Source organism: Cibotium barometz, chromosome 53 (genome assembly GCF_041138505.1).
Source record: "Cibotium barometz isolate CiBa-2024 chromosome 53, ASM4113850v1, whole genome shotgun sequence".
NCBI classification, from domain to species: Eukaryota; Viridiplantae; Streptophyta; class Polypodiopsida; order Cyatheales; family Cibotiaceae; genus Cibotium; species Cibotium barometz.
The window spans coordinates 29577868-29638815 of record NC_141098.1 but is presented as its reverse complement, the minus strand read 5'-3'; the positions used below and the strand labels follow the sequence as shown (position 1 = coordinate 29638815).

At 38.6% G+C, this 60948-nt stretch overlaps 2 protein-coding genes across 3 annotated transcripts; one reads left to right on the top strand and one right to left on the bottom strand.

Moving 5' to 3' along the window:
- Window positions 1–1022: 1022 nt before the first annotated feature.
- LOC147608508 (amino acid permease 4-like) lies at window positions 1023–5220 on the bottom strand. Of its 2 annotated transcripts, none has more exons than XM_086789281.1 (8): window positions 5087–5220; window positions 4270–4552; window positions 3919–4152; window positions 3692–3785; window positions 3025–3239; window positions 2780–2919; window positions 2159–2386; window positions 1023–1739 (listed from the first exon to the last, which is right to left on the bottom strand). In XM_086789281.1, the coding sequence occupies exons 2-8, from the start codon at window positions 4448–4450 to the stop codon at window positions 1314–1316; spliced, it is 1518 nt and encodes a 505-aa protein (XP_086645407.1). In that variant the 5' UTR covers window positions 4451–4552; window positions 5087–5220; the 3' UTR covers window positions 1023–1313. The 2 variants fall into 2 exon arrangements, with proteins under 2 accessions (XP_086645407.1, XP_086645406.1); XM_086789280.1 differs by lacking the exon at window positions 5087–5220 and adding an exon at window positions 4921–5042.
- Window positions 5221–52766: 47546 nt separating this feature from the next.
- On the top strand, window positions 52767–56858 carry LOC147608507 (14-3-3 protein 7-like). The gene is made up of 7 exons (XM_086789278.1): window positions 52767–53093; window positions 54817–55123; window positions 55417–55504; window positions 55627–55736; window positions 55851–55999; window positions 56261–56310; window positions 56413–56858. The coding sequence occupies exons 1-7, from the start codon at window positions 53021–53023 to the stop codon at window positions 56413–56415; spliced, it is 780 nt and encodes a 259-aa protein (XP_086645404.1). The 5' UTR covers window positions 52767–53020; the 3' UTR covers window positions 56416–56858.
- Window positions 56859–60948: the final 4090 nt, after the last annotated feature.

The window sequence follows — 60948 nt, the reverse complement described above, 5'->3', positions numbered from 1 at the left end:
CTCATTCGACCAACCCACAATTACAAACCCTCTTGGAAGGAGATCTTACTCGGCGAGAATGACGTCTACCAGTTAGAATGTAATCAAAGCTAAGCGATCTACATTTCAAGAAATCTAATGGTTTTTCAAGGTATTAACTTTAATGGTTTTTCAAGGTACTAATTTTAATCGAATGGATTCATTTGCTTCTCAATAATTTTTAGAAATTACAAAGATGTAGAGCCAAGTTATTGAATATCCAATAAAAAACAGTTAAAGCTCTTGGTGGAATGCATTGGAGAAATTCAACTTAGTCCCAAAGTTATCAAATAATGTCCTCCAAAAATGACTAGCCAATTGTCTCAACTAGTGTTGCATTGCATATGTATGTAGCCAACAAGTTGCATGAGTTACAACACCAACATTGTTAACTCCACTCTAGGGAGGAAGATCTTTAGCATCACATCACCCATGCCCAACAATTCCTTAGCAAAGTGCAAGAATGCAACAATATATGCAACAATCTAAAGGTTGAGTTAGCCTCTTTTTGTAGTTGGCTCTCTTTTTTCATAAATAAAAAAGATAAACAAAAAAGTGGAAACAAATGGTTTGATTTGAATTTTTAAACAATATATGATTGATCTCTTAAAAAGATAGAATAGTCTTACATACCTAAATAAGCACTCTTTTGTTTAAAGTTTATACACATAAATAAGCACTATTTTTTTCCCCCTTGAAAGCCCCTTGAAATTTTTGAGGGATGTAGCTGAGCTAGAAGCTATACCACTCACACACACAACCCTACGATGTCAGAGCTTGAACCCACAACCTCTTGGTTAGGGTGGGTCATGATGAGATAGGCCGAGCCACTCAAGCAAGTGCCCACCTGGCACCAACAATAAGCACTATTAACACCAGTGCCAACACTGGTAGAAAATTTTCAAAATTGAAAGGGTTTTTATTCTACGATCTCTTGAATTTTGTGAAGTTTGAGAGCTTCAAATTTACTTTTTACAGGTATTTTTTTAAAATTAAAAGTTGCAATTAGACAAGATCTGGCTTCTTTTCTCACACTGGTTCCAATCCTCAAATGAGTATGCTAGAAAAGTGTAGTATAATATATACATAATGAAAACACCATCAAAAGCTTTATTTTCGAAAAAGCATAAAGATTACATTATGCCATTTTCCTTCCTCAAAGAGGGTCTGGGCAGATTAAGGATCCCTAATCATGACAGATTTAAGGATCACTAGATTAAGGGCAAAAAGGCCATTAGAAGCCAAAAGGCTTAACTTCTAATTAAGGTAACCGTTAATGGCAAAATGGGATCTCATTAGTAGTGGGTTTTGAAGGGGGTGTAACGCTTGAGGTCAGCCACAATGCCTGCAATGGAGCCAAGGCCAGCAGCCAGGGAGACAAGCAAGCAGACTGAGCTTAAAAGCTGCAATGCAATCCATTTGGGTGTCCATGGCTTGAGCTGGTTCTGAGAGATATGCATGGTTATGGGAAAGTACACAGTGAGGGGCCAGAATGCAGTGGCCCCCAGCAGGCCCAGAATGTCATTGAAGAAAGGTAATATCATGGACACCACTGTTGTTGCTATCACAAACAGGGTCCTCCACAGAAGCCTAAACACACTCAGCTTAAAGGGCCTCCTGAATGGCACTGGTACCTTGTGCTCATAGCTCAAGAACGTGTGCGCCGACCATCTGCTCGTCGCCCAACTCTCGAAGAAGGCGAATACTGGCTGTGTGAACACCTGCGGTACGACCAATACCCTAAGTTGTCATTTCATCCTCAAAGCTCACATCAACAAGGTAGCATTTGAGTTATGTTTACATGCACTATCCCATTTGAGCAAATAGGCATACATACATATACATAGAAAGATACTTGCATGCATGCATGCATGTTGGGTGTATCTGATTATACTTGTATATGATTGCATGTACATGCAATGCTTTGGTGTAGTGTTGGACACATGCACACATACATAACATTCTAATACCTCTTAAACCCAAGCAATTCAAGAGCTGATTAAGTATGATTAAAGTTTACATCAGTAGTTTAGCTTTCTCATTTGAAAAGTATGTATTGAATCACTTAATGCATGGGCCATTCTTGTAACCACAATTTATGCATGCATAATTTAGCTCATATCAGCTGTCACTTGTGTACCTGATAAGCTCCCACAAGGTGCACCACAATGCAAGCATTAGCAAAGTCTACAAGCCAGTAGGGGTTGTAGAATCCAAACCCAGTCAGCATGTTCCCAGGAGCATTGTCTCCAAATGCAGCATATCCCATGCAGCCAACAGATACGTAATATAGAGTGGTGACTACAATGCCTATAAATGATGCCTTCTTCATAGTTCTGTTCTCTGGAGGGGGAGACTTCAAGGTATCCTGAAACATTAGAGACATTCATAACATGTGACCAACATCATATAGATCCTGTCCAAGGAAAGAAAACCATCCTACACTTTTCCCAGTGGTTATATCATACCAAGGGCCTCACTTGCAAATAGTTGTGTGTGTGTGTGTGTGTGTGCGCGCGCGCGCGCAGGCGGGCGTGTGTGCATGTGTCTGTTGGTCTGTGTGCGAGCGTGTGCGCACACTCACACAAGTCTATATGTATGTATGTATGTACGTATGTATGTGTGCACATATACACTCCTATATGTGTGTGTGTGTATAATCTCTCTCTCTCTCTCTCTCTCTCTCTCTCTCTCTCTCACACACACACACACACACCCATGTATATGTTTGTTATAAGTATTTTCAAAGCACTTTTCTTACCTGAATCTCAATGAGGATCATGGTAAATGAATAAGCAAAGGCAATATTTCCAAGGGCTTGAAAAACCCCCCAAACCTTTTTCTCCACTGATATGAGGTCTACACCAACTCCTGTGAGTGTCCCATAAGAGTGTCCTTTCTCTGATATCAAAGGGCTTGAGGGTTACATACAATACTTAATTTGCAACATTATCCTAATGTTAATGATAATAATGGAGGCAGACAATGCAATAAGAAGGGTTTAACCTGACGCTTTCCCGATTGCCAAACCCAGCCCTATTGAAGAGTAGGAAAAAGACATGATGGCAGCCACTATTGATAGCCACCACAATCTATCAAAATCGGGTATCTGTGACAGCACTATCTGCATTGCACCAAAAAGCAGCATATATGGGTTGTTGGATGTGTGACATTCTGCCTTATGACCATTTCTGTAGAAACAATTGGATCTGTTGATGGCCCTGTTGAAGCAACATACATGGCATCATTAAATGCAGAGTAAGTTGGGTTTGGGTTTAAAAACAATCCCATCAAAGGCTTGTTCACACTAATCCTACTATATTAATCTCTTAGTATGCATGTACTTGTTCACATAATCCTTCAACATTATTCTCTACCAAAGTGCCATTTACACATCATATATCACTGCAATTAAAAGAAAAATCAAAGATGGAGCTACTTTTGATGACCACCATTGAATTCCTCACCCAGGTTCTTGGCTACATAGATCATGTATCTATGATGATTTAGTTGTGGGATTTATGGATAACCACTAAAGGAATCTATAATGATCTAGTGATTAGCATGGATAAATTGCATCTGTAAAATCAGATATCATCTACAAATTAGCAAGGATAATTAACATTTATGGATTGTATGATCTAGTGATTAATAAGGGTAGTTTGAGACTTACACCATGCTGATGGAAGCTGTGATGGTATAGCCGATAGATGTGCCAATGAGATTGATGTATTGCACGAGACCACAAACCCATACATGCTTTTCACCTGGCATTGTGAATGACATTTAAAAAAAAATTGGGTAATGATACATACAACCTTATATATGCATGCTCTTTCTTGATTTATTTCTGTTTTTGACCAAAGAACATGAACAGTGGAAAGCTAAGCAGTCATGAACCTAGGTGTGCTTTCACAGCATCCATGTATGTGTAATTCCTTCTTCCCGTGACAGGATCCGGACACCGATAGCAGTTAGCTAGCAAGAGAGCAGTGTAATAGGTGACAAATGCAAAGGCTAGTAGTATGGGGGGTCCTGCAATCCATCCAATCTGAGCTATGCTCCAAGCAAGTGATAGGACACCAGAGCCTATAACTGCTGTTATCACATGAGCTGAAGCAGTCCACACATTCCCTGCAAACAACAATACAGAACAACATTCTCTTATAAATAGTAGAAAAACATCATCATAAATGTCAAAACCCTTCTTTATTTCACATAAACAAGCATGTTCAATACATAGAGGTCTACCTGTCCTCTGAACATGCCCATCATCATCACGGCTCTTCGTTCGGATGAGAACAAAGGGGCTTCCAATGTCTTTGCCTATCTCTACAGCACATCCACTTCTCACTGAATCATCCTTATTGGTGGAACAGTCTGAGGCAGAGTCCAGTCTGGTGAGCTTGTAGTTCATGCTATCTTGTGCCATAGCTTCAGAGATATCAAATGCTTTCTTTTCAGCTTTAACGATACCTCCTCTGCTTAGAGGTTCATGTTCAAGGTTAGCTTTGCCTTCTTGATGCTTAATTATCTGCAAATCATGAAAGATCAATCATTGAAGTATATATCAAGCAAAGCAACAAGGAATAATTGGTTTGCATTTAGGTGTTGTTATAGCCAATGGCTAGTGATCTAGTGATGCTTTAATGTAAGGTTATGGCTAGCCTCAAGGATGCTGGAAGGCAATGATAAGCCACAAAGATGCTTTTCTTTACTATTGAGAGAGATTAGATGTAGTATTTAGTGATATATATATTGGTGGCTGTAGCTAGCACGGTTCGATCCCGGGACGATATCTAAGAACAGAAAGGCAGTCACTGCGGCCGGGGACAACCTCAAGCATGCTTGTAAGAATGTTAAGTACATGCATGGATGCAAACAGAAGATGGAGTTACATACATTAGCCTGGCAAGCTTGTATATGCTGCAGAAGGGTCTAGTTTCAAAGTGATTGTAATGGCCTTATTAAAGTGATAAGGCTAATTTATTAAGATTAGAGGTCAACTTAAAAGGGGAAGAGAAGGCCCTGAGCAAGATAGTGGAAAGATAAAGCTAAAGGAACTCACGTAGATGGAGTGAGGGGGGGCTGCATGGAGCCCATGATTCTAGAACATGAGATATATAACAGCAAGTACAATGCAATCCTGCAACCGTATATATTTGTCGGTGGAAGCAATGTGCGTGTGTGCGCGCGCGCACACACAGAGACAGAGAGAGAGAGAGAGAGAGAGAGAGAGAGAGAAAAGCTGTGTGTGTGTGTGTGTGTGTGTGTGTGTGTGTGTGAGAGAGAGAGAGAGAGAGAGAGAGATAAGCCGTGTGTGTGTGTGTGTGCGCGTGTGTGTGAGAGAGAGAGAGAGAGAGAGAGAGAGAGAGATAAGCCGTGTGTGTGTGTGTGTGTGTGTGTGTGTTGATCACCTATACACAGAGATGAGAAGCTCGACAGACATGAAAACACGAGGTCTCAGGTTTGAAGAGGGTAGGTTGAGTTTGTGCCGACTGCGTGGAATGCATTGCGTTTTATAATCCCTCTCATGCATAACCTACAAATAATTATCTTATCTTACTGAAATTAATCAGGCTCCCGTGCTTGATTAATGAGATGATTATTTACGTGGATTAGGGTGTGATTACGATAAAGAATTAGAGTCCATGCATAAATGATAATAAATAATTGCAATAATTATGGTTATTAAAGGTATTATTCTAGTCGGTAGTAGTATATATTAGCTAAACATCGGGATGCGTATATGAAAATTAGCGCTAATAATTGTATATGTGATGCTATTATTATTGGTGATAAAAGCGAAACAAAATTTCCGAAAATACTGAGATAATTATGGATAAGAGTTTGTCTAGATTATTATAGAATAGTAATATAAGTATGAACCAGAGTATTATGTAAATAAATAAGGGTTAATGTAGGTGGATTAGGCTAAGCATGTGGATTAGGGCTTTGCGCAAAAAAAAACCCCAAAAAAAAAAAATCAACGCAAGTTGAACGTGGAGAAGGGCTTCACGTGAATTTTGAAAAATTGAGGTGGCGCGGAATTAAATAATAAGCCTCGAAGTGAGCATTCACATTCAAGGCGGCCGAGATGACTACAAGAGTGCTTCCACACACACAAAGAAAGATCCTATGACGTTCTCAGAACCTTTTTTGGGTGCACATTAAGGAATCTCTCCACTAAAGCTAGGGCTATCACCCTGGCTTGGTGCAAGTGCCCTTCTAGTAGTCAGTGAAGACAAAAATGACCCAATAATATCATGATAAACACCATCCTGACCCAATAATGTTATGATAATCATCAGCATTCATAAAGGCTATCAGTCTACTCTACTTCGGCATTGAGATCGGTGTCAATCTAGGAGGTGCTAGACTTAAGACTCTGAGCTCTATCCCACATATACCTCTCTAGAGGGTGTTGCATGCAAGGAAAACTTAACTAGTCCTATTGGACCTCGTTTCCAATACATGTAATGTACTTGTACACATGGGCTCAAAATCTCCCCTTTGATCCATTGTAACTACACATGGCCTAAGACTCTCTATTGGCCTCTTTAAGTTATTGTGATGGCCAACCCTCCATTTTGCCATCTTATCAATCTACAACTCATGAAGAAGGGGCTATACGCACATTACGTGTCACGTCACGCTTAGATCTCCAACTTATTGTGATTGTGAGTAGGGATCCCACTGCTCGTGGACGAGTAATACAACCCACTCATCCTAATGCTTACCTATCAAAACTTAATGTATAAGAATAAAGCCTCTCTCCTTACAAAGGGTTACAACCCCATAACTTTGACTCTCTATGTTGATATGGGTAACTCGAGATGCTGATAATTCCATGAGCAGATGTGAGGTACATCGGGTCACCGATGGATACTTGGTTCCTGCTGTTATTATGCCATGTTTTCCTACTTTATTCCAAATGGTTTACAACAAGGAAACTACTTTGAGTATGAATTGCTCTGATCATCTATAGTTTGATGGGCAAACAGAGCGTATGAATCAGATTATAGAGGATACACTTCATGCATAGTCTCTGGAAAAGCATCAAATTGGGAAAAATATATTCCAATGATGGAATTTGCCTATAACAGTTTTAAATATAAGGCTATTGGTTTTCGTCTGTTCGTGCTTATGCACCAGGGCACCTATTGATATCGGTCTTAAGGACATCTAGCTTGATGCATCGAGGGATTTCTTGCGTGATATGCAGGAAATGCTGACCGAACGGGATGCTATCAGGAGTGCTCAGGATAGGGCACGGTTCTATGCTGATAGAGGACGCTCAATTTGGTCTTTTGAACCAAGAGCGTTGGTTTATTTAAAAGTTCCTAAAGATTCTCGGACTTTGTCACTCAATAGGAAAATGCTCGAATTTATCTCCTAGATATTGTGGTCCATTTCGATTTATACATCAAATTGGCATGGTTTCTGCGTATGAACTAAAACTACCTCCAATTGTTAGAGTTCATCCAGTCTTTTATATCGATAGATTGAAAGAGAAACTGGGAGGTGAGGATAACACAGTTACTCCTCAAGAACTCATTGAAGTTGAAGAATTATCCTATGTTCCACATGAACCTGATAAGGTACTTGAATTAAGGGAAAGGAAACTTTGTAGTTGACTAATCCCTGAGGTTATAGGGAAATAGAGGATTCGACTTGGAGTCGGTTGAGATTGTTCAACGCAGTTCTCCTTCTTTTCATTGCAAGAGTGCAATGTTTTGAGAGAGGGAAAGTATGTTATATGCACATTATGTGTGCATATACTAGGAGGCTAACCCACATTAGGCTTGTGAGTATGGGAGCATGGAAACAAGCTCTAGTGGAGCATGGGTTAGGACTAACCTTAAGGATTAAGGTTAGGGTTAGGTATCCAAGGGTCACACATGGGAAACGGAGAGTCAAGAGTCACTTGAGGGCCCTCCTATATAATAGGGGCATGGGGCACACTCAAGGGAGGCTTGGGAGGCCAAGGCTATGTTATCTTGAGGCTTAGGCTATGGTCTCTTAATGTTAGCTTGAAGCTAGGTTATGTTATGCTCTCTTGTGTAGAGGATCATAACTACTCACCTACCATTTCACACTATAGCTACATGCTATTGGATTGGAGTTATACCTCTTGATGGTATGGGACATCAAGGTAAAGATATGATGTATTTCATTATTATTCATGTGTGCATCCCTTGGGCTTGCTCGGGGGTGGTCGGGTGGATGAGTTTATGCCTGATTTATGCATGTTTATGCATAACAATTATCTAGAGAGATCTTAGGGTTTTAACAAATACTTTGAAGAAGATGAACTTAACACAGCTCTACCTATAACTTTTAATAACCTTCAAGTCATCACCATCCTAGATGGGAGGGTAGGAGTGAGCATTGTTACCAAAGCAATGCTAGGAAAAGTGGGGGGAACCTTCCACATGGATGACACAGCTTTACTCATGAAACTTTTATTTACATCGCATCACATCTCATCTACATCTCATCACATCCACTCACATCTCCTCACATCTTATCACATTCACATTCACATCCATTTACATCGCATCACACCTCATCCACATCTCATCACATCCACTCACATCTCCTCACATCACATTCACATCTTAACACATCACATCCACATCCATTTACATCGCATCACATCCACTCACATCTCCTCACATCACATCACATCCACTCACATCTCCTCACATCACATTCACATCTTATCACATTCACATTCACATCTTCTCTTATCACGTTCACATCTCATCTAATCACATCGCATCCATTTACATCCCATCACATTCATTTACATATTGTATTTTCATTCCTTAAGCTTTATTAATGAGAACTAGTTCTAAACTCTGTTTACTCATTAGATCCTCGATCCTTCCAAGGATTCTAGATTCTCTTTTTTTGAATAAGAATTATCCAAGTTTTCTCGATGGATATTTTATATTCTTTCTCAAATTTCTCAAGATATATTTAATATTCTTCTTTTTGAATAAAAGATTCATGGGATTTACAAAAATCAATTCTACCCATATTTTCCAATAAAAATAATAATACTCAAAATTCCACTTTTGATAAATACTCATAATTTGAATTATGCCAAAAATTCCTCTTTTACCATTTAATTACTTGGATCTCAAATGTCATGGGAATTCCTCCTTTTTCATGAAAATAAATTTACCAAAAATTTCTCTTTTACCATTTAATTACTTGGATCTCAAATATCATGGGAATTCCTCTTTTTGTATAAAAATAAATTTACCAAAATTTACTCTTTTCTCATAATCAATTAATTATGCATAATTACAAAAAAAAATTCTCTCATGAATATGATGAAAATCATTCTTTTTGCATAGGATGTTCGATCCTAGAATATGGTAGGAAGTCCTCTTTTACATTATGCATAAAAATAAGATATATGTATTATTTTTTAAAATTTTTACCATAGCTTCGCTGCTATTACTGATAATTCTCAATTTTTTTCTAAAGAATAAAAGCTTGTAATGAAAATATGATAATAGTTCCTCTTTTATGCTTAAATCAAACTATGAATTTAAATCATAATTTTAACCATAATCATAAACTTAATTATGATTATCCCACTAGATTAAGCTAATTCCATTATTTCTCTTTTCCCAAATTGATAGGATAATCTCTTTCTCATTTAGAATCAATCAAAGTAGTTTTTAACAACTTATAAATAATCTAATTATTTTGTTAACACAAAATCATAAAAATACCATTTTCTTAATCTCTAGCTTATCAAGCCTAGAGTTTAGCTTTGAATCAAGAGACTATCATTGAGAAGCATCCTTTTTCAAGGGATTTAGCCACAAGGATGGCTATTCTTTTAGAGAGAGAGATTTACTTAAAGAAAGCATTACAAATAAACATAAAGATTAACTTTCTCTTAATTAAACATTAAGACTTTAAGAGAAAGCTTGATTTGAATTAAAACAAGTATTTAGAAAGCTTCTCAAGCTTGAGAGGGGTTGAGAAGAAGAAAGTCATTGAGATAAACTTGAAAAAACCATAAAATTTGATTTTACCTCCAAGTTTGGCTTGATTCTCTATTAGCAGTGAAGCCCTCGACCAATAAATTGGTCCACCAAGAGGAGAAGAGCAACTCCAAGAGTTGTTGTAGAGAGAGAGAGAGCTCTAAGCTCCCAAGAGAGAGGAAAATTTAAGGAAAAATATGATTATTTTAATATAATACTGACACAGTATAGCTCCAATATTTTTTTACAAATGACTAAGGGTCTATTTATAGGTGAGGGAGGCCACTAACCAAGTCCAACTGGGTTCTAGAATTTTCCAGGTTCAGTTTGACTTAATTTGGACAAGATTTGGACCGATTTGGCTCCCTTTTTTATTTGGTTTGATCCACGAGAGAGGAGAGATAAAAATATCACAATTTTTTTAAATTAAAAACCCTTCCACACATGTGAAAAAGGTACCTACCTCAAGAGTCCCCCTCTCCTTACCAAGGTGTCAAAAATACATCATTATTCAAAAATATCTCATTTTTTTAGTAATATCTCATAATTTTTAACTAATAAACCTTGTACTCAGTCAACTCTTCATCTTATGTAAGCATATACTCATTTTTTGGTATTTTCTTTTATTCTTTGGAGTTATTTCATCCCAACACTTGGATTAATCCAATTGGCCCATTGGAACCTTAATTGGACCATAATCCAAAAATTTCTGAAAATGTAGACCCTTAGGCTAAGGTCCCTTATACACATTTTCAATTAATTCCTAATGTACATTGGAAAGTTTATTTTGAGCTTCTGTTTTAGGGGAATCCTTTTTAGACACTAGGAGGATTTTTATATCCAAAGATATCACAATTTTGGATTATCTCTCTCTAGATATTTTCTCTCTCTAGGCCAAAATAGGGTAAAACAAGATCTTTCTTCTATTTCAGAGAGGGGAATAATTCTAAGAACAAAAGGGGAGGTTCTTATGTTAAGAATTTGTGGTGCTCATGCTAGGTGACACAAGTGGAGGAGAGAGAAGACACAAAGTCATACAAGAAATCTCTTGCTTATTGAATTGCTTACAAATGCAATCGGGCTCTACTCTCACACAAATTGTGAAGAGTTCCCATCCTTTAAATAGGAGGAGGCCACCCCTTTGGGGTGCCTTTACACACGACCTTAATTTCAACCATCCAATATTGTGCCCACAACACTAATGGTTACAATGCCTATATTCTAATACCCCCCCTCAATACCAGCTATGAATGCTTGGAATGGGTGGTATTGCACATAGAATCCCCCCTTAATCTATGGATGGAGATGCCTTTATAAATAGGCGTACAATGGTGTTCATGGGGTGATGTGGTTTACCAAATACACTAGAGCTTCAAAGGTTAATAATGGCCTTTGAGTCTTTAATTGTTGTCGGTGACGATGTACACCTTAATGCGGGTGCACTCCACTCTTTATGCTTGCTCGTTCATCTTTTCACTTTGACCTTTCAAACAAGTGTTCAAGGGAATGGGTTTGGCAGGGTCTTACCACTTGTCTTAATGATTTGACAAGAGCAGTGTCTGCTCCACTTGTCTTAATGATTTGACAAGAGCAGTGTCTACTCCACTAATACAATGAGAAGGTACAAGCTTATTTAGAGTGATTAAGGAGCTGATTTCATGGCTCACAACGACAAGAAACACTCTTCTTGACTCATGAGTACATGGCTTATACATGTGCCAATGTCTCTTACATAAACAATGCCAAGAGAGCTCATGCAATGTCACTAAAAAAATGAAATAGAGGCATGTTAGCATGCATTGACCTCTTCTTAGGTTCAGCTTACATGCTAAACACAATGAGTTCACAGTGGAATAAGAATGCATTGAACCATTCATGGGTTGCACATGGCTTATGGAATGCCATTGCACCATACTTGCATGGAACAAGCTCAAGAAATAAGCGGAAGTTGAATAGAAGCACCCAAAATTGATGTGCTTACCAAAAACCTTCATAATAGAAGATTTGCTGATGAAGAAGCTGATGTAGAACTCCTCCTTATTTGCAAAAACTTCCCGCTTTGATGGTTATGCACACCGTTAGTGTTTAAAAACACTCTCCAAGCTAATAGTCACCACCAGGAGCTTTATTGCTTGAGTAAATTGTTGTTAAAGACGTTTAGAGTTTTTTGATGAAGCCACCTCCCCTAGGGACTCCACTCCTCTTCAGTTGGGCCACCACTAGTGTTTAGCAACACTTGTTAGTGTTTAAAAACACCTTAATCCCGCTTTAAACAAGCTTTTGGTGAGCCTTTATGGAGAAGATGGAGAGGGAAACTTGGTTTAGATTTTGGCTTTAGGAATTAGCCAAATGCTAGGAAAAGCTTATAATTACCATTATTTAACCAAAAAATCAACTCCACTTGAAAAGAAATGAGAAATAATTAATTTTTAATCTCACTTAGAAGCTTGGTGAAGCTTTGGCTATGGCACCTCTGGACAACAGCCTGCTCTTTTGCTTGGCTCTCCTTCTGTGGTCCACCAAATGCCAAACCCTCTTAGAGGTAGCTTTAGCACATTATGGCGCCCCTACACGTAAGAGGGTTTGTCTCAATTGTGCACAAGCAATGCGTATGGACCGTACGACCACAAAGCAACAGAAAAACAGGCTGATTTTGGGGGAGTGGAAGAAATTGGCCACTCTAGGGGCTAATCAGAGGCATTGATGGGCCATGGAGCTTAGAAATGACCTAATATACAAAACCCTAGAGCAAACCTCAAGCCAAAAATGCCTACAATGCGTGCTATGAGCCCTCCAATGAGCTGTGGTATGGGCTGGCCAGCTTGGAAGCTAGTGAAAAAAGCAAAAATGGCATTAAATGCCCAAATCTGGCCCAAATCTCCCACAGATTGGCTTGAAGTCGACCTATTCTACACCACAAGAGTAAACCTAAGCTCTAGATACCATGTTAAGAATTTGTGGTACTTATGCTAGGTGACACAAGTGGAGGAGAGAGAAGACACAAAGTCATACAAGAAATCTCTTGCTTATTAAATTGCTTACAAATGCAATTGGGCTCTACTCTCACACAAATTGTGAAGAGTTCCCATCCTTTAAATAGGGGGAGGCCACCCCTTTGGGGTGCCTTTACACACGACCTTAATTTCAACCATCCAATATTGTGCCCAAGACTAATGGTTACAATGCCTATATTCTAATATCGTATACCTTTACTCCTCAAAAGCTAGAGGGAGGAATCTTACAGGAATGGGGATGTGTATTGCTTAATGTTAAAAATGGCTAGTGTTCACATTTGGCCAGCTATAACTTAAAAATGGTCCATGTACCCACATTGTGTGAATCCACTCTCTTCCTTGCCAAATTGAAACCCAAAAGAAGCATGTGTTTCTTGCGTGAGTGCGCCTTTGATGAAACTCTAATTCATAGTATGAAAAAAAGTAACTTTATACCTTGCAACATGTTTTACCGACGATGAGTAATGGAGAAATGGCAAAGGTAGCACAATCTAGCTTGCAAGATAATGAGCATTGGAGCCTTGCTAAGCCCTAGGACTTCAAGCATGTGCACCACATGTGAAGACTTATGAGAGATGAACATACCCTTGCCAAGTCCTAGGACTTCAAGCATGTGCACTCCATGTGCACCACATGTGAAGACTATGAGAGACTTGTCCTTGTTGTCTATGAAGAGGATTTAAGTAATCACCAATGTGCTTCCCTAAGTGGCTACCACATTGGCATTGCTTGCTTGAAGTCCTAGGGCTGAGCAAAATGATTGAAGTGTGCTTCATAATGCCCACAAGCACAATTCATTGGAGATGTTAATTCCTTTTCAAAATTAGAGAAAGCAAGAATAATAATAAAAGACACTACCCTACTAGATTTAGTGAGAAAGCAATATTATGCTTTTTTCCCCACTATTATATTTTCTTTATATAATTTCCCTCTCATGGAAGATATAACGCATGCCTCAATCATCTCACCTTCCCATCTTAACCATCAATGGATTTGACAACATCATTGATTTCCTCCTCCCCCCTCTCACTAATAGGAAGAGGTGATGGCTATAAGACATGCTTCAACCATCTCACCTTCCCATATTAACCATCAATGGATTTTACATCATTGATTTCCTCCTCCCCCCTCTCATTAATAGGAAGAGGTGATGGCTATAAGGCCATAACTATGGTTTCTCCTCCTCCTACATGAGGGAAACCAAGAGACCTACATGAGGGAAACCAAGAGACCTACTCAAGTTTCACTATCCTTGTATTTGTAAGAGAAATACATTTAGGGATCGAGGTGGTATTACAAAAAATGCACATCGCCCTTTCCCTCCATCTCTTCCTTCTCAAAGGAGATGGGAAAATTACCTTCTTCTTCATGAGAAGTAAAATTTCATTGGAAACAAACTAGGATCATACCTTAAAACTTTCTTTGTCTTAAAAGAACTTAAATTTATGGCTCTAGTTTCCTATAGGGTTGCACTATGACATCCTTGCTATGGCATATGCCATCTTCCTACAAATGTCCTAAATCCAAAGAACTCATGTGCATGTACACGTGTAACACACAAGAAAAGTAATGGATAGATTCACCTCCCACAACCATAGGCTTGCTACCTCAAATCACATCTAAGATTTAGAGAGATAGACACATGCACCACCTTAGCATGGGGCCATTAGATGACTAGACCATCTCACAACTAAACCACCATGGTCCGATACCATGCATGTTTGGCAACACACAACAGGCTAGTCTAGATACAACAGGCTAGTCTAGATACAAGCCCTAGCTAAACACACTGAGCCATGATCACACCCCTTTCTTATACAAGCCCTAGCTAAACACACTGAGCCATGATCACACCCCTTTCTTATACAAGACTAGGGTGCTATTTTTGCCCATAAAAACATACACAAGATTGGATAAACACAATGAGTCATGATCCCACCCCTTACTTATACAACAAGACTAGGATGCTATTTATACCCATACAAATATTGGATAATTGTGTAACTCTTTCAATCCTTCAATAGCCAATTTCATGAATGTTGTGGCATGGCCTTGGCCTATTGAGCATTACATGCTAGGGCTATAAGGCTACAAGCATTAGGGACTTTATTCTATTGCTTAGCACTCATCTTTGTATGCATATAAAGCTAGAAGATCTTGCTAATGTATCCAAACTTTAAAATTAAAAAATAAAAATATTTAAGCTAAATGCTTCCTTTGGTTTTAGGGATAATTTCTTGACCTTGGATGTGGCCACCATGTTGTATCAATCAAAGAGGTATTTCACGCTAAACGCATCCCTCGACTACCATTAGTACTGTATCTGAGTTTGAGTGTGATGAGTGTAGGCTCTTTTTAGATTGCTTTGACTTATTTGGATATTTCTTAAACTAGGATAATGTACCAACCCTCCCATGGAGTCTTAGTTTCCTTTAGCTAGATACAGTATAATATTTTATTAGTATTATTGTTGGTGTTTGGGGGGGCTGTTTGGAATTGGGTCCAAGATCCTCTTATTTAGGCCCCCTAGAATTGGGTTGGTCCCTCTAAGTTGGTGGAAACTTTCCAATTAGCTAGCTGAACTCTCTCTAGAGTTGGCTACTTAGTGTGGTTGTGAGGTTGCCACTATTAGCTCACATAGAATGGTGAGCTAGACTCACACATACACAATGCTCAAAGATAAGAACACAAGGGTGTAGATTGTGATAGAGATTGGCAAGCTCAAAGGAGAGAGATGAAGCTTTCTATAATTATAAAGAGAAAGTACACATGAGCAAGCTACCTTGAGGCATTTATTTTAGGTGGAATGAGGACTCAAATTCTACTCCTAAAAAGACATACTATAATTGAGTGTTTATTCATTGCTACAAGTAAATCTACTTTAAGTTACCACTAGGATAACATATCAAGCATCTAAACTTCCCTAATTCTGTTCATCATACACACTCCCACAATTGGAAGTATTACATTGTCAAAGACATATGTGTGACTCAACAATGGAATTCACACTCAGACTATGAGGAATAAAATGCATATTCAAGCAAAATTTATACAATCTAAGAGAAATCTTACTTTTGTGTTTATTTCAAAAGATGGTATCCTCCCTCCACACTAATGTGTTACTAACATGGGAGCCTGAATGGCATATAGAAGAATATAAAAGAGTTTTGGGGGCAAGATAATTGGGTAAATTTGAGTGCATTAGCATTTTCCTCATCCAAATTTGGTTCTATTATGTTCATATAGTAACTAGGTGAGAGACTGTATAGTCCCATCTGCTTGGTCATATTAAGTTGTGTTCATATAGTAACTAGGTGAGAGACTGTATAGTCCCATCTACTTGGTCATATTAAATTGAACTATAGGCCCACCCTAGTTCAACACTCTCATCTTGGCTCATTATTCATGAATTTTCACCATTTCTATACTCTTGATGATAAAGAATTTGAGTACTCTTTTGAGTTCCTTGATGAAAATATAGAGTCTTTGCTACATTGGTATGATAATTGGATGAAATTTATTTAAGTTATTTAATGTTTTGATGGATGAATGAGGGAAAACAAGGCCTTTATGTAGATTATTGGGTGGCTTAGTCGACATGTAACCATGGAGATAGGCTTTTAACCAACTCACATGAAACATTAGTCAACTTGGAGGCTTTCACTAGCTATAGTGAGGGTTAAAAGCTGAAATTTCTTATCCTCCTAGTGTTGGGGATTGAATTACTAAAAATTATTTGTTCTAAACTTTGTTCTCTATATAGTTACATGGTTTTTTTCACTTTCTTCCTCCTTATCTGTAACTGTGACAGTTGGGAAGTGGCCGGTTGAACAGGGATGTGAGACTGCCTAACCCCTCTATCTATATAATAATCTAGCAAAAAGAAAATCACACTAAGGGTACAACGACTCATGGGGCTCATATCATAATATCCTAATGCTTGGCTATCCTGTCAAATCTCCTCTGTTTGGCTAGAGCAATCCTTACGTAAGGAAAAAGTCTAAGGACTTTGTGTATATACTTGCTTATGACTAGTAATAGAGGCCGAACATGTGTACTAATGCTTCTCTCTCTACAAATTTATAGATTAATCTTTGACCTACTTACACCAAGTTAATGCCCTCTCTCATGCATGGTTTGAGTTTACAATTAGTTCTAAAGCTTATCTCATAATTTCTAATTGATTTCACATCCAAAAACTAAACCTTAGTCTTTTATAGCTTACCCATTCAACCTTAGATTAATTAATAATGCACTCTCCCAGGTATAAGTGCCAAGCCTAATGCTTTCACATCTAAGCACATGCTTCATTTTAATTTGCATGGGGATTGTTTTTACTTATTATTTTTCTTGGATTTACTCATTTAATTATTTCACAATATTTTCTAATTGCAGTTCCTCTTTCTAACCCTAATATGTGGTGGAGTGTGCACTTGGAAAGGCCCAATAAATTTATGCACACACCATCTTGGCCCAATTTTCATAAAAATACTCTAAACAATTTATCTGATTTTATTTTCTCTGGCTCTCAAGTTTTTCTCATTTAATGCACACCTTCTCTTTCTAAATTTAGATTCTCTCACTAAAATGTGTATAACAAAAAACAATAACCCATGTTAATTTTTTACATAGGAAGAGGGATCTTACATTCTCCCACACTCGTAGAATTGAGTTGCCCTTATCTGGAAAACTTGGTATAGCTCTTCATCAATTCTTCCTTTTTCTCCCAAGCGGAATCTTTGGTTAGGAAAAATTTCCACTTGACTAGATACTCTTTTAAGATCCTACTTCTAAGAGGTTTCTCTCTCTAAACAATTTATCTGATTTTATTTTCTCTGGCTCTCAAGTTTTTCTCATTTAATGCACACCTTCTCTTTCTAAATTTAGATTCTCTCACTAAAATGTGTATAACAAAAAACAATAACCCATGTTAATTTTTTACATAGGAAGAGGGATCTTACATTCTCCCACACTCGTAGAATTGAGTTGCCCTTATCTGGAAAACTTGGTATAGCTCTTCATCAATTCTTCCTTTTTCTCCCAAGTGGAATCTTTGGTTAGGAAAAATTTCCACTTGACTAGATACTCTTTTAAGATCCTACTTCTAAGAGGTTTCTCTCTTACATCTAAAAACTCTCCTAGTTAAGTTCTGCTTGTCCTTAATCAAGAAAAGAAATTTTCTCATAATCTAAAATATGATTGGGATTTGGGACATACCGCTTCATTAGTAGACTAACATGGAAGGCTTTACAGATTCTCAGATACGGGAAGTAAAAGTTCATAAGCTTGATCTTTGATCCTCCGTGTAATCTCCATAGTATCTGGGTGACAACTTTTGGCACTTTCCTAAGGAGAGACAACTTGTCTTAAGTCCTATGTGAAGAAAAACCATGTCACCTTTCATCTTGTCTAGCATATATTTTGACACTTCCACTTTGATCAGTGGATCCGAACCAATTCAATGGTGTTAGGCAATCTTGTCCATATACTACCTTAAATGAGCTCATCCCAATGCTTTGATGATGAGAATCATTATAGGAAAACTCCATTATGAAAATAGTTCATCCATCTATCCTGGGTTCTCATCCATAAAACACTCGCTGAATATCCTCACTCATCTACTTTATGCTCTCTGTCTCTCCATTGGTTTCAAGTTGATAAGAAGTACGGCTTTAAAGAAATGTGGTCTAGAATTGAGATGTTAATTTGATGATGATGAGAATCATTATAGGTGAACTCCATCAGATGCAAATAGTTCATCCATCTCCTTGGGTTCTCATCCCATAAAATTCTCAAAGATTATCCTCAATCATCTACTTTACCCTCTTTATCTGTCCACCATTAGTTTCAGGATCGAGAGAGGTACGTAAGGCTTCAAAGAATGCGGTCCAAAATTGAGATGTAAATTTGGCATCTTATAATCCTTTTCGATAATCCCTGCAATCTAAATATCTCCTTCAAGAAGATTCTAGCAACATCGAATGTTTTATAAATGTTATGCCTTCTTTACAAGGATCAAATGAGCAACATTTGTTAGCCGATCTGCCACTAACAGAATGGAGTCACACCTTGCATTCACTATGAAGGTAGTCTAATGATAATATCCATAATTAATCTATACAATATAAATATATCCTTCAAGAAGATCCTAGCAACATCTAATACTATATAAGTCTTGCTGTCTTCTTTACAGGGATCAAGTGAGCAACCTTTGTTAGCATATATGCCACTAGCAGAATAGAGTGATACCCTGCATTCACTATGAAGGCAGGCTAGTGATAATATCCATACTTATGCATTCCCATTTCATATGCGGAATGTCCAAGGGGGATGCAACTTTCCTAGCATCTTTACTCTTTCAGCCTTGATCTTTTGGCATAATAATATAAGCATTAACGAACATGCTGCAATACATCCTTCTTAAATCTAGGGCAAAAGAAACTTTTTTTCAGCCATGAAAGTCTACATACTCGGGGTGTCTTGCTATAGGGTTATCTTGAGCCTTATTCAATATTCTTCTCTTTAAATCTCCTCCTTTAGGAACACATAGCTAGTTGTTGAAGTATAAGTAGTCATCATTCTCTAACCTATACCCTTGAATTTTCTTCATTTCTTGGGACATTTTGCTTATTTGCTTAAGCAAGACAATGATAGGGGTGAAGAATTCATCTAATCAAATTTCTCCTTGATTTCAATGGGTAAGGGATTGGAAATCATAGTTATCAATGAGTAAAGAGGTTGACCTAATAAATCCCATAGCTCGACGGTCATGAGATTGTGTTCTCGTGTTGGATAAAGTTGTGCTTGAGCTGTGGTGATTTTATTTGCAATTTCCAATCCAACCAGAATCCTAGGGATCTTTTCAGTAAGATATGTTGGAAGTTCCAGTTCCTCCAAGGTTTCTTTCTCCCATTAATAGTAATTGTACATTGCCTGCAACAGCAGCAGCAGACAGCAGGCAATTGTACATTGCCTGCTGTGCAAGAGTGTTCAAGGTGACTATTTGCTTGGATTCATCTAGTGAATACAACGATTCACTTATCCAAGTTCCACCAAGGACTATATCATACTCAAGGGAATCTAGGGTAACATGGAATGTAAATTCCATATCGCCCATTGATTGTTTGAGTAGTGTATCTAAAGTAACCTGGAACTTCAGTGTTTTGTCCATTGGCTCCTCTTGCAGGACTATTGCTTGTAGGGATGATTTTAGGTTGTCTTAATGACACCCAAGTGTCTATTGTCATGATGTTATGACTAGCTCGAGGTCTAATCAATGCGCGTTTACACTTAACATCATTGCCTTTAGGGAAATCCAAGCATACCATGATAGAGTCTTCCAAAGGAACCATGGGTGTTTCGATTATTGTTTCAACTTCAGATCCTGTTTTCGTTTTATATTCCCATTCCCTTTCATCCTCTGTTTGGGTCTCAGCTTTTTCAAGAGTACCCAATGCGTACACTCGCACACTTGGCCCTCTGACAATTCTTAATGAGGGCTGTCTGGAAACTTGCGAATCCTCATAGTCCTATTTTATGGAGTTCGTTATGTCCTTGTATAACTCAGGTTGAGCCATTAAAGGTGCAAGTGTCAATGTGATACTAGCTTTATTATGAGAGAAGAGCATTTCTCCGAATGAGGTTTTGAGAGATTGTTTTAATCTTGTAAGGCAATTATCGAATTCCTCACATGCTTTCTCAAGCGTATAGTTCGTACAGTCTATTTCAAATGACTCTTGTGGAGAGTATGTCTGCCTCTTAAAAGGGGAAGCAGTACTCTTCTAGGCTTTGTATCTTGGTTTCTCTTTTAGGATTGGCATTATGAGGCTTTGTATCTTGGTTTATCTTTTAGGATTGGCATTATGAGGCTCAATCACAACTAGTGACCCTATAAGACATTCAACCAAGCTAAGCATGCTCTCTTGAGCTTGCTTTTTCCCTTTCGCATATGTCGTGATTATCATTATCCATTTGGGGTGGTTGCGTGGGTTCTAGTTTCTTGATTGGTCTATGTGGCGCACTGAGTGAAGAGTAAGAACTTGTTTCATCCTCACTTAGTGACGTACTAGAACTTGTTTCATTCTCTAGCTTTCTTTTGTTTGTCAGTTTTTCATTATGTTTACCCATGCGATGAGATCGAGTTTTATTTTGGGTTTTTGTAATCTGTATTGCACATATTGGTGTTGAGGCTTGTATGGTGGTCTTTGACGTGGATGCTTTTGCATCATATATAGCTTTTGGCTCTTTCATGTTTATGTCCCTTTTTGGGTTTATGTTGACTACAGGCTCCTTTTCCCTATCTTTTTATTCGACCTTGGTTTCGACAGTTTGTTGTCCTTTGTTTTTCTTGGTTTTAGAAGTATTTGCTCCTTCTTTTGGGTTCTATTTTAATGCATGTTCTTCTACCCATGTTGAGGTATTGTCTTTTGCTTTTCTTTTAACTATTTCTCGTGCCTTGGCTTGTAAGCGTGTAAGCACATTCAAGCGTACCATAGCCAGTTGCCCATTTTGTACACTTAAGATGTTTACAGTTGTATTTTGTGAGACAAGTTGCATTGAAGCAACTCGTCTTGGGTACTCTTGGAACATGTGATCAATGCCACATCGTTCACACATTGGTCGCAAGTTGTTAGTGACTATGGGCATGGAAGTATTCCAAACTATGCAGTCTACGACCTTGTGAGGTCTATAACAATAGAAACGCTGAAGTGTTCGATTAATTGCTTCTTGAGAGTTTCTACCCTTTGGACTGTTTATGTTTGGTGCACAGAAGATGGAGGTTTTGAGTCCATTGTGGATGAAGCGGGACACTTTTTATTATCATGGTCAAAGGTTTTATAATATATGCAGTATAGAAGGACAAGTGCCTTGTATGCACAATGAGGATTGGGATGGTCATAGCGATTGCATTCAACACAAGGCATTTCGCTCCTCACTTTTAGAGGCATTAAAGATGTCTGGGTTTAAAGGTTTTCATCCTCTCTTAGAGATGTTTGCTGTAAGGTTTTAAGTAAGGCTGCATAAAATTCGAGGAAAGTCAATTTCGAGATCAATCTTTCTTTTGCCATTGCTTCACTTGGTTTAGATGAGGAACACCTCGTAGCATGATCGTCTTTCTTTTGCCATTGCTTCACTTGATTTAGATGAGGAATACCTCGTAGCATGATCATCTTCTAGCATGTTGTTATCTAAACGTATTGCTTCTTTATAACGTTGATCGAATGTTTTCGAATTGGTTACAATGATCAAGTTGTGTAAGCTGTTATTCTTTAAGCCCATCATGAAACATCTCTTCAATTGAACATCATTTAATTTTTCCCATGACTCACAACGTGAGTCCAAGAGTTTTATCCTAAGGATAAAATCTCTGATGGATTCATTTAGTTGACATTCAATTGAATAGAGTTCTATTGTTGCACTCCACCGATCACCTTGTCTGGAAAAGCCATGTAAAAAGGCTGATTTCAAGGTTTTGAAGTTGGTCTTGATCGTCGGAATCAATGCGATGAACCATCCGACTAGCCTTTCCCTCTAAGCATAAGTTCAACGCATGTACCTTAGTGAGGCAGTTGGGATTTCCAAAGGCTTCACATCTCTGTTCAAACATTTGAATGAATTGAACAGGGTCTGTTGTTCCGTCATATTTGCCCATAATTTTGGAAATTTGTACGGCCATATTTTTGTATGAATCACTGAGGCCGTATGTGAGTGCTCTTGTTGGGAGAGACTCAATGAGTGCTCTTGTTGGGAGAGACTCAATGAGTCCTTGGGCCACCCCCCTTCCTAGACTAGTCAGTATGTCCAAGGTGTGGGCATCCAGGAAAGGGTTGGTATTTATAGGACTTGCGAGAATGTTAGGCAAGGGACCAAAGCCTAGTGGGATCAAAGTCATAGGGGGTGTAAAACCCGATGACATGCTTGTTTATAGGCATGGCCAATGGGGTGTAAACCCAATGTTAGGCAAGGGACCAAAGCTTGGTGGGATCGAAGTCATAGGGGGTGTAAAACCCGATGACATGCTTGTTTATATTTTTGTATGAATCGCTGAGGCCGTATGTGAGTGCTCTTGTTGGGAGAGACTCAATGAGTCCTTGGGCCACCCCCCTTCCTAGACTAGTCAGTATGTCCAAGGTGTGGGCATCCAGGAAAGGGTTGGTATTTATAGGACTTGCGAGAATGTTAGGCAAGGGACCAAAGCCTGGTGGGATCGAAGTCATAGGGGGTGTAAAACCCGATGACATGCTTGTTTATAGGCATGGCCAATGGCATGGGGACATGAATTTACTGCATAGATCTCAATGGCTTGAAGATGTCAACCATTGGGTTCAGTCCTTCTGTGATCCCTGGCAATCCCTCTATCATGGCCATGTCAGAGTGCCTAAATGCTTCTTAATGAGCAATCTCAGTTTTGGTTTTTTTTGCTTTTTATACTTTCCCACAGCCCGTTACAGCCTCAAGAGGCTTGGCATACTCTTCGTTAGATCAAATGGGTGCCCGTTTGCCCTAATTAGCTTAGGCGCTATACGCATGTGAATGACCTTTGAGATATTTTTTCCAAAAATGCGTATGCTAGGAACTTCCCAGATGGAAGAGGTCCTAAAACCTATTTTCCATCACTGTCTCAAGACGAAAAAAAATTTGAGAATTTTTTACCTATTTCACAGCACGTTTTTGAGAGTGTTCCAAAAGGAATTTTGAAAAACTATGTATGAGGGAGTTGTAGTATTTTTGGAGTATTACAACTTTGTTTTCTTGAGTCGTCCATGATTTTATCGTTTAGACCCTCAAAAAGTAGCCTGAATATGGCTCGTCATCGTTTTCGCGCTATTTTTTGTAATTTTTCATGGTTTTGGGCTGTTTTTTGCCTCGATTTTTAGGTCGAATTTTGAGGCTATTGGTTGGAGGCCAAAATCGTCGATTTTGACTTTGGACGGCCAAGTCCAAAGTCGAAGAGTTTGATGTTAGCTTTCCGATGAGCCCTAGAGCGCCTTCATCAGATATATAGTTCCTATAGGAGATACGAGCCTCCAAACAGGGGTGTTTTCAGAGTTTTTTTTTTACGTCAATCTGAAGTTTTTTTGTTTTTTCACGTCTGACTTTTCATGGCCTGAACTTTCACGGCTCACGGCCTGAACTTTCACGGCTCATAGCTTGGTCTTCCACACGGTTCACGGCCTGGTCTTTTCTCACTCACGGCTCATGGCCTAAACTTTCACGGCTCACGGCCTGGTGCTCACGGCCTGCTGATCTTTCACGGTTCACGGCCTGGTCGGCCGGAACTTTCACAAAATTTTATATATATATATATGTGTGCATGTATTATTTTTATTTTTTTGGAGTCTAGTGGGAAATATAAATTTTTCTTTTCGGGGGGGAATAGTTTTTGAATTTAAAATGAAAGGGGTATGGGCATTTTCCCAAAAAGGTAAGTGAGAATCAAAAAAGTCAACCTTTTAATGACACCCCTTACACCCCTCATAAATGACTCCCAAAATGGATAATTTTGACAACTCATGAGCACCTACTCATTGAATGCTCATTAGCCTTAATAAGTTATGTAAAAAAGTGATTAATTATTAATCTAAGATTAATTATTTCACTAATTTTTTTCTCTTTTACACTAATCAAGGACTCTAATTAACCACACTAATCCCTAATTAATTCACACAATTGAGTACATCATTGGATAGAGCAAGGGAATGCTAATCTTTGTGCATCAATAATTATGTAAATTAATCTAAAATAGGAGATTAATTGGACTCTTAATTATGGTTTCCTCTTTTAAGGCAAAAGTAAGTCAAAGAGAGTCAAATTTCTCCAATTGGAGAAATTTGATGTGATTAGATGGTTTCCTCTTTTAAGGCAAAATTAAGTCAAAGAGAGTCAAATTTCTCCAATTGATGAAAATTTTGATGTGATTAGATGTTTTGATGCATCTAGATGCTCTCAAAACATTTAAAAACTCCAATTTCGACTAGTCATATGATCAATTTAGACCCCAATTAACACATTTTCTAATTTTTTGGCCTCTTGAACAAGATTAATCACCCTTAATGACAAAAACTAGTCCATTAAGAGAAATTAGTCAAATTCAAGGATTTTTTTATGGTTTCAAATTTTTTTTTGAAAGATTAAGCTACTCCTAATGCTTGATAATGCTCTAATCCAAAAACACATAATTAAACTAGAATTAATGATCTTAGATCTATGTTTAAACTAAGAAATGCATTCTCTTGCATTGTTTGATGTAATGGATGCAAACAAAGCCTAATACAAAATTGTGCAAGCCCTAAGAACATGAAAAACCACAAAAAGAACAACAAAAACACTAATTAATCTAAAAATTGAGCAAAAAGCATTCTTTTCAAAAACAAAAACGAGAGCTATTCTACACCAAATCTTACACAAATCACCATTAAATCCACATCTTTTTCATGGGAAACCATTAATCAAGATAATGGGCAATGGATTATGCGTAGATTAGAGGCACAATGATGGAAAAAGCCAAGGGATGGCTCCCCGGTAGCGGCACCAAAAATGTTATGGCTCACCCTAACCCTCCTTGAAACACATCCAAAAAGAGATTACCTGGTGAACCAGGATCTTTCCAATGGCCAAGCTTATAACCCTTGAGGTATCTAAGCTCTACAACTCCTTGAGAAGAAATTCCACTGCGAGCGTTGTTACACCGCCGCGTTGCACTACGGGTCCTCGTCCCTCCTCTCACCTCACTTCACTCACACACTCACTAGCATACATTAGGAAGAGAGATTAACAAGAGGATTAGCAAGAACAAGACTCAATTGCACAATGGGAGAGTATGCTATATTATGAGAGAAATTCACTTATATACATGGCCATAAGTGTTCACACTCGCTTAAACTGTGGGCCGACCGAGCACTATAGCACTATAGGCCGAGCACACTCGCTTAAACTGTAAACTGTGGGCCGGCCGAGCACTATAGGCTCATGAGAGGCCTAATGCTATTACAATTACTACTCTCATAATATAATTATGAAGTACATCACTTAGAACTTCATCCTAACTTGTTACCACACACTCTTGAAGCGGAAATTGCCATAAATACTCCGTCACACCATTACGGGTGCCCGTCCAAGTTGTATCTTTGGACACGATTGCTTCATATCTTGAATGTATGACCCTTTGGTGTATCTACCGTGACTTGTTGATGTAAGATAATGGCGGTAGCTCTTGTTAATCCTAGAATTGGATTAACAGTGTGTGTGTGCATGTGTATGTGTGTGTGTGTGTGTGTGTGTGTGTGTGTATGTGTGTGTGTGTGTGTGTGTGTGTGTATCATTTCGCAGATTAGTTAGGAATTGTATTAAAATAAAGTCTTTCAAAAGATCTAGATTTTTAGTCAAGAAGCATAACTGCAAAGTCCAAAGCTAAATCATTTTGCAAATTGGTCAATTTAACAAAAGATATCATATGTGGTTTTGGTGAGTCAATGTACCCATACTTGGTACATATTGTCACATTCATGTAAAAATTTTCTCAAACTAAAGTCTAGCTAGTGATAAAGGGACAACATAGTTAAACTATATTATGTAAAGCTTGCTCAAGAGAAAAGTGCACATCTTTTATTGAAGAAGATCAATTATATATTAGACTATGTTGAACACATTACATAAATGTAAAGGCTTGAGAAAGATCTCTCTTAACATGTGTGTGTGTGTGTGTGTGTGTGTGTGTGTGTGTAAATATATATTTGTGTATAATATATATATATATATAATTAATTAATTAATATTTTGAGAAAAAATTTAATTATATTAAAACGGTCAATTAAAAAATGGCCACATTATCTAAAGGTGATAATCACCATTCATTTGGTGTGTACTTTGTACCGTTATAACATTCTTTTTATTTTTGTGTACTTCTTTTTACTCCTTTTTACAATGAGCTACACAATCTCCTTCCCATTTCTTCTAAGAAGAATCTATGTTTCACCAATGGTCGAGTTCTCGTGAGTGCAAAGTTCTTACAAGAATAAGTAGCCCCCATGTTATTCTCTGGATTGCAAGCAATAGTAAATATTGGGTCCCATGAGTTACGTGTGCCTTTAGAGCCTACCTCTAATCATCATAGGGAGGAGTTCTATATACTTAAAAACTCTCTTTTCAGCCAATTACTTCGTAATAGTTGATGCTTCATTAATCTCAAGCTCACAACTAATAGCCATCTTAGAAAGCCTGCCGAGAGGACTTCCAACAATGGAATCAAACGTGATATATTTATACAGCCCCTTACAAGATAACAACAAAATCGGTGCATCAATCTCATTCATAGTTACAAGAGGAGAGGGTAAGAGCATCTTGGAATACCTTTGGAGCATGAAGAAGGGAAACACATTAACAAAGATTTTGTTAAATGTCAAAGAGGTTATCAAGGTCCTAGAGATTCCTAGGCAATATAATGGTGATATTGCATTTGAGTTCCACCAACCACAGGATCACGTGTAGGAATAGACTCCATGGAGCATAAGTATGATCCCCACTGGTGGTCAAAGCCGCAAACCTCCCACATTGCCTTGCCTAGAGTGTGTTGAAGAAGCCATTGCCTAGGTAGTTTGAAGTGTGTGAATGAGCTTTGCCTACAACTAAAGAACCATAGGGTCTCAAACACATCTTATTTTAGTGGGAGCATGCTAAAGGCATCGACTGTGAGATCCCTGTTCCCACCGAGCAATAGATTCGGGGTACTAGCAGCGGAAGTAGCACTTCTCGCACGGGACAAGGGTCCCACATTCGGGGCCTCGTCCACCATGGATATCCGGACAAGAGACTAATCTGTCGATTTTTCCAAAAACCGGACTCGGAAAAAACTTCTCTTACCCGGAAAGCACGAGCGATTCCACCAGGATAACTTTTTTCTCTAACGTAGTCTCAAGACCATTACTGATCAAGCTGATCCGATTGTACCTATAAAGATACTCTGTCAGATCAAGGAAGAAACTTGCACTTGGATCATTGGGATCAACGCTTTTTTCCCCATCAAAGAGGCACAGCCGTTGATTCCTATCCATAGAACAATTACTATCCGAGATTTACTTTATCTATCATAATAATAGAAATTGAGTCTTGATTTACGGATCCATCAGTCCAGCCTAACCCCATCCAGTCCCATGGGTTAGCCAACCGCCCAACCACTGTAGTGATGGGATCCAATTAGGAATTTGGTTAGGTTTTGTCTTGGGTACCAAGGAAAAGAGTTCCCAGGCCCCCTAGCCGGATATTCATGCAAAAATAAAACTAGTCACACCACTTACACACCCAATATGAAATTACCTTTTTCACAGATTCAATCAGTTTTAAAACAATCCTTTAATGAAACCATAGTATCACTGATCACAATCTTCCAAATTATCCGGTTGATTCTTAATTTCCCATCATTCCTTCATCAGAGTATCTATGGCATCATTGGTAACTAGAACGCTCACCACCTGTCCACTCAGGGGCCTTTTCAATAGTTCCTAGCCCATAATACTCGGCAATATAATCACTTATAAAAATCCAGATGGACTCTCGTTGAAGATCAGCAAGATCAACCAACAGATCCATATAAAGAGCCATGGACTCATCCATTGAAGACCAGCAAGGTCAATCAACCAGATCCATGCCCGGTTTCACAAAACAACTCTTACTCCTTGTTCCAATATCTTCCTCGACGCACGCATGGGTATCCTAGGCGACCCAGAGCCCGAGCACCGTATGGTCAGCACCCTCTAGGATCCTTCGCAGGTGACCTAGCGCTTCACTCATAGGCCGCTTCCTTGGTCCCTCATCCACCGTACCGGAAGCTCACCATTTTAATCGAACCGAGGCTGGTCAAGACCTCGGCCGACCTTGCTACGTGAGACGTCCACCATTGACTCTCCGTCAGCAGTTGCAACTTTATCAGTTAGGTCTCCACGACCTTAATCACAAGACGGTCAAAATGCTTCCCCAGCATTCTTGACATAAAACAGTCATTTACAAATAGTATTTACAAACAGTTTACAAATACAGTTTCTATATAAACTCTCATTTTTCCACATTATCCCTCATCAATCCACATTACTTATTCCACATTCCATTTATATGTGTACTCATCCCATCACATCATTTTTCATCTCATCACTTCAGATTCCTTCACATCACATATCATATATTCACATCCATACATATATCCACATCCACATCCACATTCACATCCATACATCCACATCTACATCCATGCATCTATTTTCACATCCACATCTACATGCACATTCATATCCATACATCCACATCTATATGCGTACATTCACATCTACATGCATACATCCACATCTACATTCATACATCTACATCTACATGCATGCATCCACATCTCCATGTATACATCCACATCCACATTCACATTCACATCCATACATCTACATCTACATGCATACATCCACCTCCACATTCACATCCACATCTATACATCTACATCTACATGCATACATCCACCTCCACATTCACATCCATATATATACATCTACATCTACATGCATACATCCACCTCCACATTCACATCCACATCTATACATCTACATCTACATGCATACATCCACATCTCCATGCATCCATCCACATCCACATTCACATTCACATTTACATGCATACATCCACCTCCACATTCACATCTATAATCTCACCCTATCACAACCTATATACATCTTATCCCATCACATACATTTCTTACCTCATCCCATACACATCCTATCACTTCTTAACTCATCTTATCACATCCTAACTCATCTCATATGCATCTTATCACATCTTATTACTTTCCATATCTTTTATGCATACCTCTATGCATGAAATTCAATTATGCTAAAAGTAACACTTTTATAATAAAATATTCATCTCTTATGCATACCTCTATGCATGAAATTCAAATATGCTAAAAGTAACTCTTTTATAATAAAATATTCATCTCTTATGCATACCTCTATGCATGAATTTCAAATATGATAAAAGTAACACTTTTATATTAAAATAATAATCTTTTATGCATACCTCTATGCATGAAATCTAATTATGATAAAAGTAACACTTTTATGTTAAAATAATAATCTTTTATGCATACCTCTATGCATGAAAATCAATTATGCATAATATAAAAATCAATTTCTCTAGGCTTACAATGAATATCTTTCAATTAATCTAGGATGATAATTCCTAGAATATGGTAGGAAGTCCTCTTTTCATGATTTGAATGAAATTATTTTATGCGTAATTTTTATAAAAATTTTGCCATAGCTCCGCTACTATGACTGATAAATCTCAATTTTTCTAAGAGATAAAGCTTATCATTAAGAAAATAATTAGAATGATCCCTAATTGGATCATTAATCCATAATGGATTGAATCATCAATATTCATGAAATACATAAACTAAAAGCATAGAAAAAAGCCATTAATTTGACCTCAAGTATAGATTAATCTTGGATTAAGGAAAAACTTTATGAAAAGCTTCATTTGGATTGAGAATGGGTCATGAGTATGACCATTTCTTGAGTGAGAGAGAGAAATTACATGAAAACCATTTGAATTAAACATAAATGGAAATTTATGTAACTCTTAACTATTATTAATCAATTAACTTCAATAGCATTCATCAAATTATGTAACTCTTCACTACCATTCATCAATTAACTTCAATAGCATTCAAAAACCATTCCAATTAAGCTTCTCAAGCTTGAAAGGGGTTGAGAAGAGAGAAACATTGAGAAATTATAGAAAAGATCAAAATTCACCACTTACCTTACAAATTGCTTGATTCTTTGTTCACGGTAGAGGCCCCCAACCAATCAATTGGTTTAGTATGTTGAAGGAGCCACCAATGGAGATTGAAGAAAGAGGGAAGCTCCAATTTCTTACAAATTGGAGAGAATTTTAGAGAATAGTAAATATTAGCATTATTTCAACATAGTTCTAGAATAGTAAAATTCTCCTACTTTTTTTCAAAGGATTCATGTTCTATTTATAGGAGAGGGAGGTTCTAACCAAAGCTAACTGATTTCTAGAATTTTCCAATTTCAGTTTGGTTGAATTTGGACTAGATTTGGACCTAGTTTGGTTCCTTTTTTATTCGGTTTGGTTCTCTTTTGATTTGGTTTGGTTCAAGAGAGAGGAGAGATAAAAATATCACATTATTTTTGAGTTTAAAACTCATTCAAGCATGTGAAATATGCACCTCCTTTAATGGACTCCCCTTCCTTCCATATGTGTCAAAATGGAATGATTATACCCAAAATATCTCATATTTTTAATATTGCTCATAGTTTTTTACTAATAAACCTTGTACATTTTCAACTCTTCATCTTATGTGAGCATTTACTCATTTTTGGATACTCAATTTATCTCATTTTTTTGATATTACTCATAGTTTTTTACTAATAAACCTTGTACATATTCAACTCTTCATCTTATGTGAGCATTTACTCATTTTTGGATACTCAATTTATCTCATTTTTTTGATATTACTCATAGTTTTTTACTAATAAATCTTGTACATATGCAACTCTTCATCTTATGTGAGCATTTACTCATTTTTGGGTATCTTCTTTTACAAATAGGATTTATCTCCTCCCTACACATGGATTGATACTATTGGCCCATAGGAACCTTAATTGGACCATAATCCAAAAATTTCTGAAAATCTAGACCCTTAGGCTAAGGTCCTTCATATCCATTTTCAATTAATTCTAATTGCACATTGGAAAGTTCTTTTTGAATTTCTGTTTCAGGGGAACTTATTTTAATAAGATGAGTTATTTTTCTATCCAAAAATATTCATAATCTGCATATTCTCTCTCTATGCCAAAACAGGCAGAGACAAGATCTCTTATATTTCAGAAAAGAAAATTGATTACAGGAGAATATGCTGGATATCTTGAGAGGCTGGGGAGGAATCTTACATCGACCAATGGGGAGAGGAGTGCAATAGTGCATCTGGAAAGCTCCTTTGCCATTATTGCTCAATGCGTGCAATGTGCATTGCTACATGTAATTGCTACATCTAGTATGTGATGCCATCTGACAAGGTGATTATACAATCTAATACAAATTGTGGGTGAAAAGTTAGATAGGAAGAACTTCCAGGCATGGAAGTACAGGATTAAAAGTTTTTTGAAGGGAAAAGGCTTTTGAAATCTTATTACAGGTGCGGAGCCAGAGCTGGAACTACCCCAAAAACCTACACAGCAACAGGTTGTAGCTCATAAGCAATGGTCAGAAAGAGCATACAAAGTTTTGCATTATCTGTCTATATGTATCTCGGATGCTATACTCATACATATACATGATGCTGAGAATCCCAAGGATGAATGGGATACATTGGTAAAGCTATTTGATACAGACACTAGTGCTTGCAAGTCTCAGTTGTTTGAGACAACAGATTCATAATGTGAAACGGAAAGGAAGGAGCATCCATGATTATGTACAAGAGATAAAGAAGTATGCAGATGCATTGGCAACAATCAATGCCCCCATGTCTGATGATGATTTGGTAGACATTACCTTGCATGGTCTTGGCAAGGAGTATAAGTCTTTTGATACATTCATCTTGGTTCGGAGTACAGGTTTACCAGATTTTAATGAGTTGGTTTCACTCTTGCTTGTTGAGGAAATCAAACTCACTGACTCTTTTCATGATGCATCTACTAGCCATGATGATAATGGCAGAAATCAGGCTTTCTATTCACAAAGGGGATTTAGAGGCAGGGGGAGATTTGCATCATCACTCACGAGGCCGTGGTAATGGTCGTGGATGGCAAGACAGGTCACCACAACAAAATTTTCAGCCTATATATGGTACTAGAGGTGGTCGTGGATATACACCTCAGAGAGGCAGAGGTAATTCTCGTGGTAGAGGACGTTGGCAAGGCCAACAAACATCTATGCAAAATGTGGAATGCCATTACTGTGGAAAATTTGGTCATATGGCACGTGATTGTTTTCGCAAACAAAATGATTTGAGAGGAGGTAGAGCACAATATGGTGGACATTATACACAACATGGTGGAAATTATGCAAGTGGTGGAAATTATGCATCAAGCAGTAATGATGACAGTGCAAATCACTTGTTTGCTATGAAACATGTTGTGGGATCTATGATGTCAAATGGTGAAAGTGATGACACTTGGTACATGGACTCTGGAGCATCAAACCATATGACTTGTCATGGCGAATGGTTTGAGCATATGAAGCCTATGGATGTGAAAGGCTATGTGGAAATAGGAGATGATACCCAACATGCTATTACACATGTTGGAAGTGTACCATTGGTTATGTATAATGGTGAAACAAAGTCTATATGGCAGATGTCTTGTATGTGCCTTCTATTACAAAAAGTTTGGCCTCAGTTGGTCAAATGGTGGAACAGGGATTACAGGTTCATTTCAACGAGCATGGTTGCTTCGTTGAGGATTTCAAAAATGGATGTAGAGTCATTGCCAAAGGCAAGAAAGAAGGCAAGTTATTTAAGTTGGATGCTGGGATTCCTGAGTTGAAATCAGCCATGTTCTCTAAAAGCCGAAATGTGGTACAAGACATTAACATGTGGCATAAAAGGATTGGGCATGTGAACATACAAAGGTTAAAGAACATGCAGGCAAGAGGCATTGTTAGTGGGCTGCCTAGATTCAAGTATGATGGAAATATGCATGTTTGTGATGCGTGTCAGTTTGGAAAGCAAGCAAGGTTGCCATTTCCTAGAGAAGGCAACATGAGTAGCAGGCCACTTGAAATAGTTCATAGCGATGTATGGGGTCCTGCACAAAACCCATCCATTAAAAGCAGCTTATATTATGTGACATTCATTGATGATTTCAACAGAATAACTTGGATTTACTTTCTCAGAGAGAAAAGTGAAGTGTTGGGAAAGTTTATGGACTTCAAAGCTTTTGAAGAGAAGCACTATGGCTCTTGGATAAAATGTTTGAGGACAGATGGAGGTGGTGAATACACCTCACATGCTTTTGAGCATTTCTTGAGAAAGCATGGCATAAGAAGGCAGTTAACTTGCAGGTACACACCTCAGCAAAATGGTGTTGCTGAGAGAAAGAATAGAGTCATTTGTGATGTGGCTAGGGCGACGCTCAATGAAAAGAGCATGCCAGAATATTATTGGGCAGAAGCATGTGCCACCATGGTGTATGTACTTAATAAGACACCCACAGTAGCCATACATGGAAGTACGCCAAAGATGCGGCTTACAGGTTTTAGGCCAGACATTGGACACCTCAAAGTGTTTGGGTGCATAGCTTATGTACATGTGCCTCACGAGAGAAGGAGGAAGTTGGATCCTAAGGCAGAAAAGTGTGTGTTTGTTGGTTATGCACAGGATCGCAAGGCATATAAATGTTATAATCCACAAACTAGGCAAGTGGTTATCTCACGAGATGTGGTGTTTGATGAACTTGCTAGTTGGTACAAAGCAAAGGATGAGGGTGTGATTGATTCGCTTGATGCTGATGTGCATGTGAACTTGCCACAAGCAAGTTCTACTTCTATGTCTGGTCAGCAGAGTGTGAGAGTAGCACTATACGTCCATGGTCAAGACGCTTGAGACATGAGAGTGTGAGCACTGGGAGTAGTGCTGTGGATAAAGGGAAAAAGAAGGTTGAAGGAATTGGCATTACAGGTTATGAGTCGTCAAGTTCAGAGAGTTTGGATGAGAAACTTGGCATACCAGTTTTATGCACACCTAGTGCAAGGCATGATAGATATGTGCCTCCACATGCTAGAGTGACAGGTGTTCAGAGTGACCCGCGTGCATTGCGGAGATCCCAAATTGTCAGGTATCCAGTTGACAAGTTGACATATCGTGATTTTGCTATGCATTACGCATATATGACCTCTTTGGTGAAGCATGTGGAACTTACATGCTATACAGAAGCTATTGGGAAGCATGTATGGGAGAAGGCAATGGATGTTGAGATGGACGCATTGGTTCATAATGAAACATGGGATTTGGTTGCCTTACCACAAGGCAAAAATGTCATTGGTTGCAAATGGGTTTACAAAGTGAAATGCAAGTCAGATGGTTCCATTGAACGCCATAAAGCGAGATTGGTAGCTAAGGGTTATGCACAAACCCAAGGCTTAGACTATGATGAAACATTTAGTCCAGTTGCAAAGATGGGAACAGTGAGAGTAGTCATTACTATAGCTGCAGCAAATGGTTGGGAAATGCATCAAATGGATGTGAAAAATGCATTTCTAAATGGTGATCTACAAGAGGAAGTTTATATGGCATAGCCAGAAGGATATGTACACCCGAGGTATCCCACTCATGTATGCAGATTAAAGAAAGCATTATATGGTTTGAAGCAAGCACCTCGTGCTTGGAGTGATAAGATAAGCTGATATCTTATCTCCCTTGGATTTTAGGTTTCTTCAATAGATTCTTCACTCTATGTGAAGAAAACAGATCATGGGATTGTCCTACTTGTCATCTATGTGGATGACTTGATTGTCACACAGGAGATCATGCTACAGATGTTATGCATGTTAAGAAGGCATTGAGTGGGCAGTTTGACATGAAAGACTTGGGTGAATTGAGATATATTTCTTGGGATTGAAGTGACCAAAGACCATGCAGGTACATGGTTAGTGCAACGCTGGATATGTTGGCAAAATATGGGATGATAGGGTGTAAGCCAATGAGCACACCTTTGGAGCAGAATGTAAAGCTGTGGGCTAATTTTGGTGAAGAGTTGGATGATCCATCTATGTATAGAAAGATGGTTGGTAGTCTTATTTACATGACTATCACACGCTCGGATCTCAGTTATGCTGTGGGGCTAGTAAGCCAATTTATGCAGAGCCCCATAAAACCTCATTTGGATGCAGTGAGGCGCATTATGCGATATGTAAAGACCATTGCACATTATGGTCTTCTTTATGAGCATGGTAAAGGCTTGGATGTACATGGCTACACAGACATGGATTGGGCAGGTAGCTCGTATGACAGGAGGTCTACTAGTGGTTATGCCTTTACATTTGGAAGTGCAGTGGTGAGTTGGAGTAGCAAGAAGCAACCTACTGTTGCTTTATCTAGTACAGAGGCTGAATACAGGGGTGCAACCATTGCTACATGTGAAGGAGTATGGTTAAAGAGTCTCTTGGCTGATTTGGGTGAGCCTATTGATGGCAAGGTTGTCATTCATTGTGACAACATGAGCAGCATGCCAAGAATCCAGTTTTTCATGCGCGGACCAAACACATAGAGGTCCACTATCACTTTGTCAGAGAGAAAGTGCTGGATGGTACAGTGGATTTGCAGTATGTGAAGACTGAAGAGCAGGTGGCCGACATCTTTACAAAGCCACTTAGCAGGGAGAAGTTTGAGTACTTCCGTACTATGTTGGGAGTACGTGGGATGAGCTTAAGGGGGAGTGTTGAGAGCTTTGATAGCCCAAGCTCATCTACATCTTCATCTATGGCTATACATCATGAGCTTGAGAGGGGCTCTTGAGATTCAAGCTCGATGTCAGCTTGTGCCAGCTACACTATGTGCTGGCATGTTAGGTAGCAGCATGTTTCAGACATAAATGACCGCGTCTAGCTCGTCATAGTGTGTGGACATTAGCTAGGGTTAGCTATGTGTGGACACAACACATAGTGTGTGTTGTGTATTATGGATTATGGCTTTATGCATTATGTGAGAAGGGAGATGGCTTCTCTCTATGGTTAGGGTTTGCAATATACATAAGGGTTTGCTCCTATGTGTGTGTCTCCTCTCCCTCTACCTGTTTTTCATCAAGTGGTCCAAACACTCAATCAGGGCAACTAACGGAACCCCCATGTATAAGGTGCCTACCCCCCTAACTAGTGACAAAGAAACTATATATCACAAGAGACAAGCCACTGTGGTCATTGATATTGATGGATGAGGCAATGTATTGTCTAGAGTATAATGCACATGTACGAGACTGCAAATATGTGGGGAGGCCATGGAAGATCAATTTTAAGGAGCATGATATAACCACTACTCCTCAAAGAATAGTGGAAGTCACAAAGTTTAGTGTGATTAAGTGCAAGGTGAATGAAGCAATGTGGACAATCTCAAGGACATGCATTAGCCAGCAAGGTCACATGCAGTGGAACTCCTCGTGGTGGTAAGAGGTGTTGGCAACACATAGACAGATCTACAAAGGGTGTGCCTGCACCATCATTTGAAGGGTATCGCAAGCACCCTCATGGTCTCACCAGACAATGGATGTGGTTTTGCCCTGATCATGTGCATTGTTATATTGTGGACACCAACATAGACCCAAAGCCCAATTTGCTGCCCAAGATATGTCCAGTTGCTATGGGAACTAACCTCATAGAGAAGGAGGTCTATTCATTATATGGGAAGGTAGATACCAGGTGGAGAGTAAGAATGCAAAAGGTGTCATGCCCACCCCACCTAGTAGTAGTGGGGCTATAAGGTCCTTTACAATAGTAAGTAATAAAGAACCATCATATGGGTCCACTATAAACACAGAGGCAAGTGGCTCAGGCATGCAAAATGGCATGAGTCAGGTATCGCACGTTGATATCAAAGGAAGCGGCAAAAAAAATAATGGTCACTTTGAAAATAAAAGCTAGGGTGGTAGAAGAAGTGCAAAGGCTAGAGCACAAGCATAAAGTTTTCAAGATCGAATTGCATAGGGATGGTGTACACATTGGAAAATATGATGTGCATGTGAAAGATAAACCATGTTATACGTGTCCAAATTTTGCACATAGAGAATCTAAGAAAAAGCCTTATCTTACATGCAAGCACTTGTACTTCATATATTTGCAAGCACTTGTACTTCATATATTTGCATGCAAGCACTTGTACTTCATATATTTGCATGTTCTTGGCTTGAGCCAGAATGACTATATCACCCAACTTTATCTCCCAAAAGACTCTACTAATGTACCGAGCTTGTGATGCCTAGGTAGACTTGGCTCTAGTGGTGAGTGTTTCTTGTGCAAAAACTTTACGACATCAGCTGAACATTGGAGCTTAGCACCATTAGGCTTGAGTTGTTCATGATTTAGTGCTCTCTTCACTACAGCCCCTGCACCATTGTGCTCTCCCTTTCCATGACCAGAGCCAAAGAAATTCCATGTCATTTGCAACCCTATGATGGCACTGTACCTGGAAATAAAGTAAAAGGCCTTTTTGCTTTGAATTGAGACAAAGCACCATCAGACCAAACCTAATGACATTGTAAGGGAATGCCAAAGGGTAATACCCAATTATCATGCAGCATGAAACAATGTTGCACAAAATGGGTATCATGCTTCTTATCATTAGAGATATAAAAGTGTATCGTTTTGTGGATGTCACCTGTAATGGAAAAGTATGTAATATGCACAAATATGGACACTTGGCTTAAATATCACTGCATTGATATCTCATTTTGCTCCTTAAAAGAGTAATTCTCAACAAAGTCTACAACAGATATTACCACATCTTGGGGAAAATTGGACTAGCATTCTTTGTATTGCTCAACTTGCCACCTGTACATAAAATTATGTTTGATGATAAACTTTTTGAGCTCATCATTGAACATTTGATTCAGTGCCTTCTTGCATGACATTTCCTTGTGTATTAACTCTTTCCTCTTCTTTGTCTTGCCATCATCAGTGGTTCCACATTCTATGTCCTAAAATATCTTCACAGTGACAAGCCAACCAACATATGCAGATTCAGCTAGACAAATTGCTATGTTTCAAGGACCACAGACAGTGCAACTCCCCATCAGACACTTCAAATCATTGAAAATAGTACCTTCAACTTTGGGACATAAGATTGACTCCCATGCGCTTGTGATGCTCTTGTAGGACTTCTATGTAGCCTTGCACCCACCTGGCTGAGAACCCACATTACAAATGACACAATCACATTGACATGCTTTGCCATGCAACCCAAAAGTAGATCCTCTAATCTAGTTCAAGGCATCTTTTAAGAATATCTAAACATGTGTTATGCAGCAACAAATGTATCGATCCTTAAGCTTGCACACAAAGTATGGCTTTAATTTCTCGAAAGCTCATTGATGAACTGGAGCCTGTGGATGCATCTCCTTAAACAACAAATATAGTTCAACCTGAAATACAAAACCATCATAGCAAGTTAAACATTTGGCTTGAAACTGGTTTGTGGTTATAGGTTCCTAGGTGTATGCAACTGGTTCACCAACAACTAGTATCTTATTGGTTTAACACCGGTATCATATTGTTTCAAAACTAGTTTTGTCCAAAGCAAAAGCTGATCTTTACCTTGTATCTAATGCATGTTGCATAGAGCTGATGTTCCAAATGGTATCATATGGGTATAAAACACTAGTATCATATGGCCACCCCAAGTTCTCCTTTTGGTCTTTCCCCGGTATCATACCAGTGTTCAACCAATATAATATCGGTTAGAAAATTTACTAAATATAGATTACATTAGAGGAGACCATGCTCTTAAGCTAGTATGATAGTAGTGTTTAATCGCCTGGTCTTTTCCCTATCAGTAGTGTTAGTTGTATATAACTATCATTCCACAATCGGTATCATATTGGTTTGGGACCGATATGATCCTCATGAAAAGCATGTTAAGCTTGTTTTTGTTATACCCTAAGTGTATACAACTTGTTTTCCATCACGTATCTTACTAGTTTAACACTAATCTCTTACTAGTTTTACACCAGTTTTCTTGGTTTTTTTATTGCCGCCCCAAGTTGAAAACCGTTTAAAACCATGCCCTGCCTTGTGAGGGAGGACAGTTTCTTTTTATGTGCTAGATTTTCCAGTCCTAAACTTCCTCGAGCAGTCCAAGAGCTATAGGTTAACTAATTAAAAATCTAAAAATCGGACATAATACACATAGACACATGATAAAAGAAGGAAATAACGCACAGACAAGGATAGAATCATAGAAGAGTAGAGAATTTAGCATTTGTTTGTATACCGGTTGGAAACATCTAATCTAGTATTTGGCATCATCACAAAGCATTCTATACTAAAAGAACTATTTAATATATAAAAGTATACCAAATCAACACAGGTGTTGGAGCATGGGTTGTTGTTGTTGTTACCTGAGATTGATCGAGAAGGTGTGTCAGATGCTTAACATAAGATTTTCTACCAAGGCACTTGTGACATACATTCGTTTTGTTAGGTGAAACACGAGTATGGCTCAACCAAAAATTAAAAACAAGCTCTTTCACCTCATCACTAATGCCTACTACACGGGCTTGTCGATGGCATGAGGATAATGGTAAAATACCATCAGCAGAGGTTTGCAAATGCTCTCTAGCCGCATAGAAATTATGTATGTGTATGTTCAGCTGCCTTGAAGCATCTGCAATGTTAAGAGATGATGTATTTGTGTTGGAGCCATTCATAAGAATCATTGGAATAGACCTTTTAAGAAATAGATCCTCAGAGTTTGTAGGCACTTTCACTGCTTCAAGTGTATTTTGTATGCCCTCTATTAGACTTGTCTGGTCCCATAGTGAAAAATTGCTGGAAATTTTCTTCATGGAGCGATGTTGGAGAACCTGAGATAATATATCAAATCTCATCTTCTCGTCTAGACCCTTGGTCCGCTAATTAAAGTTATAAACAACGTCATTACATATTTTTAATGCTTCTGCTCATTTGCACCATAACTTGGATTGTGCTCCTGTTCTTCTCGTAGCTTAGACTTCATCCTTGCACATTGTTCTTGCTTCCTCTGCTCATGTGATCCTTGATTGCTTAGCAAAAAACTTTACACATGACTCGCAACCATCTACACAACCTGAACTTCTACATTTGCCTCTAAATACTTGGGAATCTATGATGGGTGAAAGGTCCATGCATGTGTGTGTGTGTGTGTGTGTGTGTGTGTGTGTGTGTGTGTGTGTGTGTGTGTGTGTGTGTGTCAGTGAAACAACAGTAAGGGGCCTGCAATAGGCGCAGAGAGAGAGAGAGGGGGGGGGTAAACAACAAGGTGGCATTGATGTAGGTTTAGGGTACAGAGGAGATGGAAAGAGATAGAGTGGGTAAGAGAGAGAGAGAGAGAGAGAGAGAGAGAGAGAGAGAGAGAGAGAGAGAGAGAGAGGTGGTGAAATGAGTGTACCACAAGCTGCTTGTAACTGTTTTTTTGTTTTCAAGATTTTCAAACATACAAAATATGGGAGAAAATGAGGGAAAATGACTTTTTCAAATATCTAAAAACCAATTTAAAAGCCATGTCTAGGACATAGGTTTCAAGTCCACCTTACCATAATGCATCCACCCAATAATTAGGGTGGCATATTTATGTGTGAAATTTTGGAGAAATCCATGTCAAATGCAAGTTAGTATTTTGATGCAAAATGATATTAGATAAATGTCCTAAGGTTAGAGAAGATAAAAGGTATGAGAATTGACTATTTCATATAGCTTTGACTTGAAATTGAAAGACCAAACAGCTGTGAGTATAAATTATTCACATCAAAATTTTGATCACTAAAAGGAATAACAAGTACATAGTGGTGCTCTAGAAGATGCAAGTACATGTGTTATTCAATTGAGTCGAGAACGAAGTCATTTTGGCATGAAAAACCTAATTGATTTTTCATGTCCTAAACATTAACACTGGCTTTTCATGCCAAAAACATTGAAACTGCCTCATCTCTCAACTATTCCACAACTACATCAAAAAAAAATGTGGTTCACCAAGCTAGTTATGATTTTCAATGCTTTTTTATTACTTTTTTGGACATGAAAAACTCGAGATACTCCTTCCACTAGTTTTTCACACCAACTAAACTTCTGAGTATCATGCTTTTCAGTTGCTTTCATGATTCTTGTGATCATTATGAAGTACTAGCATGATTTTTTATCCCTTTGGAGTAACTTTTTTGGGCATAAAAATCTTGATTTTTTCACAACATGACTATCTAAGGAGGAAAGTCACATGTGAACATTCTCACCTGTTTATTCATGATTCATTGTAAGGGTATAGGTAGCTTCTTTTCTTGCTCTTTCCTTGAATCTTCCTGCATAGGTTTTTATAGCTTATAATCATGCCATATGGTGAAGTAGTTAGATTCAAATAGTTAAAGTTGTTCATTAACTTCAAAGTAGATATCACATTCATCTATTATCCTTGTCTAGCAAACCGTATCTTCCTCTAAAAATATCTTCATAGTAAATATCATGTTCATCTATTATCTTCATCTAGTAGGCCATATCTTCATGATAAATATCATCTTCATCTAGTAGGCCATATCTTCCTTCGAGAATAGTCACCCAAGTGAGGTAGGTATTTAAAAATTCTAGGAATCTAGAATTCTACTTGTAGCAACAACAAGGTAAAACACACTATAATCTCCATTTTATTAGCTCACCTCAATCCAACCTAACATTTGGATCTTGAGTTATTTTCTATACAATAAACCATATCTTACATATGCCTATACAACTTTTGATATTTTTTACCAACTAATCCAACCATGTGATTGACCATGTAAGGCAATGATAATGCTGCCTTGCGGTACAAGTGAGATGCTAATAATAAAACTTGTTTTGTTATTAGCATCTCGCTAATTTTATTTTTTACCAACTAATCTAGCCACATGGACTGGTAAGACAATGGTAATGACCTTGAGATACAACACTTACAATATCAAACATCATCATAAGTCATCTAATATTCATTCACACGACAAGGTTGCTATGTGTTGGTTTGACATTTGCATACTCAACAAGGTGAACTGCTTATAACAAAGAAAAAGATGAGGTATTGCATTTGTGCCTAAAATGGAACATAACATTGAATAATGATACAAGGTGAATCACTTATAACAAAGAGAAAGACAAGGTGTTGCATTTGTGTCTAAAATGGAATGAGATTTGTCATGAGACTAGAAAACATAACATTGAATAATGATACAAAATATTATATTAGATTGAATCCTTTATTTCTTTTTACCTAGCAAGAAACATGAATGTCATCGAGACCTTTTTTGTAGGCCAAAAATGAAACCAAGATATGTCATGAAGAAGTAAGAAAAAACATTCAGTGTGATACATTATTTTCTCATTAGGAAAGGTAAAAGCTTTTTGTAGTTTGTTTTCCACTCTTTTCCTTTAATACATGGTAAAATTTTGGCTCATGAAAAGATTTATGTTAATGTGAAACCTTTCCTATTCAAGATTTATATGCATACTTTAGCATTTAAAATGACCTTAAGTGCCTTTATGTCCTTTTTAACACACAATTATGTACCCAAAGATTCTTCATGAATAATCAAGAGATTTTATCTATGTTTTACTCACAATTCTTGTTTCTAATACAGCTATTAGGAGATTTTATCTATGTCTTACTCACGAATCTTGTTTCTAATAGAGCTATCAACTTTCTCATCAAAATCCATAGGGCCCTTTTGTGAGGCTTTATAAAAGATAGACCAAATTTCAAAGGTGACAATGCTAAATCTATGATGCTCAACATATATACTTTTCTTAAGAATTATAAATGTAATTAAAAAGGAATCCATTACTATTGTTTTTCTTTGATAGTTAACATCAAACTAAGATACTGTGTGAGTGATGTTAAATATATTCACAAAAACAAAAGAAATTTGGGCCACACCACTCTCATAATAAGATACTTGTGTGTTTTTTGAAATGTAAAAAGGTGCACACCATAATTCTCATATTGAGTGTTATTTTAGGACCTTGGATATTCTTAGATATATATAGATATGTACAATTTATTTCGTAATGGAAAATGAGGTGCATACTAAAAGTATGTTTTTGCATTCAAGGGAATAATTTATGGGGAAACTAGGTAAAGTTCATTCAATTAGAACACAAGGAAGCTGCTTTCTCCATTTGACAATTAAGTTTGTCTACATAGATTCCAAGTACAATCACTTTTAGGGTGGTCTATCAAATCATATGGTCCCTTTTAAACCACATAAAAAATTTCCCAAGATTCGAAATTTCATAAAGTATGAAGAAAAGTGCAAGAAGTTACAAGACTTGGTTGCCCATTTGAATTAGTAAGCAGCACCAGTTTATGAATGAAGGTATCCTTTATACATTCTCATAACAAAAAAGTGGAAAAGTTACATAAAAACAAACAAATGGTGATTGATAAGATCTTAGCTTTATTGTCTCTCATGCAGCCTAGGTTAACCATTTATCATTGTGGGGAAACCATGTCTTCACGATGTGTCATAAACAATAGGCATGTTCTTGTAATTTGATTTTGTTTATTATGATGTTTTTCATGTATGCTCAATGAAAGAGTGCACGTAAAGAAAAAAATTAACATGGTTTCCAATCTAGTAGATAATTGCACAAGTTATCTACTAAAAGAGTTGAGCTAAAAATATGGTGATAACTAAAATTAGCCAGATTTAACATTTAATAATTGAATATTTCTTAATCTTAAGCCTAAGGTAGATTCTTTGTATTTTAATAGATGACACATTGCATAATAGGAACTTACCTCTTTGCAAACCGAAAGGGCCAACTCTCATGTTTATGAGAGCTATTTAACAATGCCTTTCCTATATGCATTTTCACATCGTTTGTGCTTGGTTTGCCAAATGGGTGTTGTGATTGAAGGCTGGTTTACCCAATGGGTGTTGTGATTTGAGGTTGTAAGAATAAGGTCCCAACTACCCATCCCCATGGAATGCATGGCCTCACAAGAAAAGATAATAGGCATACAATATGTGCTTACCCAACCTCTACCCATCAAAGTTGAAAGCAACCACACACACTAGAGTAGATATGTGTTTATGTGTCCATATGTGTTTTGTGTGTATGTGTGTGTGTATGCACGCGCACATGGCCTCACAAGAAAAGATAATAGGCATACAATATGTGCTTACCCAACCTCTACCCATCAAAGTTGAAAGCAACCACACACACTAGAGTAGATATGTGTTTATGTGTACATATGTGTTTTGTGTGTATGTGTGTGTATGCACGCACACACGTGCGCATGCACATGAGTGCATGTGCATGTGCGAGTGTGAGTGTGTGTGCATGTGCGTGTGTGTATGCGAGTGCATGTGCGAGTGTGTTTGTGTGTGTGTGTGTGTGTGTGTGTGTGTGTGTGTGTGTGTGTGTGTGTGAGAGAGAGAGAGAGAGAGAGAGAGAGAGAGAGAGAGAGAGAGAGAACACACCACTCTATTGCATGAATTGGAATAATTTGTTATATCATGAGGAAAAATGACTTGTATATTAGGAACCCTTTTTACACTTGGTTACCTGTAGGGTGGGTGAAATTATCCAAGGCGTGGGGTGGTTACCCTTTAAGAAATGCTATGATCGTCTACGTTCAAGCCCCTAAAAATCTATTTTATGCATTTTTGAGACATTTTAAGACTCCCTAATGTTTAAAATCTCCTTTTAAGATAAATGTATTTATACATCCATCATCCTCCCACATTTAAAACACCCCACCTGCATGAATAATATAAAGTGGGCCTATAAATACACCTTATATACATTGTGTATTGCATGAAGTTCATAATATCATGTCAATTAACTCATGTGATATTATACCTTTGTATAGAGTGACCACCCTAGGACCCATGAGTACATAATGGTCCCCAACTTCATGTCTTAGAATCTCACATGCCTTTCTTTATGTGCAAGGTGTAGAGACAATATAAGACCTCTTTAAAACACATTGAAGATGCTTTAAATTATAGGTTATTATAGTGTAGCTCTTTTGTGGGTATGGAATGAAGAGTTGTTAACACTTTCTTACCTTTCATCTTTTGCATGCCCATCTCCTTGAAGCTTGCCAAAAATAACAATAAAAGACCTAAAATATGAAGGCACCAACAATCCACCCTAAAAAAATCCATTGTCTTGGCCCCCAATAATGAGAATGAGGTATTTGAAGCCTCACCACAACTAGGGACCTCTTCACATGTAAAATAATATGAGGCAATCTTTTGAGTCCTCTACCCTCAAAAAATCATCATGCCATCAACATCTCGAGCAAGATAGTTAAGAAGCAATACAAACTCCACAAAGTGGAAGGTGTCAATTCAATAAGCCTTTGTGATGCTACACAAGGGCCACTTGAGTGGAACTCATGCCATGGTCATAGGAACTCACCATGGTCAAAGAAGAAAGAAGTTTCTAACCTCATATTCTCGAGTGAAGCTTGTCATAAGATATGATTTTGGAAAGTTGGATTAGATTAAGGACATTCTACCTTGGGTGGAGTTGTGACGAAAACGTTACCTATCTCTATGGGCAACTCATTTCCTTTCTTGGCAACATTAGTGCATGTTACAACATTGGCATGTGATAATGCTTTGGGACACCCCTTTTGGATTACTAAGGTAATCAATGTTTCATGGGATGATTGTGGAGACAAATTAATCTCGATCATAGCTCATTGGTACAAAACAAACCACTCTAACACATTCAAAGCTAAATAAAACATAGAGATAATAGCTAAAATAGAAGGTATGGTTCACGAGGAGGACCAAGAATACCTCAAACACAAGTATTTTGTCCTTGAAGATATTGACATACTAGTGTATAACTTTACACTTACAAGGATAGGGAATCTTAGATAGTCAACAATTAAGATCTTGAATGAGAAACTTCTTAGAGAAGATGTTTCACATGATCTTACCAAAGCAAATGCTCAATCCTTGCGAGATTTAGGCCTTCACTTGGATGATGACAAAGATGCTATGGACACCATTTAGGAGGTTGCATTGTCCACTTCATCTTCAAGTGGTGGAGATGCGAAACTCATTGTATTTAGAGTGAGGAAGGTCCATGAGAGTTCATTATTGCTTTATTATGGTGGCACTTTTGCCTCTTTAGTGATTTTTAAACACGATTTTATTCAAGAGATGTGAAAATTTACAAAGCCCTCTTTTTTGGTTGCCTACTTTTTTCGGCAAAAGTGTTACTTTTTCTTGTTGTATTTGCAAGAGATGTGTGCTTCTCTGTGATGTATTTGAGAAATTTAATGCTTCTCTGTGATGTATTTGAGAACTTTAATGCTTGCAAATATCAAAGCCTTTTTAAAATTAATTTAAGAATGTATAATGGTGTTTGTATTTTTGTTTGTGATGTTTTTGAGAACTTGAAATGCTTGCAAATGTATAATGGTTTTATGGTTGTCACGTGGAAAACCCATGTTTTTAGGGAATCTTTGAAGAATTATGAATAGTTCCTATTTCTAGGAAATAATATATAATATATTGAAAACTATGTTATTTGATGAAAATGATAGAACAATTATTGGAAGTATTTTAGTTTTTTTTAAAAGCTAAAGAAAGTATCATATATTGATAACATTAAAAATACATTGATAAAACTATGTTATTTGATCAAAAGGATGGTACAATTATTGGAAATATTTTAGTTTTTTATGCTAAAGAAGAAAGTACCATACATTGATAACATTAAAAAATGGAACAAAGAAAAATCTAAGAATGTTGCTAATTAAGAATTAGAATGTTTCTTTCTATACATTTCACACAAAAACTAATGGGATGACTATTAATATACATTCCTTTTTATGACAACATTCCAACACATAGGATGCTTTATTGCTTCACAAGTTACATGTAAAGGAATATTTGGCCACACTCAAACATATAGGATACGTTATGCACAAGGTTACATGTAAAGGCATATTTGCCACATCAAAAAGCTACTTGAGCCTCATGAACTTGGTACCATAAGCATATATAAAGTTGTATCCAAGGGCATCACTAGGAAATGTGTATAATCTCATGTAAGTGTATAGGAAATGGAATTTTAAAGGTAGGCTTTCCATCTTCACATCTATAAGAAGTGTAGTGTTTCTCAACTTTTGATGTATTCATAGAGAGGCTATCTTAAAGTATGTGTACACACACACACACACACACACACACACAATAGACCATAGTAGGTATATATATATGTATACACACAAAATACATAAAATAGACCATAGCAAGGGTGTTAGATATTCTTCTTAAATTATGTATACTTACAAGAGATGATACACACACACACACACACACACACACACACACACACACACACACACACAAAATACATGAAATACACCTATTTTTCATTATCCTCCACACATAATTGATTGGAGGTTTTCTTAGAAGATATTTATGTATGAAACAAATAGCCCCTATGATGCAAAGTTCAATTTAAAAACATATATTTCAAACTTTGTTAAACTAATGGTAGCACCTAGATGGGCATTATTTGATTCAAAAGACTTTTCCTATATTTGTTGAAGGTTTTTTTTGGAGCCATGTAAGTATTGGAAATAGCTTGTATTCTTACAAAAAAATTTGGCTTTTTTTTGTCATGCTAATGTAATAGACTTTTCCTATATTTGTTGATGGTTTTTTGGAGCATGGCAATGTAAATATTGGCAATAGCTTGCATTTTACAATGTTTTGGCTTTATTCCCTAATGCATTTAACCAACAAGATTTGGATAGTCTATCTCAATTAAATACTTGGGAATGTGTGCTACACAATGTTTTGGCACCCATTATAGGTTGCTTCTTTTCTTACAATTAATGGATATGCCATAATTTCCCTTGTCAAAAGTGGCCCTTTAAATATTGGACATGTAGATGTAGGATGTCATACTTTTCTTGAATGGACTTTAGAGGTGGGAGCAATAGCCAAGTTGTTAACAACACCCTTCTCCGAGGATGTGGGCTCAATTCTATCCCACCCCTCCTCCTCTTTCACTTCACAAAGGGGTGATAGAGTGCATGTTCTTCCTTTTAAAAAACAAGGTGTGTGGGCAGGTGCACATGCAAGCACTGCTCGAGTATTTTTAAAGAAGATGACTCTTCTCTTCCACAAATCGACCACAAATAGACGATATTTGAAGGTAGAAATATGTTTTTGTGGGTGTCTGTGTGTATGTTGTGTTGTGTTGTGTGTGTGTGTGTGTGTGAGAGAGAGAGAGAGAGAGAGAGAGAGAGAGAGAGAGAGAGAGAGAGAGAGAGAGAGAGAGAGAGAGAGAGCACTACTCTTTTGCATGAATTGGAATAATTTGTTACATCATGAGGAAAAATGACTTGTATATTAGGAGCACTTGGTTGCTTGCAGGGTGGTTGAAATGATCCAAAGATTGGGGTAGTTACCCATTAAGAAATGTTCTGATTGTTTGTGTTCAAGCCCCTAAAAATATTTTTAATACATTTTTGAGACATTTTAGGACTCCCTTATATATAAAATCTATATGTATACATCCACCATCCTCCCACATTTTAGACACCCCACTTGTATGAGTAAAATAAAGGAGGCACCCCCTGTATACATTGTATATTGCATGAAGTTCATAATCTCTTGCATGAGTAAAATAAAGGAGGCCTATAAATACACCCCTTGTATACATTGTATATCACATGAAGTTCATAATCTCTTGTCGATTAACCCATGTGATATTATACCTTTACAAAGCCCTCTTTTTTGGTTGCCTACTTTTTTCACAAGGGTTACTTTTTTGTTATATTTGCAAGAGATCTACTCTTTTTTGGTTGCCTACTTTTTTCACAAGGGTTACTTTTTTGTTATATTTGCAAGAGATCTATACTTCTCTGTGATGTATTTGAGAACTTTAAATGCTTGCAAATATCAATGTCCTTTTAAAATTAATTTAAGAACATGTAATGGTGTTTGTATAGTTTTTTGTGATGTTTTTGAGAGCTTCAAATGCTTGCAAATATATAATGGTTTTCTCATTTGTGACGTGGAAAATCGTATGTTTCTTTAAGGAAATATTTAAAAAATTCTGAATAGCTCCTATTTCTAGGAAATATTACATAATAAATTACATGTTATTTGATGAAAAGGATGGTACAATTATTGGAAATATTTAAGTTTTTTTAATGCTAAAGAAAGTATCATACATTTACAACATTAAAAAATAGAACAAAGCAATATCTAATAATGTTGCTAATTAAGAATTAGAATGTTTCTTTCTATACATTCCACACAAAAACTAATGTGGTGACTATTAATATGCATTCCTTTTTATGATGACACTCCAACATATAGGATGTGTTGTTGCTTTGCAAAAGGTTACATATAAGACATATTTGCCACATCAAAAAGCTACTTAAGCCTCATGAACTTGGTACCATAAGCATATATGACGTATCCAAGGATATCACTAGGAAATGTGTATAATCTCATGCAAGTGCATAGGAAAGAGAAATTTTGAAGGTAGACTTTCTGTCTTCACATCTACAAGAAGTGTATTATTTCTCAACTTGTGATGTATACATAGTAGGTGTGTTATATATTCATCTTAAAGTATGTATACATGTATTAAAATACATAAAATAGACCATAGGAGGTATATAGATATGTACACATACAAAATACATAAAATAGACCATAACATAGGTGTTAGATATTCTTCTTAAAGTATGTATACTTACAAGAGATGATATACACACACACACACATATATATATATATATATATATATATATATATATACATATACATATACATATACATATACATATACATATACATATACATATACATATACATATACATATACATATACATATACATACACACACATACATACATACATACATACATACATACATACATACATACATACATACATATATATATATATATATATATATATATATATATATATATACATATATATACATATACATACATACATACATACATACATATATATATAATATATATACATAAAATACACCTATTTTTCATTATCCTCCACACATAATTGATATGGAGGTCTTCTTAGAGATGAGGTCCTAGGGGAGTTCTAAAAATATTTATGTATGAGACTAATAGCTCCTACAATGCATAGTTCAATCTAAAACATATATTTCAAGCTTGGTTAAACCTATGGTAGCACCTAGATGGGCATTTAATATTTGATTAAAATGACTAAACCAATGGCAGCACCTAGATGGGCAGTTTATATTTGATTCAAAGACTTTCCTATATTATTCAAAGTTTTTTTGGAGCATCGCCATGTAAGTATTGACAATAGCTTGCATTCCTACATATTTTTTTGTAGGAATGCAAGCAATTCCTACAAAATTTGCAGGAATGCAAGCTACTGCAATTTTTTTGGGCGTTATTTTGTCATGCTAGTGTCAAAAGACTTTTCCTACATTTGTTGGCGGTTTTTTGAGCATGACCATGTAAGTATTGGCAATAGCTTGCATTTTACAATGTTTTTGGCTTTATTCCCTCGTGCTAGTGTTTAACTAACAAGATCTAGATAGTCTCTCTCAATTAAATTACTTTTTGAGAATGTGTGCTACAAAATGTTAATAAGCACCCAAAACGTTTTTGAAATAAATAAAATTTTTATCCTAAAGTCTCGGTTTTACCTTCAAAAACCTAGCTTTCAAATTTTTTTGAAGGCAACTGAGCTTTAGAAAATATTTGAAGGCGCGAAAATCACAAAAAATCCACTTACTAGCCACTCGTAGCCATGCGCACTTATCTCGAACTCACTTTGGATTGCATGGAAGCCACCTACATAGTAAAAATTTCGTTGCCTTATACAGTACAATAAAGGAGTCACCAAAGAGGGGGGCACATAGCATCACTGAAGAAGCCTGGCACAAGGCGGAGGAGGAGAGTGCAGTGCAAGAAATCTGCTGTTGCTCTCACATGCGAGGCCTTCTCGCTTCTCTCTCGTATACCTGTGCGCGTGCTTGCTTTTAGTTGCAACGAAGCATGAGAAGTGGATTCAATGGCTTATAGGGTAGTGCATAGGCCTTAGGGTAGCGGACAGCGACCTGGACAATAGCGGCCTTCTTCTTCCAAATTTGAAGCCTCTCTCACTCAAGGAGTTGAGTGTGTATGTTGGAGGACGCCTGAGAGGCCATAATTTGTTTTATAAAGTGTTGTAATTTTTTATTTACACAATGTTGTGATTTGATTTATAGAGTGCTCTTATCAAGTTACATTATGCTATAATTTGATTTACGGAATGGTGTAATTTTTTTGTTGAGTCGAGCGTTGGTCCTAGCCGGAACAATGTCTTCCGGACCGCTAATAAATAAAATTGTAATTTTTCTTCATTCTTAGTATATTTTCTGAATTGTAAGTATGTTAAAAATAAGATTACAATGTACTAGGGTTAAAAAATAAATACTTGAATTTATCGTATACAAGGTTAGCACTAAGATTTGGAACCTTAGTGTGCCTAAGGTTCTTTATCAAAAATTAAATTCAACCTAATGTTAATATAGGTTGCTTCTCTTCTTGCAATTGATGGATTTGCTCCCTTGTCAAAAGTGGCCTTTTGAAAATTGGGCATGTAGATGTATGATGTCCTACTTTTCTTCCCCCTCACTCCATAGAGGGGTGATAGAGTGTGTGTTCCTTTTTAAAAAAACAAGGTGTGTGGGTAGGTGCACACGCAAGTGATGTTCGAGTTTTTTTTGAAGAAGTCGACTCTCGTCTTCCACGAAAAGACGGTACACGAAGGTATGGGACACGCTCAAATCTTGGTAGGCAACCCATGCCTTGCCACATCCCCACAGTAAAAACTCACGAAAAAAATAACAAAACCACCAAAAAAACACCAAAACCACCTTGGAAAACACCATAGAGATAGAGGAGCAAATTGAATGGTTAATAAATAAATTTGAATGGGCTTTAGGTTTTAATTAACCGAAACTTCCCACAGTAAACTTGAAAGGCAAGACAAGATAAGAACAGCGAGCGTACTGGACGGTCAAGATGCATTCACAGGGGTGGAATGTGAGCCGTTGGATCTGACAGCGTGGCTTTTCATCATCGTCAGTGTTGACTGTGCCAGCGATGGCGCGTTGTTGACCTCATTGTTAGCTGCAAAACTTGCCATTCTCATGCGCAGATCGCCTGTTTTTGCCTCCAGCTGAAGGATCTGCTCTCTTCTCCTTGAGTTCTTCAACCAGATCGGGCCGCCATGAGTACCGAGAAGGAGCGGGAAAGCCATGTCTACTTGGCCAAGCTTGCTGAACAGGCCGAGCGTTACGACGGTAAGGGCTATGACCCGTGTCTGTCATGATGCCGCTTTTTTTTTTCTCCATATTTCTTCGAACTCCTGGTTCTGCTTTCTGGCTATTTCTTTCTCTGTGAGTACAAGTATGTGTATGTGTATGTATGAGAATGAGTATCTGTATGTGGGGTATGGGTGTGAGTATGTGTATGTGGGGTATGGGGTATGTCTTCTTCTCTGTGATTATGAGTATGCGTATGTGTAGGCATGGGGGGGGGGTATGTGTTTTTTTCTGATTGTGTGTATGTGTATGTGGGGCATGGGCATGGCCAAGGCTATGTGACCATTATAGCTGCTATTTTCTGTAAATATGGCTATGGCTTTGTGTAGGGTATGGGTAGATATGCGTGTGTATATGTGGGGTATGGGGTATCTGTTTTTCTCTGATTATGAGTACGAGTACGAGTGTGTGGCCCATGCCCGTGACTATGGCTAAGGCTATGTAGCTGTGGCTGTGAAAATTATAACTGCTCTTATTTGTATATATGGCTGTGGCATACCACACTGTTTTTTTTGGCTGTCTGCTGCTTTTCTCTATGGCTGTAAACACATGGTTTCTGTTTTTTCTTAGCAAATTTGTCAGTGGCTGTGAACACGTAACTAAGCAGCAGGATTTCTCTTCTGTGATTTGATTGTCAAGTATATAGCTGTTGTATCAATATAAAAGTCGTACTCCTCCGTCAAGCCTTTTTTCTGAAACTTTTAAAGAGTGTCCTCATATTGTCCACTTGACTCTAGTATTGTGACATGCTGTGAGCCTCATCTCGTTATTGTGGGTGCTCCAGGTGGCTTTGTTATTATGCATCGATAAAAAAACTTGTGCCATTGTAGTTTATGTGTAAACATGAATATCTACGTAGAATATGATTATTGACTAGCTAAACAGTTGCATAATAACACCTTGGGAAAAAAACTGCATAATAGCATAGTTACCTAGACTCACAAAGGGAGGGAGCCATAGCATGTTGTGATACTACGACACATACATACATACATGCATGCATGCATTTCAGAAAACATGATTCTGCAACATTTCATATAGAGGGAAAAAGTATATTTTTAATGCAAAAATACATATAAAATCTTAAAGAACGCATGAATTTATATTTAAAAACATGATAAGATTCCAAGTTCCGCCTGTAGTGCCTAGGTTGTGTGCTCACTGAAGCTGTCTGCACAGTGCCGTCTGACAGGCAGATGCCAGAGTCCAATCTACGGCTCAAGTCCAACTTTCTAGATTGAAGAGTCTAGATAAACAAGGATGTTTCATTATTCTTTCAAACAAAATTACAAACCAAAACTTAAAATTAGTAATAAAAAAGAGCCTGATTTCTGAAAATTAATGACATGTAATATGTATCAAAATGTATCATACCCAGCCTGGGGTACAAAATGCGCTCCCTTGTATCTATGATACTCACACTCACACATTCGCATATATGCGTGTATCTTATGGTCCCTAGGGCCTAATCACCTGTAGTACTTGTTCAAACTTCTCAGATTGTTTTTGTGTACACACACACATACTACAGTCATGCACACGCGCGCGTGCATGTGCACACACGCACACGCGCACACACACACACACACACACACACACACACACACTGTATCTTATGGTGCCTAATCACTTGTAATGCTTGTTGATGCTGCTCAGATGGTTTTTGTTTAAGGTTAGTGGCTTATTTTTCTTTGCTATGTAGAGATGGTTGAGTCTATGAAGAAAGTGGCGAAATTGGATGTGGAACTCACTGTAGAGGAAAGAAACTTACTCTCTGTGGGCTACAAGAATGTCATTGGTGCTCGTCGGGCTTCATGGCGTATCTTGTCTTCCATAGAGCAAAAAGAGGAAGCTAAGGCCAATGAGCTAAATGTCAAACGCATTAAAGAATACAGGCACAAAGTTGAGGAGGAACTGTCGAAGATTTGTAATGACATTTTGATGATAATTGATGAGCATCTCATCCCTTCATCAACCACAGGAGAGTCAACTGTCTTCTATTACAAAATGTAAGTCTTACCCTTTGGTTGAGTTGGCCAAGGCAAACTGCCGGAAACACAGGCTGGTTACACAACCATCCCTGCCATTGAGTGGAGTGTCTCATCCGTGCCGCTTGCCAGAGATTGCCCCTCCATTTCCCTGCAGTCACTTGGGCAGGGAATGTTGTGTAGCCAGCCTAACAAGTAATGGCTAAAAAGGATTCAATTGAAAACTGGTATTTTGTTTGCATTTGTGATTAGCTGGTTATGCTTTGGTTTGTATTTGCAACTAATTTTCACTATTTGACGACATGGGGCTGCAGGAAGGGTGACTACTTCCGATACTTGGCAGAGTTTAAGACAGGCTTTGAAAAGAAAGATGCTGCCGATGAGTCCCTTAAAGCTTACCAGGCATGTTTCAATTCTGGTATTGTGAAGTTTACTGAATTTTCCTTGGCTTCTCCCTTTGGCACACCTGTGTTTTCTGCCAGGGACGTCTTGCTCACATAGCTTATACATTGCTCTTCTGCCAGGCTGCATCTAATACTGCTGGCACAGACCTGCCACCCACACACCCTATTCGTCTTGGGCTAGCTTTGAACTTCTCAGTGTTCTACTATGAAATTATGAATTCTCCTGAAAGGTAAGCGTGTTTAGCCTTGATATATATATATATATATATATATATATATATTTGCAAAGATATTTGTTTCAATGTCTGGCCTTAATATGTAGATCTGTTCATTTGTCTGTTCAGAGCTTGTCACCTTGCCAAGCAGGCCTTCGATGAGGCCATAGCTGAACTTGATACCTTGAATGAGGATTCATACAAAGACAGCACGCTAATAATGCAATTACTGAGGGACAATCTGACTTTATGGACTTCAGACCTTCAGGAAGATGGAGGTACGTGGCTGGGCTTTTATGGCAGCTTTCTTTTGGGCATGCTTCTGTTGTATGCAGGGCCCATTCCATTTCTAGTCCACCTGTCCTCAAATCTGATGGCAGTAGGCAGGGAAATCATCCACACAGAGCTGGGGGCAATTTCTGCTTCCAACGTCACCAAACCTGCCTGTCAAAACATTAGAAATATGTGGTATAGGCCTAAGTAGTAATTTGGAGTTTGACCACCTATTTCTTTCTTTGCATGCTATAATGTTCTTGCAGGTGATGATCAGATAAAAATGGATGAATCTGGGAAAGTGGACAATGCAGAGGTATTTTTTGTTTGTTTTGTAATCTAAGATCATGAAAAGAATTTTGATTGATGCACGCAGGGGAGGTTTTGAAACTCTTAATGTGGTGGTTGTTGACTGCAGTGAATCGGGTTCGGGAGGGGCACGAATAATATAATGATGCCCTGATGTCCCAGGGCACTATCTTAATTGTGGTAGTGTAACCTGTGCTATTTCTCTCTGAATGACCTGGGTACAAAGGTTTTCATCTCAGCTCGATTCTGTTTCTTATCTAGAACTTGTAGGGAGCAACACACATCTGTTTGGGAGGGTTATGAACCAAGGTCATGGATTTGATCTTTCTGGTTGGATGAGCGCGTCGAGCAGGTTTTGGCATTCCAATCGACTGCTAATCAACTTAATGGTCCAAGATATAGTTTTTCTTTCTGTTGGACTCACTTGACCCTGATGTTTGGATAGTGTCCAGTGGGATTAGAGATAATTCTGTAGTTTATAGCATTGCAAGTTATGAATGTTTAGTAGTTGTTTGTTCTAGTTCATTAATTAATGCCCGAACAAAATTGGGAACCCATATTGAGTACTTTTACGTGGTTGCGCGCAAATTATGTCTCGTAGGTTAAGTTCAAATGATCTCGAGTAGGAACTAGCCTTTTTACAAAGGCAAGTCTATCTATCTTGCTTTTCTTGAAAAAAGCAATCCTATTCTTATATTTCCTCTTAAGGGTAGACCATATCCATTAGACTTGTTTTTCTCTTGTTACATATGGTTTTGGAGCCCTCATGTGTGTTGTTGATTTTGATTTGAAGTTTATTTTGCATTAGGGCATTCTACTTTATTTATTGGTAGGGCAAAGTCTTTGTTTTTTTTTTGGCAATTTGTATGAATTAGAGTCCAAGAGGTTTAGATTTCATTGCTTTGGTTCAAGTTAATAATTGTGATTAGGAGTGAAATTCACTACGAAAATATGAGCATTAAGCTCTATTAGGTTAAATTAGAGAGATTTATTTATCTTTTTTTTAAAATTTTTTTAATAATTTATTCATGCGTTATTAGAATTGGTAGATTGGGGCTGGGAGAGATTCGCGAGCGGGAGCATCGGTTGAGACGCAGCCTTGCTTCGCTTCACCGTCTTTAGGAGCAGCAGCTTGCATGTGAGTGGGTGGCGTCCCAGCTGAGCTAGGCACGCCAGGAGGTTAGAGAGGCATAGGAGCAGAGACATGAGTTTTACTATCGTCGCCAGGCCTCTCAGTGGACGCAGCTTGGTGATAGAGTGACTGGGGAGTTTTTTGAGATTACTGGACCCTGCCATGCTCGAGCAGGAGTTCGTCAACTTGGGAGGTCGGACGGATCGGTAGCTACTGAGCCCGGACAGATCAGAGCCATTGCCACTGGGTTCTATAGAGACCTGCTTTCAGTGGAGCCAGCCACTGAGGCTCGGGATGCTTGCAGACAGACTGTGTGGGCCCATGTGCAGAGGAGGGTCACAGATCGTATGCGTACAGTTCTTGGCGTGCCTCTTTCAGAGGTTGAGCTTGCTGAGGCCTTGAGGGTCCTGTCGTGCCATAGTTGCTCAGGGGAGGACGGACTGATGTCTGCCTTTTTTATGCGCTATTGGGACCTTTTGGAGCCAGGCCTCCGCAGGGGCTTTCAATATGTTTTGGACACTGGGGTGATGCCATAGAGCTTTTCAGAGCGCTTGATCTTTCTTATCCCCAAGGGGAGGGAGTATCAGATGATATTCGGCATTGGAGACCTATTACGATCCTCAATACTGTCTACAAGGTCTTAGCAAAGGCCTTGAGTTTGAGAATCCAGTCCTTCTTGGGGGAGTTGATTCATGCTACCCAGACAGGATTCATCAAGGAGCGTAGTATCCTTGACAACATTTTCACCTTCTGGGAGGCGACGGCCCGAGCTAGATTTCTTGGTGAGGACGTGATGCTTCTTGATTTTGAGAAGGCATACGATAGAGTCAATTGGTGTTTCTTAGAGGGCATTATGCTTCGCCTGGGCTTTGAGCCAGGTTGGATTAGAGGGGTGGCGGCTCTGTATTCCACAGCTCATAGCCAGGTGTTGATTGCAGGAGGACGGGGGCCGAGTTTTGAGCTGACCAGATCAGTCCGTCAGGGGTGTCCCCTCGTCCCTTTTCTTTTTCTCTTCTTTGCGGAGGCTATGAGCATGTATTTGACGACAGAGGAGGTTGGTTTGAGAGGACTCCAGCTCCCAGTCCGGGGGAGGACCTGCTCGATGCTGAGTTTGCTGACGACACGGGCCAATCTTCTTCGGGCAGAGCAGTCGCTCGAGGTTTTTAGTGCAGCTTCGGGAGCATTGATCAATTGGCGCAAGACAGTGGCCTTTTGGATTAGTAGCGCTTCCACTCCGGCATGGAGCCTGGGTCCCGGTTTTAGATGGATTCCTCCTGGCACAGCAGTGCGGTATTTGGGATGCCAGATTGGACTAGATTTGTCACCTGAGCAACAGATTGTCCCGCTTCTTCTGAGCATTCGGAAGAAGCTTTTGTATTGGAGTACAGCTCGACTATCCTTGGCTGGGAGAGTGGTGGTGTTGGCAAATCAGGTGCTGTTAACGACTATGTGGTACATTACGTCTTGTTGGATCTTCTCGAGCTCTTGCATCAGCCAGGTACAGAGGTTGATCAGGAACTTTCTTTGGTCTGGGCGGGACGGTCAGCCAGCATGGGCAAAGGTTGCATGTGCAGTTATTACACTTCCGCTGGCTCAGGGAGGCTTGGGCATTATAGATCCAGTCGATCAAAGTAGAGCCTTATTGGGGAAGCTTATTGTTCGGGGGCTACTTTCAGGCGCTGAGCCTTGGAAAGAGCTTCTCTTGCAGCGGCTGCAGGCTCGGGCTCCCTCAGCAGGGGGCACTTGGGCACCAGAGATTCGATGGATCTTCATAGAGATGAGGAGGACAGGCCTCAGTAGAGGATGGGAGGACAGATTTGCCTTGAGCATCCTGAGAGCTTGGGGGCTGCTGAGACCGGGGCTCTCTCAGCGACGACCTTCTTGTGTTGAGGAGCGGGCCATACAGTCGCTCATCTGGAGCCCAGCGGTTCGCACAGAGCAGGGTCATATGCTGGGTTCTCGGTCTCGTCTAGCCTGGGGACCTTTGGCGGCAGGCCCAGCACGTAGCTTTGGAGACTGGCAGGCCTTCTGCAGTTGATTATGAGGGATGACATTCAGGAGGCACTCACAGAGGAGTGATTCACGCCTATTGAGCTAGTGGCCCCACGGTAGATGGGAGCCTTTACACAGTTGGAGATCCTGATTGCTGTCAGAGCTTGCACTGAGGATGGCAGATGCCTCTACTATGAGATTCAGGATGAGGGCAGACTTCAGAGAGTGGAGGTGGAGTCGCCTTTGGTTGCAGAGTGCACCTTTCAGAGGATACGGGTAGTGGTCGCCACTTCTCGAAAGTGGCATATTGACCCAGACCCTGCAGATGTGCCCTCGGATTGGCGCATATGGACGCATGCAGCGCGTCCCTTGGCCCGGCTCTAGTGGGACCCTGGTGAGTACGAGTGGCATGATCCTTATGCATCCCTTGAGGCCACAGAGATTACTTTTTTTCAGTATACTGTTCGGTTGGGGTGGCATATTTTAACGGCGAGGAGGATGGTCTCTCCAGTAGCGGGGCACTGGCGGCTATAGGGACTCTCACAGGAGTTCCTGGAGGATTTTTGGGCCCGGCTCTGGGCTAGTCGACAAGCCCGCAGGATCTCGACTTTCCAGTGGGGCTGGTCGCCCACAGGGACTCAACAGTTGGCACCTGGCTTGTCTACAGCGGTCTTCCTGCGGCCTGCGTTCGATGCGGCCACCCTATGGAGACACAGAAACATTGCCTATGGGACTGCCCTCAGGCGCAGCAGATTTGGCTGCGGATGCTGCGTATTATGGCTCCCCTCTCTCCAGAGGGTACGTTTACGTGGGGTGCCGCTGCTTGGTTAACTTCGTCAGGGCCTGCTATGGGCTATGAGACGGAGCAGGGCAGCCAGGCCATCAGATTCATTAGGAGCCAGCCTCGCCTTGTTCCTTCACCGGATTTCTCGTCCGCTAGCTGGACACAGGAGAGGGATCTACGATGGGAGCTCCTCAGCAGCCTCACCATCTGGTTCACCTGGAGGGCCCGGTGTTTCAGGGCCTTTGAGGGGAGACTGGAGCCACCAGCAGAGACTGTTCGGGGGATTTGGCAGGAGTTGATCCACACCTTGCGAGGATAGTATGACCGCATCCGGATGAGGTGATCTTGCGGCGCCAGGCCTTTCACACCACCTGGCGCAGCGGCCCCTTCTATACCCTACATGCGGGGTCCCCTCGTCGGCACTACATGCTACCTGTTTGGCTTTTCCCCCCTCCTATTGTATGATATAGCCCCTCAGTTCTTTGTGCTGATACTTGTACTTTTCAGCACCTAGGGAGAGTCTTCCTAGCTGCCTTGCTTTGTTCTCTGCTCTGTCTTTCTTGTGAGCAGGAGAGGATCTTTTGTAGCTCTACGGGCGTTTTTTATAACTAATGAAAGGATCTTTTCTCGAAAAAAAAAGAATTGGTAGATTGGAATTATGCTAAATCATCAAAAAATATTTTAAAACCACTTAATTAGTTGCATCACCATCAGTAACTAGGATTAGGATTCTTAAT

Coding starts and splice junctions, on each gene's coding strand:
- LOC147608508 (XM_086789281.1), bottom strand. CDS start 4,450: ATGGCACAAGATAGCATGAACTACAAGCTCACCAGACTGGACTCTGCC. Junction 3,786..3,918: donor TGCTGTGAAAGCACACCTAG/GTTCATGACTGC, acceptor TCACAATGCCAG/GTGAAAAGCATGTATGGGTT. Junction 1,740..2,158: donor ACCTTGTGGGAGCTTATCAG/GTACACAAGTGA, acceptor GTCGTACCGCAG/GTGTTCACACAGCCAGTATT.
- LOC147608507 (XM_086789278.1), top strand. CDS start 53,021: ATGAGTACCGAGAAGGAGCGGGAAAGCCATGTCTACTTGGCCAAGCTT. Junction 53,094..54,816: donor ACAGGCCGAGCGTTACGACG/GTAAGGGCTATG, acceptor TTTGCTATGTAG/AGATGGTTGAGTCTATGAAG. Junction 55,505..55,626: donor AGTCCCTTAAAGCTTACCAG/GCATGTTTCAAT, acceptor CTCTTCTGCCAG/GCTGCATCTAATACTGCTGG.